The 72089-nt window shown below is 37.2% G+C and overlaps 3 protein-coding genes across 5 annotated transcripts in view; 2 read left to right on the top strand and 1 right to left on the bottom strand.

Annotated features, from left to right (window-relative positions):
- The window catches only part of LOC148880508 (protein ARABIDILLO 1-like), a 21141-nt gene extending 11558 nt beyond the window's left edge, over window positions 1-9583 (top strand). Inside the window, exons 8-13 of one of the 2 annotated variants that reach the window (XR_016104579.1) lie at window positions 5424-5487; window positions 7277-7452; window positions 8041-8262; window positions 8568-8628; window positions 8722-8806; window positions 8953-9583. Coding sequence is in view for 1 of the 2 variants with exons in the window: in XM_088962434.1 (XP_088818560.1) it covers window positions 5424-5487; window positions 7277-7452; window positions 8041-8262; window positions 8722-8806; window positions 8953-9129 (724 nt within the window). In the remaining variant the exon portion in view is untranslated. The remainder of the gene's footprint in view (window positions 1-5423; window positions 5488-7276; window positions 7453-8040; window positions 8263-8567; window positions 8629-8721; window positions 8807-8952) is intronic. The other variant, XM_088962434.1, reaches the window with a different exon arrangement.
- A 3258-nt stretch (window positions 9584-12841) lies between these two features.
- On the top strand, window positions 12842-31787 carry LOC148880509 (lipid droplet phospholipase 1-like). 2 transcript variants are annotated; one of them, XR_016104580.1, is made up of 11 exons: window positions 12842-13344; window positions 13733-13800; window positions 24349-24419; window positions 24549-24782; window positions 26967-27130; window positions 27248-27303; window positions 27405-27457; window positions 27541-27652; window positions 28660-28804; window positions 29114-29211; window positions 31378-31787. XR_016104580.1 is itself a non-coding variant. In XM_088962435.1 (10 exons), the coding sequence occupies exons 1-10, from the start codon at window positions 13202-13204 to the stop codon at window positions 31447-31449; spliced, it is 1071 nt and encodes a 356-aa protein (XP_088818561.1). In that variant the 5' UTR covers window positions 12842-13201; the 3' UTR covers window positions 31450-31787. The 2 variants fall into 2 exon arrangements, 1 of the variants encoding a protein (XP_088818561.1); XM_088962435.1 differs by lacking the exon at window positions 28660-28804.
- Window positions 31788-32789: 1002 nt separating this feature from the next.
- On the bottom strand, window positions 32790-57774 carry LOC148880510 (alpha/beta-Hydrolases superfamily protein). The gene is made up of 12 exons (XM_088962436.1): window positions 57240-57774; window positions 54913-54997; window positions 48044-48095; window positions 47931-47951; window positions 47783-47836; window positions 47143-47193; window positions 46143-46205; window positions 34823-34888; window positions 34629-34667; window positions 33996-34118; window positions 33779-33871; window positions 32790-33337 (listed from the first exon to the last, which is right to left on the bottom strand). The coding sequence occupies exons 1-12, from the start codon at window positions 57319-57321 to the stop codon at window positions 33077-33079; spliced, it is 990 nt and encodes a 329-aa protein (XP_088818562.1). The 5' UTR covers window positions 57322-57774; the 3' UTR covers window positions 32790-33076.
- Window positions 57775-72089: the final 14315 nt, after the last annotated feature.

Below are 72089 nucleotides of genomic sequence, written 5' to 3' on the forward strand. Positions count from 1 at the left end.
GAATACTAAGTCATTCAAGCGCTTTTGATCTAATCGATTCCTTTTTTTTTGGTATGAATTTGCATAAATTCATAAAATATAAGATTGATTAATAAAATTAAAGTTTAAAACTAAACGTATCAACATGTAATGGATTATAAAATATAAAAAATATAATGTTAAAATCTTAAGTATAGTTTTAATTACATGCTCAAATACGCTCCAATTTCTTTCACATCTAGATGCACTGCATGTCAAACTAAGAACTTTAATTGCAATCTGTTGTAAATTTGGAACTGAAACACCATATGAAACCCACCAATCAGCTGTAAAAAATTAAATAATAACAAAATATTAATTAAAATTTTATTAAACAAATAAAAAATGCTAAATAATTAAATAAACAAACTATTAAGTCAATGTTACTTACCCGGTGCTTTTACCTTTTTTTGCCAAATAGCCATATCAAGACCAAAAACACCCTCTGCATTTTTATATTTGCTTATCTCATCAGTGATTGCGTTGATCTTGTTTTTGTCCTTCTCAAACAATTCAATTACTTTATAGAGCCCAGTGATGATTTCTTCATCTGAATCAATCCTTTCATCATTGTCATAGTAAAACTCTGGATTTAAATAGAAGCCTGCTGCGTGCAATGGTTGGTGGAGTTGACACTCCCACCTCTTATCAGTGATTTTAAAAATGTGCTTATATTTTTCCTCATTTCCACTAAATGCACTTGCAATGGCTTCCTTTGCCCTATCCATGGCTTCATAAATGTAACCTATTGAAGGCTTGTTCCCATGGTCTACCAATCTCAAGACCCGCACAAGTGGACTACACACTTTAGGTGTGAAGATGATGTTGTTCCAAAAAGTGGGCATCATCATTGTCTCCCCTACCCTTTTCCCCTTTATTTCTTTTACCCACTTACTTTCATTCTAATCCTTTGAATTAAAAAGATCTCTCAAGTTCTATTTATAAATGCTTTGTTGAGTGAGAAAGGAAGTGGCAAAGTGGGTCTTTGCTGGCCAGAGTAATTCTCTCTGGTTTGTTTTCTTCCTCATTAAATTTAACAAGCCCAGATGATTATAAATATATCCTGTTAGTGCAATAGCCCTTTCAATTGTTTTCCTTACAACCGACAACATTCTAATATCTTCCAAATCAAATCCAAACAGTGGGCAGCACATGGGGTACAAGTTAGATGAGGATGTTTTGCCGTAAAAAAATTTCCCTAAAAGGCAAATAGCATAATAAAATAGTCAAACATGTTTAAATTGAAAAGTTAAAGACTACAAAAAATAACTATCAAATAACAATAAAGAAATTATAAAAAGTAAAAAAAAATTACTAGCTAAAACATAGTTTGAAGCATTGTCTGTGATCACTTGAAGAACATTCTTTGCCCCTTTTTTCTCCACCATCTTGTCAAGTAATAAAAACAACCTTTCAGCTGTTTTCACCTCATTTGAAGCAAGCATCAATACTTTCAATAAACATGGTCCCACCACGATGATGGACCAAAAAGTTTGAGGGTCCTATATTTTCTGTCTGTCCACCCATTAGACATTAAAGAACAGTCCCATTTTTCCCACGCCTCCTTGTGGTGTTGCAGTAATGTCTTTGTGTGTTCCACTTCTTTTTTCAAAAGAGGATTTCACATCTCATAATAACTTGGGACTTTGTATCCCGACCCATATTGTCTAATTGCCTCTGCCATTGCTTCAAAACTTTTTAAAGGAATACCTACTTGATAGAACCATATAGCAATGTGTATATAAAGTTGTTCTCTTGCCTCTTTGTTATATGCATCGCTAATGGTTGTTTGCATCAATTTTTTCTGCTCTCTTCTCATTTCCACAACTTGTTCTAGGTTAGGTGTAGAAATAAATCTATCCATGGGGCCCCTTTGTCGTTTTATGGGTGGTGGCATGCTGGCTTTAGAACATGGTTCCTTAAACCCCGACCCTGAAGACCTAGTATTTGAAGATGCACTTACACTACCACTATGCTTCACACCAGATTTCCCTTGGCCATTAACTCCAAGTATGTGAACTTCATCTCCCAAAACATCTTCGTCTTCGATCATGTTCTCAAAGTCATCAAAATCTACAGTGCGACCACTCTCTTCTTCCCCACTCATGCTTTCTTTCATAGGTTTTTTTTTTTTGTTCATATAAGCCAAGATCTCTTCCCCAACACTTTTAGGACATTTAGTATAAGCTTTTGTGTTCCTCCTACCACCAACAATGTGTTTCTTGTCTCTATAAATTCCTCCATTAGTAACTTTTCCACAGAAATTACATGTCACTGCATTGGTGTTCTTGGAATCTTGCAAGTGACAATATTTCCAAGTTGGATCCCTTCTATTTCCTTGAGTTCCTTGGCTTTCTTCTTGACTAGCACCCATATCAGCCATTTTCTTATTAAATATTGACGGAAGCAGTGAAGCACCTTAACCTTAAATCAATAAATCCATGAAAAAAATTAAATTAACATAACTATTAAGTTACGAGTATAATTATATTGAAAATATAAAAAAATAACTAAACACAGATACAACAGACCTATAGAAAATTAGTGTATTTACCTGAACCGAATGTGATGTGAATCCCCGATACTTCAAGACCACACCACGGTAAAACCTATTATGAGTCTAATACAGAATCAATGTTTTAGTATAAAAATTAGAGAAAAAAAAGAATAAAATTAGTATCAAAAAGAAAAAAATAATGTGTAAAATGATAAAATCATTGGAAAAAAGAAAGAAAAATAAATGGAACTTGAACCACTGTTTTTGGTGTAAAACTGATGAAGAATACAGTGGAAAGAAAAAAGAACACTAAGATAGAAATAAAGAAAATAAGGGGGAAGAAGAAGAAAAGGGCTGGAGCCATGGAGGCCCTGTTTTCAGTGCAAATAGCAAACCAATGGAACTGTGGAAGAATAAAAAAATAAAGGGGTGGAGCCCCTGTTTTCAGTGGAAGAAGGGGCAAGGCCCCTGTTTTTAGCGAAAAACAGTGAAGAAAGAAAGAAAGAAAGAAAGAAAGAAAGAAAGAGGAAGAAGAATCTATCAAAAAAAAAAAAACAGAAAGAGGAAGAAGGAGCGGAGCCCCTGTTCAGTGCAAAACAGTGAATAAAAAAAATAGAAAGGAAGAAAGAAAGAGGAAGAAGGGGTGGGGCGGAGCCCCTGTTTTCGGTGCAAAACAGTGAAGAATGAAAAAAAAGTAAGAAAGAAAGGGGAAGAAGAAGAAGGGGCAGAGCCCCTATTTCTGGTGCAAAACTGTGAAGAAAAAAAAAGAAATAAAGGGTAGGAAGAAGGGGCAGAGACGCTGTTTTCAGTGCAAAACAGTGAAGAAAAAATAGAAAGAACAAAAGAGGAAGAAGAAGGGCCGGAACCCCTGTTTTTAGTGCAAAACAGTGAAAAAGAAAAAAAAAATATAAAGGAAGAAAGAAAGAGGAAGAAGAAGAAGAAGGGGCGGAGCCCTTGTTTTCGGTGCAAAAACAGTGAAGAATGAAAGAAAGAAAGAAAGAAAGAAAGAAAAAAAGAAGGGGCCGAGAAAGAAAGAAAGAAGAAGAAGTTACCGATTTTTGATTGAATGTACCACTGGTAGATTGAAAAATGGATTGAATCTGGATTTTGGGCCCGGATGATCAAGAAGGTTTGTGCATGGAGCCTTGGATTAGAGTTCGATGATCAGACTTCTTTTGCTTTTTTGGGAAGTTTTGATTCATTTCCTATTATTTTTTTATTATTTTACTATATGGTATGCAACAAGTTTAAAAGAATAGAATAAAAATAACTTTTATACATGATAATAACTATCTATAAACTAAACCATAGAGAATTAAACAAAAAAAATTGAATACATGCATAAGGTGCTTGCCTGGGCCGCCTGGCGCCTAGCCTGAGGCGCTCGCCTAGGCTTAGAGGCGAGCGCCTTCTTGAAGGGCATGTGCCTGGACCTGAGTGAGGTGCAAAACCTGAAATGCACCTCACCTCTACGCCTAGGCACACCTAAGGCACGACTTTTAAAACATTGGGTTTGCTTTAAGGGCCTTTCTAGGGTTGATCTCAGTGATTTAAAAGGCGCACCTCAAAGGCGCAATTTGGTATGCGCCTCGCCCAGGTCCTAGGCACACCCCTTTCAAAAGGCGCACCCCGGGCGTGCTCCTTTTTAAAATTGTGTTTTTTGCTTTTTTTGAGTCTAACGGCTAGGAGTCCCCAGACCCTCGACCACGCCTCTCGAGGCAAGCCTGAACAAGTCTATGTTAGGGTTTGAAATTCTTATTTCTCACATAAACAATAATGATTTTATAACTTTCATTGCCTTTTTGAATGAATGAAATATCTTCTTAAAGGCAATGGAAGTTATAAAATCATTATTTTTTATGTGAGAAATAAGAATTTCAAACCCTAACATAGACTTGTTCAGGCTTGACTCGAGGAGCGTGGTACAAAAGCGGCTCATAGAATCAAGAATGCAATATGTTTTACATCACATTAGCTACTTGAAGCAATGCAATTAAGGGAAAAAAGAGATTGTGGGTTTTACATGCTTGAAAATGCTTTATATGTTTGCTTTTATTTTTAAATTTTCATTTAAATATGCTTTACATGTTATGTTTTTGTATTTTAATTTTAGATAATAGTTTTTTTTAAAACATTTATTTTAAAATTTAAGTTTATATTTTTTTATTAACATTATGCTTAATATTTTTTGATTTTTTTTTTAAATTTTGGCATTTCTTTTGAATTTTCTAACTTTTTTTTTGTAGTTTTGCACCTTGCGCTTTTTTTGCACTTTGCGCTTTTAAAACATTGGGTGATCTCATAGGATAAGGAATGCAACTATGCAAGATGTTTAATACACACTAGCTACTTTTTTTTTTTTTTTTGAAATAAAAAATGTCACACTGGCTACTTGAAGTAATGCAACTAGAAGACAAATAAATAGATTGGAAGTTTGACATGTTTGATTATCAAATTCTCGAAGCACTATAAGCACTTGGCTACATATGTCTGCTTTAACTTCTGTGGTCACTTTGAGTATGTTATGTTTATGTATTTTAATTTTAGCCAATGGGAATTTCAAAACATTTAACTATTTTAATGTTCAAGTTTATATATATTTTTTTATGTATCACTTTTTAATTTTGTTTTTATTTTATGGATTTTTTTTTCAAAAATTTGCACCTTTCTTAAGAAGGGTTTATTCCTTGTGCCTCGAGTACTTAAAAGCCCTTGCATTTTTCTTGTGCCTTGTGCTTTTAAAGCACCGGCTCCAACAACTTTCTCATCATTTTCTATTATATTATTAGCATAGCCGGCCATAGTTTCATGTTATGATATCTTTACCTATTAAATGTGCTGTTAAATTTGTTAGGAAGAGTTAATTTGTGACGTTCCTAATATTGTTCTCAATTTTCTTCTTAAACAGCATTGCCATTGGACGAGAAGGTGGTGTTGCACCTCTAATAGCGCTGGCACGCTCAGAAGCTGAAGTAAGTATTGAACCTTGGGTCGATATCCTATGTTCAGAATTGTTTTTATATATTTTTGTTTTTTGTCTTCCTTTGTTTTTAGACTATATATTTGCAAAAAATTTGAGTCATTCATCCAGAAAACATGCATTCTTTTCATAGAAAGGCATTCTCTAGTCCCTCCTTATTTTACATAACAAAATGCATGGAAAGTGCTTTTCCTGAAATAATGCACATGTTCTGGAAAGTGACTTACGACTCCAATTCCCTGTTTCTACTCATTGATATGCAAACAGAATGCATTATTTTTAAGAAAAAAAAAGTTTTTTTCCTACTTATTTTACATAATAAGAATGCTTGGGGAGTACTTAGAGGTCAAGGATTCAAAATTAGTGTTTTCTGTTAAAACTTAAGGCCATATGCTATTCATATGTTGGCTATAATTTTTAGCTGACGTATAAAACACATCCACATGATTTATATGCAACAATCTTCTGCATATAATTAAGGAAAGTCACCTCCCAAGTGACTTAGTCATGCATTGGGTTTAACCTCGGAGATAATCAGAGGCATTACTGTTGACATGATTATTAGATTCTTGGATGTTATTGTGGGTTACCAATATTTGCTCTTACAGATACAAGATTTCATTGGAGTCAAAATCCCTCTAGTGAAACCACAGTCAAACTTGATTCCCCTCGTCGGAACCATGGTTAAACATGGTATTAGTGGGTATTCCTTATCCTTAGGTAATTTAGCATCAGGTTTAAGGTTTCCAATCACTAATGGTCGCTATTCTTTATATTCATAGCTGGGATCCAGGTGACGTTAATCCTACTTACGGTTGTGCCCCATGGAAAGGTATCCAAAGTGCCAAATCATATATATATATATATATATATATATATATATATATATATATTTTTAAATGAATAGATATAAAATTGGGGATGGTATGAGGGTAAGGTTTTTGGATGACCTCTGGTTTGATGAAAATAGGTTGAAAGCGGTTTACCCTGTTTTATTTGATTTAGCTGTCAACAAGGAAGCTTGGGCGACTTTTTAAAATGGTATAGCAGTGTGGTCTCCTTCTTTCAGGAGGAACTTAAACAACTGGGAGGTGGAGCAACTGACTGATCTGCTACAAAAGCTCTGCAGTTTTATCTCAAACAGATAAGGGAAAGTCGACAAAAGAGAATGGAGATGGTGTAAGGATGGCAGGTTTTCAGTTAAGTCTTTCTGTAGTAGTTTGGTGGAGATGGGGGAAAAGTAGTTTCCCTTGGAAAAGTGTTTGGTATAAAGCTGCTCCAAACAGCAGTTTTATTGTTTAGAAAATGATGCATGGGTCTGTTTTATTCCTTTTGTAATAAGAGCAGTGATTTTTTGAGTTCCTGAGAAGTTAGTAGTTAATATGGTCTTGGATTTTTTTTTCGTTTTTTTTTTGTCTCAGTGATTCATTATCCCTTTTTTTGATTTTAATAAGGGTGACAATTCCTGACTTGATCCATGCATCCTCCTCATTAACTTAGTGGTTTGTATAAGAATTTAAGAATTTATAATGGGTGGTGGGTAACACCGTACACCATTAGACGACCTCTGTCCTCTTTCACTTATGGTGGGTGGGTGTGGGTTGGGTAGGTTTAGTGGATGGGTCACCCCTATTTAGGTTTTCCATGCAGATGGGTGTTAAATGGCTGGTTTGTAGCCCAAACCACATCTCTTCAATTGCGACTTGTAACACACTGCCTGCCGGAGGTGAGAAGATTTAATATTATGGACTTTTAAATTTTTGGTGTTTGTTCTTTTGCAGGATGTCCATGAGACTGCAGCAGGGGCATTATGGAATCTTGCTTTCAATCCAGGAAATGCTCTACGTATAGTTGAGGAAGGGGGAGTTCCAGCCCTTGTTAATCTTTGTTCATCATCAGCTTCAAAAATGGCACGATTCATGGCGGCACTTGCATTGGCTTACATGTTTGATGGAAGGTAAATGATCATCTTTGGTCATCAATCATGCAAGAAGATTGTTTCGTAAGTATCAGACTTTGACATGTGGTAGAGTGTATGTCAGGACCCATCATATACCCATAATTGTCAAGGCGACAAGGCGCCCTTTGAGGTTCGCCTTGCCTAACTGCCAAGCAGTTTTGTACTATGTATTGTAAAATAATTTTTTATTCTTTATTTTTTGACATTATAATTATAAAATAGGCACTATTAAACTAAAATATTCATCTTGTGTGTTTATATACTAATTTCTTCTTATTATTTTCTTATTTGTTAGGATTTAATCAATACAAACATTGCTAAATGCTGTATTGAACCCTCAAAGACATTAAAATTTGAACCAATAAGGAAGAACTTAAAATTGTCTAATCAACTACTACTACTATGAAAATTATGAATTATTATTAAGGAGATATGGCTACTCGCCTTGGTGCCTTGAAAAGTATGCATATACCTTCCATTAGGTATTCCAAATTTGCATCGGTAAATGTTGCTGAATAAGTCTATTTGTTTCATGTTGGTGTAATGGCCTCAATATGGTCTGGATTGTGTGGATCTTTTGTACAGAATGGATGAAGTTGCCTTGATTGGGTCATCGTCTGAAGGTAGTTCGAAGAGTATAAGCTTAGATGGTGCTAGAAGGATGGCATTGAAGAATATTGAAACTTTTGTGCGTACATTTTCTGATCAACAAACCTTTTATGCTGCGGCTGCTTCATCTGCCCCTGCATCCTTGGCCCAAGTTGCTGAAGCAGCACGTATACAAGAAGCAGGACATCTGAGATGCAGGTTTTTTATTTTTGTTTTATGCTTTCTTATAAATGTTTTCAATTCATTTGTCTGCATTTGTCTTCTTGTGATTATGTGTGTATGGTGGTAACTGGGGTGGTTACATTTTGTCTGGAAAGGCAACCAATTTAAACTGTTTTACCTGGTTAAATTGTCACATGCTATTCCCATTTGTTCTACAATTGTTTTTTTTTTTTTTTTTTCTGTAAAAGTTGTCTAGTCCTTGTTAAAGTTAATTAGCTGATTAATATGTTAATCTACTTGTTGTTTTGTGTATGCATGTGCTTTCGTAACCATATGCGAAGGTAAATATATCCTTTGTTGATGAATGCTTCTTTAACTAGGAAAAGAAAAGAAGAATCGAAGGTCAATTTTAACATCCACTTGTAATATACTAACCATTTTATTCTGTCAATGCCGTTTTCTTTAGTTTAATTTAATTAACTTTTTTCCCCTCAGTGGAGCTGAGATTGGACGTTTTGTTGCCATGCTTCGTAATCCTTCTTCTATCCTTAAGGCATGTGCATCTTTTGCTCTTCTCCAGGTAAACAGAGAATTTGACATCCAGTGACCTTGCTTTATATTTAATTTTCTCAGTTATATGTACCGGTACTTGTTGGAGTGGATATTCTACGATTCTGAAGAGATGATAAACTCGTTCGCTTTAATGGATTTTCCCTTTTATTGCAGTTTACCATTCCAGGCGGCAGGCATGCAATGCACCATGCAAGCCTCTTGCAGAAGGCAGGTGCAGCGCGGGTACTACGTGCTGCTGCTGCAGCAGCCACAGCTCCCATTGAAGCCAAAATCTTTGCGAGAATTGTACTTCGAAATCTTGAGCACCACCATGTGGAGGCTTCCATTTAAAGATTGACTGGGTAGATGGAAAAATTTTCAACCTCACTCATCGATGGAGGTCAAGCTCGATCGTGTATTGTCGTAGCGTTCTGCTCTTGGTGACCTTAGTGCTGCAGAATATGTTCTGCCCCATGTAGAACTAAAACAGTCAAGAACTGAAGCATGGTGTCCTCTCAATTGGATTTCTCTCTGGACAACAGTTTGTGCTCAATGGAACATGTCTCTTTAGAAACGGTAAAGAAGGGTGGTGGTTAGGTCTTTTCTTTCTTTTTCTTTTTTTTTTCTTTTTAAATTCTGAGCTATTTTTGGTGGTTTGGTTTGGTGTGGATGTGATTTTAGTTTTCTTTTTCTTTGCATGTACCCAAGTACCGGGTGGCGTTAGTTTTTTTTTTTTGCATTTCTGTATTCATTGTGACAATGTGGTCTAACATAATTATAAGATAGAAAGCTATTTGAGACTTAAGATGTTGGTAGAAAAATTACCATTATCAGTCAAGATTGGTTTATTTATTTATTTCTTTTTTGTTTCGTAAACAGAGGAATGACAGGTGGACTGGCCAAATTGGAATGGTTCCATCATACCCATCATAAATGTGATAGAAACTTGTGTCTCAAATCCAGTCATCCAGATGCCTGGGCTATTTCAAAAAAAAAAAAAAAAAAACGTAAAATTCCCGATTAGTATGCCACAGTTCGGTCACTACCTAAATTTTAAAAAACGTAAAATTCCCGATTAGTATGCCACAGTTAGGTCACTACCTAAATTTTCAAAATGTGTCAATCTAGTACTTGTCATTGACCAGCCGTTAAGTGGCATTTGAAAAGACACAAATATCCTTTGAATGTTATCTAATTTTTTTTATCAACTATTAAATAAAGTCATAAATCTTTGCTTCTTTGGGGTCACTGGAATACTCAAGAGGAGGCAAGGGTTTGAGACTGTTTATTTTTTGTCAAAATTTGCATGGTTGATAAAGAAAATTAAATGACATTTAAAGGGCATTTATGCCCTTTTAAAATGTCACTTAACAAATGGTGATAGGTATTGAATTGGCACATTTTGAAAGTTTGAATACTGTATTATCGGAGATCAAAATGACATTAGGCCCAAAATACATGGTCCTTATCGTAAATTTTCTTAAAAAAATACAAATGCCCCCCAACTGTAAAAACTGGATTTGGTCGGTGCACATTATAGCCTTTCATTTGGGAATCTCTCCGGAGCACAGATGTACGGAAATGTTTCCGATGCAAGTTGTTCGAATGGTGTTGGAACGGGTCAAGCACTGACTGTGATTTTTGTTAACCTTAGTTTTAATTCGATTAGATTAGATATATATTATTTTTATTTCTTATGGTGTTTGGCCTTTGCTCAACAGGAAGACCGAAAAGAAGAAAAAGGCGGCCTTGAAGCTAGCTGTTGGCATATCTTGACCTCCTTGTAATATTTTCAATGGCAAGTTCCACCGATGTGGGCAGGGTATGGGCATACATGCAGGGAAATAGCCAAAAAAACGCAGTGACTGACACGGAGAGAAAAAAAAAAAGCAGACGAATAGAAAGAATAAAATAAAAAGGTTGGAGGATCACGAGAAAAAGACCCCAAAAAAACAAGGCGTCGATCTAATCGAGAGGGGGGGGGGACGGAGTTCTGACATTCAGCGCAGGCCATTGACCAAACTCCACAGTCCCCACTCCCAGTCTGAATGGCTGAACCGCTGAATGGGTAGGTAGGTAACCGTAAATCATCAAAAGTTCCATAACCATTCCAATGCCTTGCGTTGCGTTTGCGTATTCTCTCGTTTGATTGATATTCATAATCATTATCCATCACGACTTCTCATTTATTGTACGGCTAACGGAAATGATGAACTTTTGTTTAACCTCCAAGTGGTACCACTACCTCAGCTCACGTGGTCTGATGATGTTTCAGAGGATTGTGGGTGGGGCCCATAAAAGAATATGAATATTCATTCAATATTGGAATGGAATGGAAGGTCCGTGACCGTCAGTGGTGCGTCGGATTATATATTGGCATTCGATTTCAGTTTGTCTGATAAACATATTACCCTCTTCGAGTTCGAGTTCGAGTTCTGATCAGTGATCGGCTGCTTCCATCTGGTGGAAAAATTAAAATACACACAAAATGCTTCTTTTCCTCTCTTCTGTCATCTGGTTCACCTTGTACTACGTGTAATCGCTGCCAATAAAATGCCTTCCAACCCTCTACCAATTTGATTTAACACCGCACATCTCACAGACTGGGAAATCATATTGGTAGAGGGTTGGAACGTCTTTTGTTGGCAGTTTATCCGGACTCATGGTCGTGTATCCAATTACGACATGTGACACCTTGTATCCATCAGGCAGTTCGTCACCAGGGAGTTCCCCACCAAGCAGTTCACCACCAGGGAGTTCACCACCAGGGAATTCACCACCAGGCAGTTCGCCATCAGGGAGCTCGCCACCAGGCAGTTCGCTATTAGGGAGCTCGCCACCAGGCAGTTCGCCATTAGGGAGCTCGCCACCAGGCAGTTCGCCATTAGGGAGTTCTCCACCAGGCAGTTCGCCACCAAGTAGCTCATCACCAAGGCACGTCACCACTAGGTCAAATAACGAGGTACTTAGCCAAAAAATTTATACATCACAAAAAATGATACGTGACTAGAAACAGTTACATCAATTGGCGCCGTCTATGGGAACATGCTATAAAAAGCTAAGTTCTCATCCTATAAAAGCTAAGTTCTCATCCTATAAAAGCTAAGTTCTCATCTTACCAAAGTTAAGTCCTCACTTTTTAGAAATTGAAGCTATAGGTTTATAGTTTACATTTTTTACGAACTCAAAGACTATGCAGGGAGCTAACAGACTAAGTAACTCTACCAACCTTACTTTCAATTAAGATAATGCCTCATCAGTCATCTTCGCAAGGTCTTCCTACAAAGATGAGCTCTTCATGGCTTCCGCGGGAGTTGGCGGCCAACAGACTTCATAGGCGCCCTTATCGGTCGAGCCTTCCAAGACTCCCGTGTGAGCTAGTGACCTAAAGTTAGTAGTGTTGCCTCCGAAGGTCGAGCTCCTAGTAGCTTCTTGTAGGAGTGGGTGACCGGCATCACGAAGCTGATGCAACGCAATCATAACTCTACACCTCACAGGCAAAGCCTATGGGCCACATTACTGCTTAAGACCCGTCGCCTCTCCGACACAGGCAAAGTAAAAAAGAGTAGACTACGAGTCACTCCCAAAGCCTACAGGCCACATTATTACTTAAGACCTGATCGCCTTTCCGGCACAGGCAAAGTAAAAAAAAAGAGTAGACTACGAGTCACTCCCAAAGCCTACGGGCCACATTACTGCTTAAGACCCGGTCGCCTCTCCGACACGGGCAAAAGTCAAAGAAAAAGTCTACTCTCTTGGCTGAGTTACTCTCAACTCGGGAGTGGGGGGCAATTGATGAGGGCAGATTTGGCCTTCTAGTGAAATTGCGACATGTGGCACATCATGACAATCAAGCAGTTCGCCACCAGGCAGTTTACCCCCAGGCAATTCGCCACCAAGGCACGTCACCACCGGATCAAATAACGAGTTACTTAGCCAAAAAATTTATACATCACAAAAAATGAGACGTGCCCATAAAACGTTACATCATGTTATATTATAGAATGCAAGTGGGTCCCGCTTAATTGTTACAAAATAATAATAATTAATTAGTTATATTGACGATCATGATCTTGTTGAACGTGTTTGATGGACATCTTCAGCGACGCGTCTACGTTTTGCATTTCGTTTTAGTTCACCCTTCATTACGTCTTTCCTTCGTTTCCCCTTTCCCCCATTGCTGCTTTCTATTATTTTTTCCTTCTTATTTACTTCTTACATCTCTTACCACTTACGCCCTTTTCCTTGCTTTCTTCTTCATCTTCAACTTTTTTTTTTCTCTGTTTCTTTTGACTGAGAGTCTTTTTTTTTTTCTTTGCAACCACAGAATGAACGATCCCTGTTTTGTTTAGAATTTAGATACCCTTTCTTCCTGTAATTTTCTTCGTTCTTCGTCGTTGTTTTTTGATCCTTCGAACCAGAAATGGGGAAGAGTGTGGATTTTGATCCGGAAGAGAATGGTGTTTGTTCGGAATCGATTAATGGGGGTCGAGATGTTTGGAGTTGTAATGGTTCTGCTTCTACGGCTGATCATCTTGTTATCATGGTCAATGGGATTCTAGGAAGGTCGGCTCCTTTTTTTTTTATCCCAATTGTTTATTTATTTATACTTTTTTTGTTGTCATAATTTTTCTGATAGTTGGATGAGATTTCTACTAGTTCTGTTTGTTTGGGAGTGCAATTGGGATACCGGAAGCGGTTTTGATGGAGGGTTAGATTTTGGCTTGTTTTGAATTGAAAAAGACGGTGTATATTTTTTATCTTTACGTGAATTTTCGGTTCTTTTGATTCTTAAGGTTATGCCTATATACAGATTTAAATCTACCGGTCTTATTTTGACTTCACATCCCTGTCTTCACAATAGCTTCTTAATTATTTTATTTTATTCTGTTCTACACGTTGTTGTACTTCGATTAATTGTTTACTTTTGGAATATTTTGCTATCTCCGTGCAGTTCCACCGACTGGAAATTTGCAGCTGAGCAGTTTGTTAAAATGCTCCCTGACAAAGTGATTGTTCATTGTAAGTTTTTTTTTTTTTTTTTTTTCTTCCTCAAGTTCTATATTTTTGGCACTGACCACATTTCTTCGAGCTCCATTAAACAAAATTGCAGGTTTTGCCTTATTTTGAAAAGCCCCCACCCCCACCAATTAATATTTTAGGTTCCTGAAGATGAGCAGAGAGACTGGGTCTCTTTATTACTTATAACAAAAATCACTTGGAAGCCCTGTTTCTATTTGTATGTAGCTTCATCATGTTATTCTGATTTACAGAATTACACTCAAAGGAAATTCAGCAATAAACAACAATTATGAATCTAAGAAAGGGAAGAGGGTTTCCTAAGTGCTTACGGGAATGATTTATCTTCTTGGAGGTTAACTAAAAAGTCTTATCAAGTTATATCTTATCTCAAAAAAAAAAAAAAACAAGAAAAAAGAAAAAGAGGCATTTCTCTTTTTGATGGAATTGAATTTTCTATGGAAATGACCTTGGCAGGGGCTTTTCCCTTTTTTCTAAGAATATTGATAACTTCAATAAAAGCCCTTTTTCATCTGGAAACTCCATCTCTATTGAAATGTCTATCCTAAAATCCATGCTACTCGTCACTAGTTAACATGGGAAGCTGCAAAGCAGTCATCATTTTTATGGTGGGTTCTTGAAAGGCTTGTAAACATTACTCTCAGTGTTAGGTCTTTATTGAAATTGACACTAATTAGGTATTCAGCTTTTGCATACAAAGATGCCTTCTTACTTTGGACTAGCTAAACAATATGCAATTGAATTCATCTGTCTTGGGATTCACTTGATTTGAACATAGAAGCTTATCACTCTTTTCTCCATCTAATTTATTTGGTAGAGTCTCCTTTATTTCCAAGGGGTTAAGTTATAGATTGTGTTTTAAAAGGTGTGGGAAAGCTTGGAACCCCCAAAATGCCCTGAGGTGTATGCTAGAGGTGTTGATACCTCTGAGGCGTATGCTTCATATGCCTTTTTTTTTTAGGCATGCATGAGGCATACGCCTCATGCACGTCTAATACAAAAAGACAAAAAAAGAAAAGAAAAAGAGAGAAAAAAGAAAAGAAAGGAAAGGAAAGGAAAAGAAAGGGAAGGGAAAGAAAGAAAGAAAGAAAGAAAAGAAAAAAAGAGAATTATCAAAAAAAAAAGAAAAGAAAAAAAGAGAAAGGAAAGAGAAGGGAAGGGAAGGAAAGAGAAGGGGAAAGAAAGTGGGTAGAGTGCTCTGTCTATTGCAGCCCAATTTGGTTTCTTTGTGCTAGGGGAGTCTTGCTCTGCTTTGGCTTGCTCGCCTCCGCTTCAACAAGACCCCACCTTTTAGCTAGTGTTATGCATCTTCGTTCTTCTTAATATAAAAGATTTTTATTAAAAATAAAGAAAAATGAGATCCTCCTTCCTCTTTTCCTCCTCCCTCCTCCCTCCTCATCCCCCTCCTCTTAAGGAGGCTTTCGTCTTCTTGTGTTTGGAAGACTTACACCTCTTATGTTTTGAACTAGGTCTCAGGCCTCTGCGTTTTAAAACATTGTTTATGAATGCTTATCAATGGGTGCCCCTATTAGAGGAGTAACAACTCTTCCGTTCTAGAGTTTGTATCACTAGTCTAGTACACTGGTGAAGGTCCTTGAAGGAGATGCCTTTGATGTCGTTGGAGGCTTTCATCTATGAGCTTAGAAGAAAGAGAAGTAACAACACCCCCACCAAAAAAACACCACAGATCTCCAACAAAGTTTTTTTTTTCTCTTTTTTTGCTTTTTTTGGTTCCTGTTGAAATAATTGATTTTATGTTTGTTAGGGTCTGTTTGGCTGATTAAAGCCTTTTTATTTTAATTTATTATTGTACCATCACTTAGTAGGGGCACAAGGGTCATTTCCTTTCTTATTTTTTTTTCGCCCTATATATTATAATGAACTTGGTGCTGCTAACATTGTTCCATTGCCTCAACACTTATTTCTTCTTCTCTTCTCTCCTCTCCTCTCCTCATCTCTTCTCTTTTGCTGTAACCTTCAATTCGATTTATTGTCAAGATGGTATCAGAGCGTGGCCATTGAATCTGGGCGATCAAGTGTCTTCTCTAAGCTACTGAATCTGGGCGGAACAGAGGAGTACATCTAGGTTGATCGAATCAGACCAACAATTGGTACTGCCCCATTTTTTTTTTCTTTTCTTCTCTTCCCTTGGTCGTGTACCAAGAGGAAAACGAATGGACCTGAACCACTGAATGTCGACACACCCTTGTGAGGTTTTTCCTCTATTTGTTTTGGATCGTGTGATCCTGTACCTGTGAAAGGTTGTTGTAGGTCACATATGACCTGTTTTCTCTACTTGTTGGCTTGATGCCTTGTGTGCAAGGATTTCCCCTTGTGATTATTGCTTGTAGACCTGTTGAGAAAACTAGTAGGCTGGGATTGCTACTCCCTACAGGTCTGAAAATCAGATCTGCCATCTTGTTTTTTCTGGAAATTGGTGCTGGTCTTGTGCTCAGATTAAGTCCAAAAACTACAGTGTGGGTGGGCTAATCACTTGTTGTGTGTGGAGATTTTTGTTCTGAAATAAGGAGGGATCCTAAGTTGAAATTTTTTGATAAAAAAAATCTGTATTGATCATGTCTTTTGAGAATTTTGCTACTTCAGGGATTTCTGGAAATCAAAATGGGGTAAGTGGGGGAATGGATATGAGTTTCCCCATGGCTGTTATTCCCTTTGATGGTCTGAATTTCTTTGAATGGTCTAGGGGAATAAAACTCTACATCATTGCTAGGGGAAAAATAGGATACATCAATGGGAAAGTGAAGGAACCGAAGAGCGAAAGTGCTGAATATGATAGATGGAACCAAGAAAATAGTATGGTGATGTCTTGGCTCTTGGTTTCCATGCTGCCACAGGTGAGAAAAACTTTTATGTGGGCTGAAACTGCTTGTGAAATATGGGAACAAGCAAAGTCTTCTTATTCAGAGCGGAGACACTATGCCAAGATATACCAACTGCAAGTTGAATCGTCCACTTGCAAGCAGGGGGAAAGGAGTCTCTCGGTGTACTATTTAGATCTGACATCGATATGGAAAGAATTTGATCACTATCAGAATGTTAACTGGAAGTGTGATGAGGATGCAAAAGCATACAAATCACTTGTATCTTAGCAACGTGTATTTGCCTTCCTCTTGGGATTGAATCCTTCATATGAGTCCATCAGGGTGCAGATCTTGGGAAGTAAAGACTTGCCATCAGTTTAGGAGGTTTATGCATTAGTTCATTCAGAAGAAAGTAGAAGAAATGTGATGAATTCTACAGAGGGGGAGCCAGTTGCTCTAGTTGTTTGGGGAAGTTCAAATACTAATGTCGGAGGTGGTTCTAAGAAAGGTGACTCTCAGAAGAGAATATATGATAAGATTAAGCTTTGGTGCACTCATTGCCAGAAGGCAAGACACACTAGAGATACTTGTTGAGATCTCCATGGAAAACCTAAATGGGCATAAGATTTGGGTAAGAAGTCAACAACTGATCAGGGTAAGAAACCAAGTCAGCAAACTCAGAAAAGGTATAACTCAGCTAATATGGCATCTCAAGAGACTGGTCCCATGGTAACTCAGGAAAGACATCACAGTTCTGACCCTAAGGAAGAGATCATCAACTCCTTTCGTGACCATTTGGAGTTATATGGTAGGATTCTTCGCCAGATGGATATTGGTCCTACTCCTACCTCTTTTGCATCTACTTCAGGTAACACTACCACTGCCTTCTATATGTCATCTCATACCTCTGATTCCCCTTGGGTAATTGACTCCGTAGTCTCAAACCATATGACTAGTAAGTCAAATTTATTTCAGGCATACAATCTTCTCTCTGGGAGAGATAAGGTGAAACTAGCTGATGGTTACCATAGCCAACCAAGGAACCATCTTTCTCCCACTCGGCCTTACCCTTTCTAACATACTACTTGTTCCTAAATTACCTATAAATCCGCTTTCCATTAGTAGTATTACTGACTCCTTGAACTGTTCAGTTACTTTTTATCCGTCTTCATGTGTGTTTCAGGATTTGGCCTCAGGGAAGACGATTGGTAGAGGAAGCATGGTGGATGGCCTCTACGTGTTGGAGAATAAAGCTGGTATTGTGGCTATAGAGTCCTTGAGTTCGTTCAATGAGAGTCAAGCTTATTTATGGCATAGTCGTCTTGGTCATCTTTCTGTCGAGTCATTAAAAGTTTTGTCTCGAAAGTTGTTTGAGTCTTTGTTAGCGAGTTAGTTGCAGTTCTAGACATGTCAATTGAGTAAACATTGTAGAAGCACTTTTCCTTTGAGAAATGAAAGATCTGAATTTCCGTTTCATATTGTTTACTCTAATGTTTGGGGCCCTATTACTCTACCTACTAAGGCTGAATATAAGTACTTCATTATCTTGATTGATGATTACTTTAGATACACTTGGGTTTACCTTATGTAGTCTAGAGAGGAAGTGCCTAAAATTGTGAAAGACTTTCAACGCATGGTGTTCACTCAGTTCCAAACTGAAATCCATATTTTCCAGTCGGACAATGCAAATGAATACTTCCATAGTGATCTCACGAAATTCTTTGCTTTGAGTGGATCACTTCAACGAAGATCTTGTGCTAGGACACCTCAACAAAACGGTGTTGCTAAAAGAAAAAACTGTCATCTTCTTGACGTAGCTCGTGGCTTGTTAATCCATATGAATGTTCTGAAACGCTTTTGGATGGATGTTGTTTTGTGTGCTAGGTACATCATCAACTGCCCTCTCGGTTACTAGAGTATAAGGCCCCACATTAGTTTTTGTTTCATATAGCTCCGTTGTTCCCCATTCCAATGCGTGTTTTTGGGTGTCGTTGCTTTGTTCATAACTTGTCACCAATTGGGGGTAAACTTGATCCTCGTGCTATTCCTTGTGTCTTCCTTGGTTACTTTCTATCTCAAAAGGGGTACTGTTGCTATGATCCTGTCTCTTGTAAGTACTATGTCTCAATAGATATGTCCTTTTTTGAGAATCAACATTTCTTCTCGGTTTCTCCTCAGGGGGAGAGTAGGGTTGAGGAGAAACAGGCTCAGACTCAACCACCTCCTCTACCTGACTCTCCTCCATTTTGTGTCTTTCTTTGCCGCCACAAAAGCCAACAGAGTAGAGCCATGGAACCTGACACTTTGCAACCAACATCATCGGCTTCATCGGAGGTTGATCCTTCCCATCAACTGGGTATACTTGCTTATATTGATATGCCTGTTCCTCTCAATGTTGATTCCCTTGTCATTAATGATCTTGACGTTCCTACTTGGGTAAGGTCAATATGGTGGAAAACTTGCAAAAGAAGAAACCTTACTTGTGTTTGTCCCTAAATTGGTGCTTCTTGTATTAAGTGAAAGGTGAGGACTGTAACCATTTACTGATATCGTGCTCTTTTGCTGCCAATATTTGGAACTGGGTTGTTGCACTATTTGGGTGTAGGTGGAACTTGCCCTCCGAAGTAAAGTTGTTCATTCCGACTACCTTTGGAAAATTGACAAAAAGAGGGAAGCTAATGTGGAAATGTATTAGAGCCGCTACCTTGTGGACTTTATGGGAGGAGAGAAATGTTAGAATATTTCAAGAAAAGGAAAGAAGTCTTGTTGAAATTAAGGAATGCATAATGACAAGGACAGTCTCGTGGCTAAAATCTTCACATTTGTTGGCAGATTACTCCTTTGACGATTTAAGGAGAAACTGGGCAGCAATGGCTTCTACAGTCTCCATAAAGAACAAATCACAAGCTGAATGGGAATCCCCACCGGATGGAGTGGTAAAACTGAACTTTGATGGTAGTTGCCAAGGTAACCCAGGGCCATCTGGAATACGAGGGATTCTGAGAGACAAAGATAGCAACATGTTGTCTTTATTTTTAGGACCAGTGGGTGTTGGTGATTTTGTAAGGGCAGAGATACTAGTAGCGGTACAAGGTATACAGATGGCCAGTCAACTTGGAGTGAATAATTTGATAGTAGAAGGGGATTCCAAGGTAGTAGTGGGCTGGTTGACAAGTCCAGAGACAACTTGTTGGGGCTACAAGGATCTGTTAAAGAAAGTTAAATGGCTAACAAGGAATATGTCAGTCAGGTTTCAGTGGGTCAGCAGATCAGCAAATGCAATGGCTGATTCTTTGGCTAAGCAAGGGGTGTCAAGGGGAGATCTGTTTTGGGCCACTTTGTAACTGTGTTTCAGGCTTGTGTTTGTTTAGTGTTTATGACTCAGTCCTAGGGGGAGGTAACACCTCATGCCTCTTCCTAGGCTCAATGTACTACTATTTTTTGAATTAATAAAACTACTCTCATTTATCAAAAAGAAAAAAAGATCTTGATGTTCCTATTGCTAAGAGAAAGGGTGTTAGATCTTGTACCACTAACCACCTTATCTCTCACTTTGTATCCTATGATCATATTTCATCTTTATATCGTGCATTCCTCTCCCCTGTTGACAGTATCCCCATTCCTAAGAATGTGGCAGAAGCTTTATCCAAACATGAATGGACAGATGCAATGAAGGAAGATGTTGATGCATTACACAAAAATGACACTTGGGAGTTAGTGGATCTTCCTGAAGGGAAAATACCAGTGGGGTGCAAGTGGGTGTTCATAGTGAAACACAAGGCTGATGGAATTGTTGAAAGGTACAAGGCCAGACTGGTGGCAAAAGGTTTTACACAAGTATATGGAGTGGACTATGTAGAGACTTTTGCCTCAGTAGTCAAGATGACATCTATCAAAATTCTCCTTTCATTGGCGGCAAATCTTGACTGAGAACTTCACCAATTGGAAATAAAAAATGCTTTCTTGAATGGTGACTTAGAAGAGGAAGTGTACATGACCCAACCTCCAGGTTTTTGTGTTAAAAGCAGTGAACAAAAAGTGTGCAAGTTAAAAAAATCTTTATATGGGCTGAAACAATCTCCTCGGGCCTAGTTTAGTAAGTTCCACTTAGCAGTTCAACAGATGGGGTTCAAACAATGTTAGTCGGATCACACACTATTTGTGAAGAATGGTGAAGGGAAAATTGCAGCTCTAATTGTGTATGTGGATGACATAGTGATCATAGAAGATTGGGAGGCTGAAATACAGAGACCAAAAAATTCTTAGCCACTCAATTTGAAGTGAAAGATCTAGGCCCCTTACGTTATTTCCTTGGAATTGAAGTTGCCCGCTCTCACAAGGGAAATATGTACTAGATCTACTAGAAGATATAGGCAAATTTGGGGTGAGACCAATTGACTCACTAATTGAACCTAACCATCATCTGGGAGACAGTCAGGGAGAGTTCTTGAAAGATGTGAAGAAGTTTCAGAGACTTGTAGGGAGACTCTTGTATTTGTCTATGACCAGGCTTGGTATTGCTTATGCAGTGGGTGTCCTTAGTCAGTTCATGCACAACCCTAGGACAACTCACCTTGAAGCTGCAGAGAGGATCCTCAGATACCTCAAGAAGTTTCCTGGAGCTGGTTTGTTGTTCCAGAAACATGGACATTTAAAGGTGGAGGTATATACTGATGCTGATTGGGCAGTGGAAATTGATGACCGAAAGGCTACCGGATATATTGTGCCTTTGTAAGAGGAAACCTAGTCACATGGAGAAGTAAGAAGCAAAGTGTGGTGGCTAGGTCTAGTGCTGAAGCAGAATACAGAGCTATGTCTCATGGAGTTGCTGAAATCATGTGGATAAGAAATCTGTTAGGAGAACTGGGTTTTACAGTTAGCAACCCTATGTCACTCTATTGCGACAATAAGGCTGCTATCAACATTGCAACTAATCCAGTCCTCCATGATAGGACAAAACACATTGAAGTGGACAAGCATTTTATTAGAAAGAAACTTGTAAGTGGAGAAGTGTGCAACCCATATGTCAGCCCAGAAGAACAACTTGCAGACATCTTCACCAAAGGTCTTCATCATGTGCGGCATAATGATTTGTGTGACAAGTTGCGCATCATTGACATCTATTCTCCAACTTGAGGGGGAGTGTTGAAATAATTGATTTTATGTTTGTTAGGGTCTGTTTGGCTGATTAAAGCCTTTGTATTTTACTCTATTATTGTACCTTCACTTAGTAGGGGCACAAGGGTCATTTCCCTTTTTATTATTTTCGCCCTATATATTATAATGAAGTTGGCGCTGCCAGCACTGTTCCATTGCCTCAACACTTTTCTTCTTTCTTCCTTCTTCTCTTCTCCTCTCCTCTTCTCTTCTCTTCTCTTTTGCTATAACCTTCAATCAGATTTACTGTAAGAGTTCTCAAATGTGCTATTATTCCTTTCCCTCCAAGTACCATAGATTATATCATGAATTAGCCTTCTAGCATAACAGACACACTTGACCAATTCTAAAGCAGTATGGATGAACGGTCATCACCCATAAATGGTGAATGAGTGAATTTGACTTGTCTATCATAGACAATGGATGGGTGCTTTTTAAAATTGGACCAAGGTTGAACCAAATACCGTGCATTTCCCAGTTTGATAACCGCTTTACCCCAACCAAACCATCAAACTAGAAATAAACAACATCTGGTAAGGTCTAGTTTAAATACATTGCGCTCAACCAATGTTGTCAAAATCTTATGATTAACGATGCAATTCACGATTTGAATCATGAATCCAAAAGGTTTGATTCAAATCTTATGTTTGAAACCATTTTTTTTTTTTGCAAAAATCCTATGATTCTTGTTTGAATCCTAGATTTGATTTATTAATCTTATGATTTTTACGATTTTTACTATTCAAATAAATTCAATTAAGAATTAGTTATCTACTTTGTGATTTTTTTTTTATTTATATTTAGTTTTGCCAAGGGAGACTTTTTTAAAGCCCTTACTAGAAAATGATTTATTTATGATATTTAAGACTAGAAATTGAGTTTATTTTCAGATAAAACTTGATTATATCATCTTAGGTTTCTATTGCATAAGTGGTAAATTCTAGTTTTTGTACATACTACATATATAATGTCTATTTATTTTTTGACAAGTTTGTAGAAAATAGAAATAATCTTATGATTTATGATGTGATTTACAATTCAATTCAATTCAACTTTCTTTACGATTTACAGTATGATTACAATTTTTTAAAATATTGTGCTCAACTCAAAACCAAAGCTAATGATTTGGTAACAAGGAAAATTGTAGTCTAATTGGTTGATGGTCTATAGTTTTCCCTACCTGGATGACTTTGTTACCACTTGAAGAATCATGAAAAATTGACATTTTCTTTACCTTATTTATTGATCCCTTAATTGTTCATAGGGCTATTCATAAGAAGGCCCAACCCGACCAAATCGACCAACTCGGACTGACCCAACCCGAGTCGGCTGGGTTTTCATCAGCACCGATCGGTTTCGGGTTGGGAAAATTCGTAAACCGATGTATCGGGTCGGTTTCGGTTTTCTTGTGTGAAAACTAAAACTAACCCGAACCGAACTGAACCAATTAGTCTTCTAGTTCTAGTTCCTACTTAACTAGTCTTCTAGTTCATACTTAACTAAATTGTATCTATCCTAGTTTCTATAGTCTTTTACACTAAATAGGCAACTAATTAGGCAATTACAATTAGAATTAGGTGTCATTTTTTACTTAGATTAGAATTTAGAAAGTTTCTTGAAATATAAATATTTCAGCCTTCTTTCTATAAAACTGTTTGACTTTCTATTTTATTGATAACTTTTGTCTTTTCTTCTATTTCTAACTTGGTCCGCCCCCCTTAGCCCTCAAGTCCTCAACTCAAGCACAATCTCTATTCTCTAAATAATACAATTTGAGTATTTGACTCTCAACTCAATAAATTTCCTTCTAGGCTTCTCTGTCCTTTTTGTACAGGAGCAAAACCGAAACCGACCCAAACCGACCCAACCCGACTCAAACCGACCAGGTCGGTTTTTCCTATTAGTGGGTCGGTTTCGGTTTCCACCTCAGGTAACCCGACCAGGTTGGGTCGGTTGGGAAAACCCCAGTAAACCGACCCAACCCGACCCGTGAAGAGCCCTAATTGTTCATAATGAGTTCACAGTAGTGATGTCGTCGTCAATATTGTAATGAGTTGTGTAGTGGGGAGGAAAGAATTTTTTGTTAGATGGCTTTGTATACTTTTTCTAGTTTGGTTTTGGTGTTTTTTATTGTGGTGTGTATTTTTCTTCTTTTCTTTGTGATAAAATAAGGTTTATCTAAAAAGAATTAAGTATATTCTTTTTTATTAAAGATGTAGTAATTCATATTATCTAATTCATGTTGCCAAATCTATGGTTGTTATTTCCGAGTTTTCTCAATCTGACAAGTGGTTCTTGTGTTGCATTTCAATATTTGTACCTATGTACTATTTTGTGTACAGCATAGGTATCAATATTGTGTTTCTTAATGTGCCATCTGTTAATGTGTCATCAATATCGTGCTATGTTATTTTTTGCCTTGCATTTGAAAATGTTGATGTCCCAAAGTTTACATTTTCTTATAGGGGATGGTTTCATGTGCAGTCTCAGTCTTCTTTGTTTGACAACCATTTGCTTCATCTCACTTTTGGCTGGTTGACACGTGTTGCAGGTAGTGAAAGCAATGTGTCTACACTGACATTAGATGGCATAGATGTCATGGGTGAGAGATTAGCTGTGGAGGTTTGTTAGATTATGTTATACATTTATACTTATTGCCAGTTTCACTTCCTTTATTCATTAATATTATCAAAACAACATGCACAATGATGCTGCTATTATATTGGTCTATGACACCACCTTTAAAATCAGGTCTTAGAAGTAATTGAACGAAAGCCAAGTGTAAGGAAGATCTCTTTTGTTGCACATTCCATGGGAGGACTGGTAGCAAGATATGCTGTTGGGAGACTATTTAGACCTTCTAAAAGTGAAATTGCATTGGATGGTACATGTGATGAAGACCCAAGGGGCACAATATGTGGTCTGGAGGCAATGAATTTTATTACTGTTGCTACACCTCATCTTGGTTCAAGGGGTAACAAGCAGGTATTTATTGTTGCCTTGCATCCATGTTCAAGAGTTTCAATTATGTTGGCGCTTTCTCTAATTTGGAAATACTATTGTAAATGAAACTTTCATGAAGTAAGCTTGAACGGTTGCTGACATTTAAGGCTGGCTCAATTGAGAAATTTGAAGCAGCACAAGCAAGATAAGACAAAGGCCTTTTCTTACTTCCCAAATGAATCTTATGGAGATGCTTAGAATCTCAATAAAAAATTATCTACATTATTTAGAAATTTGAAGCAGCACAAGCAAGATAAGACAAAGGCCTTTTCTTACTTCCCAAATGAATCTTATGGAGATGCTTAGTATCTCAATAAAAAATTATCTACATTATTTTTTTTTTATACATTGATAGTACTAATAAATTTCTTTTTCTCTTTTCTGTTTAATAGAAAACTTGTTGTTTTGCATGAAATACACACATACATACATACATACATACATACATATATATATACACACACACACACATATATGTATGTATATATGTATGTATGCATTTACTAAAATGGGCAAATCCCACCAATGTATATCTTATAAACTGATATAAAATGATTCTTCTCCACGAAAGACAACATAGCATAAGAAATTATGTAGTTCAGACCATTATACTGTGAGATGACAAGACATCAGTGTAGTGGATCTCATTAGACTCCTTGAGAACAGAAATCCAAGAAGTGGGAGTCTAATACCCTCCTCACCAACTTGTCAACTTGATTCTTGAAGAACCCCCTTATTTCTCCATTTGGGAGAACATAAATTTTGGATTTGATATACACACCTTGGTCTTGCTTCTCCATTTCTTGCCAAAGTATTTTTTGAAGGGATATGCATGAAATATCTCTTTACATGCCATTGTTAACAAAATCTATATATTTTAAAACAAAGCCCTCAGACTAGAGAGCTTCTCCCTTAGAAAAGTGGCATCTTATTTTCTCAAGAAAGAGCATCTCAAAAGTGGTTATTTCTACTCTCAAGCAAAAGCTTCCTTCCTCAGACATGTGTCTACCTTTTCAAATGGTAGTTACCTCCACTCTCAAAACAGTTAGTGGTAGTTATCTCCATTAAAAAAGAAAAAAAAATGAAACTCATTTCAAATGATGTAGCATCCATACAGTGGGTTATTATTTAGAAATAAAACTTGACTCAATCTCTTAAATTAAAAACATTTCTATACATAAAAAATCAAATAAAACAGTAAGCTAAATTTACAACATAAAAAATGGGTGTTAAACAAAATCATTAGAATACATAAATAAAAAAAATCAGAATACTGGCCCTGTACTTAGTACTGGGGTCACTCTCTAGTATTTTATCAAGAGAATCATTATGATAAAACGATTTATTTTTTAGGAAATATCTTGACGTGTCTAAACTAAACATACATTTAATAGGAAATATATATTTGACATGCTGTCACATGCATTTTGTGTTGGTGGACAATTTCTGCTCAAGTACTAATATTTAGAAGTTTGGATTTATATTCTTTTTGAGGTCAAATCTTGGAAATTGATTGAGTTAAGTTTATTGGCTTATCATACTAAATTATGTTAAGCATGAAATATGCTGGATGGTGAGCGTGAGGTGGATTGGAGTTTGGCTCCACCTTTCAAATTTGTAAGCCTAATATTGTCATGATTGGGTGCAAGGTCAACTATACATCCTGCCTGAGGTCTGAGCTACTCTGAGTATATGAATTAAGTGTGGGTATCTGGTCCACCATAGGTCTGCTCTGTTCAGTGCATATTACAGAGGTCCTGTTTAATGGATCAGAAAACCTCAGCCATGAATTCATGTAGATCCAATTAGTAGCTTAGTTGCACCCCTAATGTTCAATCTTGAATAAAATCCCTATTTTAAGGGTCTGCTTTTAAGGACTGTTTCTATTAAAACTAATTCAGATCGGGGCAGAAGCCATGAAACTTGTATTAGTATTTCTCGATTTTTTGTTTTGCTATAGATATCTTTAATTGACATGATCTGTGGGAAATCTGGATTGTGCTATGTACAACGAATCAGAAATTTCTGAGCTTTATTTTATAAAATGTTTTGAAGACTTTGACTGTTTGGATTTTGGGATTCTGTTTACACCTTTATTGATTATTAACAATTGGATGGAGTTACCTGATTTTTAATAAGATTTGGTGATTTCTTTTTTATTTTTAGGTTCCATTTCTTTTTGGGGTAACCGCCTTTGAAAGGGCTGCAAGTCGTGTTATTCATTGGATATTTAGGAGAACGGGTGTACATCTTTTTCTTACTGATTCTGAGGATGGGAAACCTCCATTACTACGATGCATGGTTGAGGATTATGGTGACCTTTATTTCATGTATTTTTAACTTCTTTACCTTCTGTAAATTGCTAAAGTGGATTGTAAAAAATTGAGGCATCTCTTTCTCCAATATAGTTGCATACATAACTATGGTGGTAATTCTCGCTAATGTAGGTCTGCTCTTCGTGTATTCAAACGGCGTGTGGCATATTCAAATGTTGGCTATGATCGTATCCTCTTTTATCCATCAAAATAACTCTTGGTTAACTTTTTGTTGATAAGAATTCTGCTTCAATTGCCGTTTTTATTTCCATAACTATATGCTATTAAGATATTGTTGGCTGGAGAACATCATCAATTAGACGTAATAGTGAACTGCCAAAGGTAATGTTTTCAGCTTTCAGTAGTGCATCCATTTATTTAAGCTAAATTGCAATGTGATAACCGTGTTACTTCTTGGTTACTAGTGGGAGGATTCTCTAAGTGAGAAATATCCACATATTGTGTATGAAGAGTATACCAAGGCAAATGTTAGTAAGGGGTCCATTTTGATGGAGGAAGGTTCTGATATTCTAGAAGGTTAGTACCTTTAGTGGTTGATGAGACCAGCTTCAGATATCTGCAGTCTTGTCAAATTTTTGTTTCTGTTTGAATATTAACTATATCTAGTTTTATTTTTTCCCACTATGAATGCACATGTTTCTGTTTGTTATTACTTACCATTGTCTCATTTCCTTTAGGTTCTTTTTCAAAATTTAGATTGATTTTTGCATTGTTTCATTCCTTGCTTTATGTGCTGGCATATTTGATGATTTATTTTGTTGAAAAACTTTAGAAAGGTCAACATGGTTTTAATTATGGGACTCATGAAAACGAGTTTATGCTACTCTTGAATTCCTTCACCCTACTGAATACAGACAAGGTGGAACCCATGAGTTTATATCCAAGTCCAATGTTGTGTTTCTTTTCATGGGCCACACCATGTCTACGGGTGAAGTTATGAAGAGTTGAATAAACTTGTTGTTTACTAGCGCTGCTCTTCTGAATTCTTTATCCGCCGTTGAATGGTTTTATTTTTCCCATTAATTTATGTCTGCCAAAGCAGATTCCAAGCTTGATTATCTCAATAGTGACAGCTTTACATGTGATATGGTGTGGATTAATAATTGGTGTACATTGTTTCAGACTAGCCCTTTAAAAGTAAAAGGAGAACACAAAGCTACTAAGATTCTATGGTGTCATTATTGTATATGATATTTTCCTGGCAATACCAATGGAGTGAACAATCTAAATCATACTGGAAGTTCATATCCTGTTTTAGTTTCAAGTATCTACAGTTAATGAGTCAATAAAGTAACTGGAGCAAAACCAAAACCAAAAACTAGTACCTTCCCTTGGCCCAATCTTATTCATTCTTCATGTTACATATTATGACACTACTTGTGTATGCCATGAGTATTAGATTTGTTGAAATTGGAGGCACTGCATTGTTTGTTTTCTAAAGAAATGTTTATGGGTATATATGTAATAGAACAACAAATGAAGCAACAAAATCTTACTATGTATTACTTGATTCTCTCTTTCAGTTGACCTGCTTATTGTTGAGGTTGTGTTGCACAAGCAGGAGATACACTAAACATATGTTAAATCTGGGAGTGGTACTTGTATTTCATTTTAATAATAGCGTTTTGTAACTGACAAGTCCCACAACAAATTGCCTACCTCGTTTGGGTAAAATACTTAATCCATGTTCTATTCTTTTAATGCTTTGAAGTGCTTAAATTCCTTTATTGATTATTAAGTCAGTTTTTTTGCCCCTGAAATTTTCATATATTCAGCTGTTGTACTATGTCCATGTAGATGATTGTAAAAATTAAATAGCTGGCATAACTTGTATTTTTTTGCATAGGTTCTGTTGCTGTCTCTTTTATGATAAACTGTTTTGTTTTTATTTATTTTTATATTGGTTATGATAAACTGTTTTATCTAAAATCAGAAGTATTGAAGAAGTTGCTTCTAAGATTTGATTATACCATGCAGAGGAGCTGGTGACGGGTCTCTCTTGTGTGTCATGGGAAAAGGTAGACGTTAGCTTTCACAGCAGCAGACAGAGGTTTTCTGCACATAGTGTGATTCAGGTCTCTCTCTCTCTCTCTCACACACACACACACACGCGCACACACACACACACACACACACACACAATTACTGCACTGTCATTTAGGCAGGCAGATAAAGTAGTCTGAAATCATATAGCAATATATAAACAACAATCAGAAATTAGAACATGGTATTGGTTTGGTTAATCTGGATCAAGGTCTTAAAAGGCTAAAGGCGGAGGCGAGGCGGTTGGTTGTGATAGGGGTGAGGCTTAAGCCTCGCACAAAAAAAAGTAAAATTTTATGGATATAGCTAAAAATATTAAGGACATGAGGCATTCATAAAAAAAACAAGGACATGAGAAAACACAAAATTTAGATTTTATATAATATTATGTGGCTTATTTGATATATTAAATATGGATTTGATTCCTACAGATGTTTTCCGCTTTTGGAATGAACACAGTAAGATTGCATATGAAGACATTATTGAAGTGACATAATTTTTATTCCAAATTAAATATTGCATATTTGGGGCTGGAAGTCATGGAAGAGTTTACACAATGGAGCTACCTACAAGCCATGTAGTAGCAGTGAAGAAATTTAAGCCATTGGAAGGCAGTGGGCCATCTTAGATGAAAGTTTCATGATTGAGATACATGTATTAACAGAAATACGACATCAGAACATTTTGAAGCTCCATGGATTTTGTTCCCATCGACAATCTCATAATCATGAAGAATAGAAACCACCGAACAGAGATCATTGAAAAAGAAGAAAAAAAAAACCAGAAAAGAACAGGAAAAGGAGGGGCCTACTAGTTTGTCTTAGTCTGACCCTAATGATCTTTGCCACCACCTTCGTTTTTGGTGCACTAGTACAGTAAAACAAGTCTCTCACCCTCCTCTTACCCTTAACACTGGTAACTGGTTCATCTCTTAGTCTATTGAGCTATTCATTTTCTTCTCTCGTCTCTGACTCTCTAGTTTCTGCTCTACTTCGAAAACATAGAAAAACATTGCATAAGCTTTTGGGGTTTGTTTATTTTCCTTTAATCCAATTTTACCCCTGTAAAATATGATTATTCAGCATTGACAGAGTTAATACTTGGGGTGTAGGCCTTAAGGATGATGAGGCTAAAGACCGAAAGGCTTATGCCTCTACCAACTCAAGGCCTAAGCCTTGGCTATGGAGGAAAAGGTTATCGAGGCCAGGCCTTTTTAGTCTGCCTCACCTCAAGGCATAGGCCTTTGGCCTCACCTCGGCAGCCTTTTAAAACCATGATCTGGATATGTGAGGCTATTCTCCATGCTGTGAACCTGAGATTTAAACCACCATGGTTTTAACTGATAAACTGTCAGTAGGGGTGACCATTTTCATCCCAGACCGGAAATTCTAGGCTTGGGTCTAGGTTGTGTTCAGGCCCAGCCTGGCTTGCAATGCATCTTGTGTGTGTAGTGTCTTGTCCAAATATTTTTATCTATAAATATATTCATTGACTTAAGATGCTCAAAGAAGTACACTTAAATGTCTTGTCAATTTTTTGCAATGATGGTGGTTCAAATATTTTACGGAGAAGTATGGATTTGCGCAGTGCAGATTTCTGATTTATGCTGCAGAGCTATAAACATTCAAAAGGACCACAACCCACACTCTATGCACCAACGCCTGCCCGTGAATTGGCATCAATTCTGAACTGGCACCTACCCCGACATTACTTTGAGCCTACAAATTCTGACCCTGGGCTAATCGGTCATTCTCCCAATATTTTAGGGATTTTTGGACTGCAATTCCCCTCAGAAATCCTTTTTGCAGCCCCCTTCCTAGTCTATTAGTAACCTCCTCCCTCGAACTGGCACCTACCCCGACAGTACTTTGAGCCTATAAATTTTGACCCTGGGCTAATTGGTCATTCTCCCAATGTTCTAGGGATTTTATGCAGGGATACAGCAGCTCAATTTTGGGCTTTTTTTTTTGTCGGTAAGATGGCTACCGTTAAAATGCCTTTAGTGGTAATCTGAAAAGAGTGCCCCTACTTGGGGGGGGGGGTCCACAATTAAGTTTACTAAATCAAATCTTAGTGCGCCCCGTAACAGTTGACCTCCCAACCATTTCCTGTCGTGTTAAAAAATGCAACCCACAACAAGCTTTTGGGTTAAACATTTCCCTCGATCTTGTTTAAAGGAACAATCGGATGTTTTGCAGGTCAAAGATCACTTCATTCATTCAGAGGGTGTAGATGTCATCCAGCACATGATCGATCATTTTCTAACTTAAGAAGTCCAACAACTGTCAGAGAACTTCCGTGGTCTGAAGATGAAAGGTAATTGCCAAAAAAAAATCTGAAGATGAGAGTTAAACATGTCCATGGTTGGATGTACTGTGTAAACTACGATCATTCTTGGCTCCAATGTCCCAGTTTGGAGATCGTTTAGCTGCATCAGTAGGTCATTTGCCCTAGACTGAAGATCATCTTGGTTGCAATGATCGCCGGCTATTCCAAACAAGAGGAGAGAAAATGGATGAAGAAAGTTTTTGCTGATTCGTTATGTAGCAAATGTATATGAACAGACTATATTTATTAATAACTAAGAACTACACTTCTTTTGAGAAAATGTAAGAATTACACTTGGTTTCTTGTTTTATAACTTACCCTATTTTAGAGAGTGGAAGTATAACAGATTTTCAACCATGGACAGGTTTGATGTCAAAAATGATTTTCTAGTACTAATAACAGGGATTCCCAACCTTGTTTTATAACAGGGAAACCAATCCAAGGTTTGTAAAGGTTCCCTGCCTTTCCCTTCCTTTCCCTACATTTTCCCTCAAACCCAACATATTAATGGGTTAAACCTGGGAGGCATTTCAAACCAAACATATTAATGGATTAAACTGAGGCATTTCAAAATTTATATTGGTTTTCTAGCTCATTCAATTCCCCAGATCGATTTTGATTTTATCGTGTCATAAATATATCCGCTATTCATTTACTTGGAATGTGTCTTCACTTCCTCGTGAAATTAGGCTCAGTTTGGAAGGAGTACAAATGCAAATTTGTAGATTACAAACCTAATTTCACTTCCTCATGAAATTAGGTTTGTAATGGTGCATGATGGTTCAAAAAATTTAAATCATTTATTTCTGAGCTACCAAGCTTCAATTACAAATAACAGATTTTATATGCCATTTGATGTAAAAAATGCATTTACTTGACAGGATACACAGTAAATACGCCCAAAGAATAGATTAACAGAAAGAGAAGAAAGGTAAGGGGTGGATTCGAGCTGAGCTGAGCCGAATAGTACTAGGCTCGAGCTCAACTCGAGACTGTCCTACAAGGCTCAAGCTTGATTCGAACCAGAACCTTGAGCTCGAGTAAAAAATTCATAAACTTGAGCTTGATTTTGAGAAAAAATATTTTATAAAAATAAAAAATTATATATAAAAATATTTTTATTATATATATATATATATTCGAGCTGGCTCGCGAGCTGAGCTCTAATAGATTCGAGCTCGGCTCTCGTTTAATAATCGAGCCAGTGAATTGGACTCGAACTCGATTGAAACCGAGCCAAACTTGAACAGCTTGTAAATAGGTCGACTCGCTCAGACAGGTGTTGTTCAACTGATGGATCTATTGATCACGTGTTTGGCTTGCTTTTACAATGCATTTCTCAATGATAAATTAATCCATCCTTGTTCAGATGCTAAATAATCATTATCAATTGCGTTGAACGTGCTCCAATTGATGCCAATGCACTTGACGAATTTGAAAGAGTAAACAAGGACTAAGTTAACATCACTGCACATGCACTGAGACCCATAAATTCCATACACGCTCTCTCTCTCTCTCTCTCTCTCTCTAAAATTCAGAGGTAATATACGGTCCAACATTGCAACCGGATTAGTTCTGCAGCAATGGCCTGTTTTGAATGGGTCCAACTAATTCTTTGATGTAACTCCAGATGGATGAAGGCCTTCTAAAAGATGACGATCCCCTGATTCCTATATCTGTTGATGTTTGATTTTCCAAGTATGGCACGATATACTTTTTCATACCAGCCTTGGATATTGCTAGATGATTTCCTGGCACGCTAATATATTTGACTCTTCCAGCATCATCTAAAGTTTTCAAGCCAATCCAGTCTTCAGTATAAAGTTTCGTCTACACAATCAAAATATGGTGTAAAATTACATAATGCAGTAGAAATGATAAGTGAATAGTAAAAAAATAATAAAGCTTAGGATGACTAAATGTTTTCTACACACGACATATGGTGTGACATAATTCTATTGAAACAAAAAATGAAAGGAAAAAATAAAAGCAATTAAGCATGGGATAATCTGATGTTTATTTTTTTTTTTATGAATATGGGATAATCTGGTGTTGCGTGGCTTCTAATTTAGCAACACTGGAAAGTTAGCAACATATCATTCATAAGATAGCATGTCATTAATGCAATATTAGGGCATTTCAGAGGTGTTTGAATTGCATTTTATGTACCAGGCATTTGGTGCTAGTCAGTAGAAGCTGTGACTGGCAATGTGATTTGTCAATCTAAGATACCTTCCAGTTGGAAGTTTAGATCAAGGATGAATAGTTTACCTGTTGTGGAGGCAAAATTGGACTAAATGCTCCATCTGGATAGTACCCAAACCAGGAGGTCTCACGAGGTATCAAAACTGTGTCATGCTCAAACTGACAATAAAATATACAGAAAAGAAAAAAGATAGTTGAAAATATTTGAGTAAGAATAAGTATCAAATTTGTCATTCCAAGTGGGCACACAGAATGTATAACCAGCATATAGCTTTGAACTCACCATAATAAGTATCAAATTCTCTAAGCTGCTGAACCGCTCCTTGTAAGTGGAATTCCTCTCATTAGGGAGTTCATTGTTAAGCTTGGGAAGGAACTTACATCCTTCTAAATAGGCGGGAATATCCTATAAAATAAGTAATTATTATCACCCTTAGATCTTACAAGAATATTATTATTGTATTTGATAAGACGTTACTTTAAGGACATAATTAGGTTCTAACAGTGTGACATTCTGATACAGCAGTAAAACTTTATTCATGTTATCATAGGAGGTGGAAACTTTATCTTGATGTTGCAACTTGTAACAAGTATGAGACCATATGAAATCGGACATTTTGCAAACATTATATTTATGTCATAAACATGAAGTGCCATACATAAATACATTATGTATGAAAAACTATGGATATTACGGTCCTAATTAACTATGCTAACAAATAGGTACACCTATAAAAAATGAGGGAGAATCTAACATCTAATCCTCTTAATTTATAATCATAAACTTTTTTTTTAATGAGTTATTTATAATCATAAACTTTCCAGCAAATCTTATCTTCAACATGCCAAAATAAATTGATATATGGCAGATCAGCATGACGAAACATCTATTACTTTACTAGGGTGTTTTACTCACTGTTGGAATTTTAAGGTAACCACTGGGAGCCAAGTGAGCCTGTAAATCCATCAAATTAAAGTTACAATGGCGATCAGTTTTAAGCTTTATAATAGATAAAAAAAATTAGTAATTTAAATGACAGCAGTGTAAGAAGGAAATAACTTAAAAATAACAGTAGTCTATATTCGTAGCAAGGTTACAGAGATGTAAACCTGGACATAGTCGGAGTAAATCTCTGACTTGATTAGGCTGTCCACAAGAATGCATATGAAACTAGACTGCAAAGTAAGGAGTTCCTTTAACAACCTTAGCCAGAATTGGAGGCTAGATCAAATGATGTTGTAAATAAAAACATATCTTTCCTTTTTTCATTTCCGTATTGAAAAGTTGATTTAGTTTGTGAAGGCCATAAATTACGAAGTACATATTTCTATCATCGAAATTCTTTTAGAAAGATACTAGAAATTATATAACAATACATGACCTGATGGAAACCCACAGAGAGTATTCAAAGTACGTCTTGGTAGATTGTAAATATGGTTTGTAAAATAGCATGGTATACAGGAGAAACACAGTATGACACACCTAAGAATACCCGAAACTGAAACCAACCCAGAGAAATGAAACTAACTGATTCCTCTGTAATTCAGGGAGTGGTTAAGCTGTCAAGAAAAAAACTAGAAAGATACTGTGTTTTTCTGATGGATAGACAGATACTATGATTAGGATTTCCTTTTTGTCCATGATTGGCAATGATAAGAATTTATTAAATGGGAAGTGTCAAAAAGGATATGACAGTAATAGAAGAACGTCTTATGAAACTAATATATAATATATATATATATATATATATATATATATATATATATTCCAAGTGAATTAGATGATCTCCAAGGAGTTCGCTTTGGTAACCAAGTATCTAACCTCCTTGAAGGCCATGGACGCCACCACCATCCCTCATCCATCCAATCCCCACCTAAGATTTCCCTCAAATTCCACCCTCATAACAAGAGTACATCAGAGGCACTCTCTGAAGTGATGACATAACCTAAATCAATTTTTTCCTTGGACATAAGGTTGAAAATTCAGATCTCACATCCATGAAAGTTTGTATGAATATTCCGTTTTAAGAATACAATTTGTCACTTTAAAGTCTACAATTCGCCATCCACAGAATCATAATTTCCAACTCCATAGTATTTGGGAAGGGTTGGGAGGCCTGTGAATTATTGACATGGGTAGATATTTCTGGAATAGGTATTATGGATATGGAAGGAGTATTATTAATCAGAACAGAAGCTACCTTATAATACTAACCACTTTCTGACATCAATAGAGCTAGAAGTATCAAAACTAAATCCTATTGTTTGAAAAATCCTCATTTGTGTCTAGTATTTGCACAACATATTTGCACAACATATTTCCATTTCCATGGGTACCAACATGAAATATTACTAGAATTGACATATTCTCTAGTAAAAACTACCAGCACCATGTGGGGTACATGAGATGGTATTATAACATGATGGTTGGCAATGGTATTGCAGATCAGTGGAGCAGTAATACTACTACCCAGCAATAGAGATAATGACCACTTTGAGCCAGCTCAAAATTCTTTTTGATGTATGTTAGATCTTAGTTTTGATTATGTAATAAATTGGTTGGTTGATGTATTAGATTTTTTTGGTAGTAAATAAAACAGAAAATGTATTGAGATAAAAGAAGATTAGAAGAAAGGTGATAAGATATTACCCAAACAAAAGAGAAAAAAGAAAACTCCAATATAACCTCCCTTCTCTAGAGCTAATGACCCTTAATTTCAAAAAGTCACAACAAAGAAAAACACTGAAAGCTAAAACCACAACAAACCTGAGGCACCCTCCAGATCAAACAATAAATTACCCACTTAACTACTGACAACCATCAACACCTAACACCTACTACCATCCTTCAACGAATGACCTCTACACTTTCCCTAAACATTACAAGGCAAGATTACCAATTACTTAGCATCTCTAGAGGTTTGACTATGATCCTCTTTACTTCTCTTAATATCTTTCTTTGTTTTTTTTTCACCTTCTTGATGGTCCCCACCCCCAAATATGGAGCAGATTAAAGGTCTGGGGTCAAGGGGTTAAATTGAACAGGTTCACAAGGTGCTTCATTCTCCCCTCCCCCCTGAGTTCAAAGGAGAAATGACAGATTCAAGGGAATCTAATATGCTACCTGGAGCAGCCAGTCCTTGCACATCCTTAACTAAAACAACTTTGCTAGGGCTTCAAGAGAGGAACTTGTTCCATTTCTACCAGTGTCTTGCACCTGTCAAGAGTCTGAGATCGTACTAATCTCCTTTGGGATCATAAGATTTACTTTCTCTACTGCTGGAATTCTGTTAACATCCGAGCCAGTACTTAGGGCTGTGGTCGAGTGCACCTCAGCCTGATCCTCATCCACACCAGGGAACAAGAGCTCTGTATTGAAACTCTCTGCTTGCTGCAGGTCTTCAACTTCCCTCAAATCGAAGCTACCCAAGCTCCTCAAATCCTTTGAATTTGAATCAGAGCTAGAAGCCTCTGAACCCCAATCCTCGTTTCTCGGTAATGCACAAACTCAAAAGGGCTATTGCTGCTATGATCCTGTTTCAGGGAGGAGATTTGTCTCAATGGATGCCATTTTCTTTGAGGAGGCACCCTATTATCCTAGGGTTTCTCCTCAGGGAGAGAGTAGTGAGAATTTGGGTCTTTTTCCTCAGGGGGAGTGCAGTGAGAGTGGGGTTAACTCATCTGAGGTCGTTCCTTTACCCATTCCATTGAGTGATGAGGGCTGTAATGGTGAGGGTTGTCAGAGGGATCATGAGTTGAAAGTCTATCACAGGTGATGCAGGCAGGTTGATCCCGGTCATCAGCAGTCCAGGCCAGCCCCAGTTCCTTTTGTAGATCCAGATCTAGGTACTATAGTCCCAAGGCCCACTGAGATACCTTCCACTGTTGTTACCTCCCCTTCTTCTGATGACCTTGACCTACCTATTGCGGTCCATAAAGGGAAACGGCGTTGCACCACATCCACGGCTCACTGTATTTCCCAGTTTCTATCCTATGATTGCCTGTCTCCCTCTTATAGGTCATTTCTCACTTCCATTGTTGATATTCCCATCCCCAGAACAGTGCAAGAAGCCTTATCAGTTCCAGAGTGGAAAAATGCAATGAAAGTTGAAATGGATGCCCTTTTGAAAAATAATACTTGGGAGCTAGTTGACCTACCCAAAGGAAAGAAACCAGTTGGATGTAGATGGGTATTTACTGTGAAACATAATGTTGATGACTCCATTGAAAGGTACAAAGCCCAGTTGGTTGCAAAAGGGTTCACTCAGACTTATGGTATAGACTACTTGGAGACTTTTGCCCCGGTAGCCAAGATGACCACTATTCGAGTTCTATTAGCCCTTGCAGCAAGTTACTCTTGGCCCTTGTTCCAGATGGACGTTAAAAATGCTTTTCTGAATGGAGACTTACAGGAAGAGGTCTACATGCAGTTGCCCCCTGGATTCTATGATACAGAGACAGGTAAGAAGGTTTGCCGACTGAATAAGGCATTGTATGGATTAAAGCAGTCCCCTAGAGCTTGGTTTGATAGATTCAGACTAGCCCTTGGAAAATTCGGTTATGTACAGGCCCAGTCAGATCATACACTGTTCATTAAAAGAGTGGACTCTTCTTTGACCTTGCTTGCTGTATATGTGGATGATATTGTAGTGACAGGGAATAATAGTAGTGAGATTGAGTCCCTCAAACAACTCCTTCATCAAGAGTTTGGGGTGAAATATCTTGGTGCACTGCGATATTTTTTGGGTATTGAGGTTGCTAGATCTAAACAGGGGATCTTTATCTCTCAGAGGAAATATGTTCTAGATCTGTTGGCGGAAATTAGAAAGTTAGGTGTCAAGCCTGCCGATACACCCATTGAACAGAATCACAAGATTGGTGCAGAGGGTGGGGAGCCTCTTGAAGACAAAGTTATGTTCCAACGGTTGGTTGGAAAGCTCCTATATCTCTGCCTCACACGGCCAGCTATCAGTTATGCAGTCAGTGTTGTCAGCCAGTACATGCATTCTCCTAGAACCACTCATCTTCTTGCAGCAGAGAGAATATTAGCATACTTGAAGAGATGCCCAGGTAGAGGTATACTGCTCAAGAACAATAATCACATGAAGGTGGAGGTCTATATAGTTGCTAATTGGGCTGGGAGTGCTGATGACAGGAGGTCTACCTCTGGATATTGTGCCCTTGTAGGAGGTAACCTTGTCTCTTGGAGGAGTAAGAAACAAAGTGTTTTTTCCGCTCTAGTGCCGAAGCTGAATATAGGTCAATGGCTAACGGAGTGGCTGAAATCACTACTTGAAGAGTTGGACATTGATTATGAGAAGCCCTTGATGTTGTATTGTGATAATTAGGCGGCTATTAATATAGCTCACAATCCGGTGCAACATGACAGAACTAAGCATATCGAAGTTGATCGACATTTTGTCAGAGAAAGGGTCTCATCATAGGAAGTGTCTCCTGTATATCACCTCCAACATGCAGCTCGCAGATCTTCTCACCAAGGCTGTTCTAAGGAAGAAGTTAGAGGCAGACCTATTCAAGTTGGGAATGACAAATATCTATTCCCAACTTGAGGGGGAGTGTGGAGAACACTGATGTGGGCCCCACGGATGTGGTCCCCACTGTGTTCGTATTGCAGCATGTGTAACCTTTGTTAGTTATGTCAGTGTTAGTTGGTAGTTATCTTGACAACTTGTTATTTCAGTCTATTATTTGTTTTATTTGCCATGTAAGCATTAAGGCCAATTCTGTCCTTTCCTACATTTAGTGAACATAACCTATAAATATTAAGAGAGTGGCGGCGGCAGATTCATTCGATCTGTCCCTCTTTTCAAAACCCTTGTGTACTTCTGCTTCTTCTCCTTTCTTCTCCCTCTTCCTTCTACTTTTCTCAATCCAAAATCTGTTGGAATTCAAGACTGACTGTAGTCTTGAGCGATAACTGTTTTCAAGGCGCCAAGGCGAGGCTAGGCAACAAGGGGGCGCCTTGTTTCCTTGTTGCCTAGTCACCTAGGCGATGGATTTTTTTTTTAAGTAAAAAACATATATCCTAGGGCAGTTCCCTAGGCTCCATAGCCACATTTCCTTAATAATTATCCATAATTTTCATAAGTATAAACTTCATGTTTGTTTTTTTCCACTACTACAAACTCCTGACAGGGTTCCTCCTTACTGCTATCACTGTTCTGGTTGACTACTTCTATCTTTTTTGGCAGCATCTACCTGTTCTGTGTTTGATCTCTTCACCCAGTCCAACAGGAGTGCTGATACTCCTTTCCAACTACAACCCTTTCTTCCTTCTTTTCTTCCATTGCCAAAGAACTCAAAAAGAGCCATGAACTATCCTTTTACATTTCTATTGCAATCTGCTACATACCTCCTATCTTCTTCCACCTTCAAATCCCACCAGACTGAATCTGGCAGGATAAAGCTCCTGTCACAAAGTTTTCAAACCATTCAATACTCTCTTTACCTATCAGCAGCACCATGGCCATCTTCTTCTCTCTAATCTTCAAGCTTGGCCTTCCTCTGATTCTCATTTTCTCAAAGAGAAGATCTTTAGCCTTGATCTTCAGCACCCTCCTCCATCTTGCCAGATCCACAAAGTCCTCCATCTTCAGCAGCCTCTCACTTGTCTGGATGCTTGTTTCATTTCAGCTGAGGTATATACATACTCATATTTCCTTTTCACCATGTCATTGCTTGCTGGAGATATTAGAGGGTCCCAAAACATCTGGCGCTACAAAACTCCCATTGGATAACATCATCTCTTTCCAAAGCAAGGCCATTATTATAATTTTGGAGTGCAACCTTTTCCTATTTGTTACAGACTGTATAATTAAAATAGGAAGATGTTACAGACTGCATAATTAAAATAGGAAGTAAATACTAGGGAGATATGATGTTACAGACTGTATAACTAAAATAGGAAGTAAATACTAGGGAGATATGATTTACCTTGATTGTAGGACTGATTTGTAGGAATTTGATTAGTTTTCTTTCCTAATATATTCTTTCCTAACATAGAATTTGTAACTTGTATATATACATACGAGATTGATGAATAATAAAACAAATTCTTCTTCTTCCTCTGTTTACTCTTATTTTACATGGTATCAGAGCATCTAGTCTCTGCCAACCCCTTTTTTTTTTTAAGTAAACAGTAGGTAGAGGAAAATTTCTGGGTGTTTTGGGTCACCTCCTTGGAGCAGTCAGAGCATCTAGTCTCTACAAAGTCCGGCAGTCAGCAGCCCTGCGCGTGTGTCTCACGCATTGCCTGAAGATTCTGCCACAGTCACACGCGCTGGCACGTGAAGGCGCATCTGTCGCCGGAAATTTTTTTTCGGTTGTTGTCTTTTGGCTCGCCTCGTCCTGTATAGCACATATTTGTGCTTTGTTATGTGCATATCTATTCCGGTGTTTTCAACAGGTGTGCTCTGTTGATTTTCGGTGTTCAAAATATTCTGTTTATTTGAATTTTGAGATTATGGCAGACAAGAAATCAGTAGTTATGTCAGATGTTATTCCAGTGATGTCAAAAATAACTGAGCATAAGCTTAATGGCTCTAATTATCTGGATTGGAGTAAAACTGTTCAACTATATTTGCTGAGTATTGCTATGGATAACCATTTGACTGATGACCCTATGATGAGTCGAGAAAGTCTTGGTTGAGGGAGGATGCCCGTTTGTTCTTGCAAATACGCAACTCCATTGAAAGTGAGGTGGTTGGTTTAGTCACTCACTATGGATTTGTTAAAGAATTAATGAACTATCTAGAGTTCTTGTACTCTGGAAAGGGGAATATTTCCCGCATTTACGATGTGTGCAAAGCTTTTTACAGGGCGGACAAAGGCGATAGATCTCTCACAAGCTATTTCATGGATTTCAAGAAAACATATGAAGAACTTAATATGTTGCTTCCGTTTAGTGCTGATGTGATTGTTCAATAAGCTTAGCGAGAAAAGATGGCTGTTATGAGTTTTTTATCTGGCCTACCCTCTAAGTTTGAGACAACTAAATCTCAGATTCTTTCCAGTTCAGAGATCTCTTCTCTACAAGATGCTTTCAGTAGGGTCCTTCGTACAGAATGTTCTCCACTTGTTCAGCCTAGTAGTGCCCTTGTCAGCCACAATAATACATCTGAATCAGGGAGACAACAATACAAGAGTGGTAGTGGTAGGTCAAGTAACTATGACAGAAATACTAATACTCATGGACAGGAGTTAGGAGAGATAGTGTGTCATTACTGTCATAAGCCAGGACATATGAAGCGGGATTGCAGGAAGTTGTAAAATAAGAAAACTCAGTCAGCCCATATTGCATCTACCACGGATACTTCTGAGAAGTCTGTTATGATATCTGCAGATGAATACACCAAATTTGCTCAGTACCAAGAATCATTGAAACCTCAATCTACTCCTGTTACTGCCATCGTCAAGTCAGGTAAACCCAATACATGTCTTGTTTCCTCCTCTTCAAAATGGGTCATTGATTCTGGAGCTACAGATCATATGACAGGTAATTCAAGTCTGTTTTCTACCTTTCAGTCACATAAATCTACCTCTCCTTTTACTTTAGCAGATGGGTCAACATCTTGTGTTATTGGGTCTGGCACAATTAGTCCAACACCATCACTTCCTTTGTCATATGTTCTTAGTTTACCTCAGTTATCATTTAATTTAATTTCTGTTAGCAAACTCACTCGTACCCTTAATTGTGGTCTCATTTTTTCCTGATTATTGTTTGTTTCAAGATCTTACGACGAAGAAGATTATTGGTAAGGGACATGAGTCTAGAGGTCTCTACATCTTTGATACACAAGTTCCAAGATCCATAGCCTATTCTGGAGTTGTAACCCCTTTTGAAGCACATTGTCGGTTGGGCCACCCCTCTCTCCATGTGTTAAAGCAAATTTGTCCTCAATTTCAGAATTTGTCGTCATTAAATTGTGAGTCTTGTCAGTTTGCTAAACACCATCGTCTTAGTTCGAGTCCTAGAGTCAATAAACGAGCTAGTGCTCCTTTTGAATTAGTCCATTCAGATGTTTGGGGTCCGTGTCCAGTTGAGTCCAAAACTGGGTTTAAGTATTTTGTTATTTTTGTTGATGATTACTCTCGTATGACATGGTTATATTTAATGAAAAATCGTTCTGAGGTGTTTTCTCATTTTTCTCCTTTATGTGCTGAAGTTAAAACTCAATTTAATGTTTCTGTACAAATATTGAGAAGTGATAATGCTAATGAGTGCTTGTCAGAATCCTTTCAAACTTACATGCTTCAGCATGACATTCTTCATCAAACTTCTTGTGTAGATACACCATCTCAAAATGGGGTTGCTGAATGGAAAAATAGACACCTTCTTGAAATTGCAAGAGCTTTGTTATTTCAAATGAAGGTTCCTAAACCTTTCTGGGCTGATGCAGTTTCCATAGCATGTTTTTTGATTAACTGTATGTCTTCATCTGTCCTTCAGGGTAAGACTCCTTATCATGTTCTGTTTCCAAATAAAACACTGTTTCCTATTGAGCCTAGGGTATTTGGGTGTACATGCTTTGTTCAGGATGTTCGTCCTCAGGTTACCAAACTAGATCCAAAATCTTTGAAGTGTGTTTTTCTTGGGTATTCTCGTGTTCAAAAAGGGTATAGATGTTATTGTCCTACTCTTCACAGATATCTTGTGTCAGGTGATGTTAATTTCCTAGAAGATACGCCTTTCTTTCCATCTACTCCTCATTCAAGTCAGGGGGAGGATGATGATTTGTTAATCTATACTGTCACATCATTTGGTTCACATCCTATTGAATCTGCTCCTGCCAGGCCTAAGCCACCTACAGTACAGGTTTATTCTTGGCGACCAACCCCTCCGGATCCATGTCCTGCACTAGCTCCTTCGTCGCCAGATCCAGTCTCAACTGATCCTGTTCCTTCGTCATCAGAACCAGTCTCTAATGATGATCTTCCTATTGCTCTTCGTAAAGGTAAGCGTAAGTGTACTTATCCAGTATCTTCATTTGTGTCTTATAATCATTTGTCGTCCTCTTCTTGTTCTTTTACTGCATCTCTTGATTCTATCTCTGTTCCTAAGACTGTTAAAAAAGCTTTTTCTCACCCTGGATGGCGTAATACTATGATTGAGGAGATGAATGCTTTAGAGGACAATTGTACTTGGACCTTGGTAAATTTACCTGCAAATAAGAAGGCTATTGAGTGTAAATGGGTGTTTATAGTTAAAGTCAATCCTGATGGGTCCATTGCCCGATTGAAAGCCCGTCTTGTTGCTAAAGGATATGCTTAGACTTATGGAGTGGATTATTCTGATACCTTTTCTCCTGTTGCTAAATTTACTTTTGTCAGGTTGTTTATTTCTATGGCAGCTACTTATAATTGGCCCCCATCAGTTAGACATCAAAAATGCTTTTCTTCATGGGGATCTTCAAGAAGAAGTTTATATGGAGCAACTGCCTGACTTTATGCTCAAGGGGAGTATGGGAAAGTTTGCTATCTTCATAAGTCTATGTACGGGTTGAAGCAGAGTCCTCGCGCCTGGTTTGGAAAGTTTAGTCAGGCAGTCGAGAATTTTGGTATGAAGAAAAGTAAGTCTGATCATTCTGTTTTCTTCAAGCACTCTGCTGCCGGCATCATTTTGTTAGTTGTGTATGTGGATGATATTGTCATTACAGGGAGTGATATTACATGAATTTCATCCCTTAAATCCTTTCTCCACATTCAGTTTCATACCAAAGATTTGGGAATGTTAAAATACTTCTTGGGTGTTGAGGTAACAAGAAGCAAGAAGGTAATATTCTTATCTCAAAGGAAATATGTACTTGACTTGTTGTCTGAGACGGGAAAGTTGGGAGCTAAACCATGTAGCACTCCAATGGTTCCTAACTTGTAGCTCACAAAATATGGTGAGTTATTTGAAGATCCTGAGAGATATAGAAGATTGGTTGGAAAGTTGAATTATCTTACTGTAACTTGTCCAGATATTGTGTATTCAGTTAGTGTGGTGAGTCAGTACATGTCCTCTCCAACAGTTAATCACTGGACAGCTGTAGAACAGATTTTGTGCTACTTAAAAGGAGCACCTGGGCAAGGAATTTTGCATGGCAATCATGGTCATACTAGAATTGAATGTTTTTCAGATGCTGACTGGGCAGGATCCAAGGAAGATCGAAGGTCTACTTCAGGCTATTGTGTATTTGTTGGAGGGAATCTAGTTTCATGGAAAAGCAAGAAGCAGAATGTTGTCTCACGTTCAAGTGCAGAATCGGAATATAGAGCTATGGCCAAGTTTGTGTGTGAAATAATGTGGATATATCAGCTTCTTACTGAAGTAGGTCTTAAAACTTCAGTACCAGCCAAGTTGTGGTGTGATAACCAAGCTGCTCTTCACATTGCATCTAATCCTGTTTTTCATGAACGAACTAAGCATATCGAGATTGATTGCCATTTTGTTCGTGAAAAGATTCAGCAAGGTTTGATTTCCACAGGTTATGTGAAAACAAGAGAACAATTGGGAGATATCTTCACGAAGGCTCTTAATGGGGTTAGGGTTGATTATCTTTCTAACAAGCTGGGCATGATTAATATCTATGCTCCAGCTTGAGGGGGAGTGTTACAGACTGTATAATTAAAATAGGAAAATGTTACAGACTGTATAATTAAAATAGGAAGATGTTACAGACCGTATAATTAAAATAGGAAGTAAAATACTAGGGAGATATGATGTTACAGTCTGTTTAACTAAAATAGGAAGTAAATACTAGGGAGATATGATTTACCTTGATTGTAGGATTGATTTGTAGGAATTTGATTAGTCTTCTTTCCTAATATATTCGTTCCTAACATAGAATTTGTAACTTGTATATATACATACGAGATTGATGAATAATAAAACAAATTCTTCTTCTTCCTCTATTTACTCTTATTTTACACTATTCAAGAACTTCAAATCCTCTTTCGGACTCAACTTATGAACTTGGATGTATTAGAATCATTTTCATATTCTAATAGATCAGGGTGGATATTGCTGGAATGGTAGTAGCATTGTTATTCAAAAAGGAAGCTGCCTATTATAGACTATTTAGTAGCTGAGCTAGCTTCTTCCTCCTTTGAATCTAAAAGCATACAAATTACAAACAATATGAAGTAAAAATTGCGGCCCAGTCATGAGACAGTTAAATGTTATCCAGTTTAGTAACAGACTTTTTAACTCTTTGGAGACCCCCCTATATTTTGAGTAAGACATAATTATTACTTTGTAGGTTGTCAATTTCATTATTTCTCTATCCAATGCCATAATAAAATACAGATTAAATTAAAACCTTAGATTCTTCTTCTACAGTTAGTCCGATTTTCTGCAGCCTAAATAAGTTATTAAAGCACATTGGATAAATGATGAAAACAATTAAAACCCTGTAGAAGAACTTACACCACAAAGTGGAACAGAAGCAGTGCCAGCATGAGGACCTCCCAATGAGACAAAATTTTTAACCTGTTCCAAATATAGGAGGCAGAAAATTCTCATTATATTCCTTTTCTGGATAAAATAAAACCATTATGTTCCTTTTCAAGATGGAATAAAAATGAGAAAAAATTAACAGAAGATTAGTAATAACAGAACTAACACACAGAAAGGAAATGCAACAGTTATATGTAAGCAAAGACTAAAGCAGTACTGTATTGGAAACTCAATTTCAAGGAATGTCTTCTGAAAACACCAATTTTGCTAATATTGTCTGACTGATACTTACTGGCAGTGACCTGGTTAGTGATTAGAAATTTTCTTAGTTCTTTCATTAAAGAGATCAGAATTGAAAATATTCATGATCACTGTTTCACAGGTGCCCGGGTCAACCAGATCAAGGATTAGTTGCACCTATAAGACTGGCATACCTACAACACCTAAGATAGAAAATTGTCCTATTTTAACACATAAACATTCTATGTTTCAATGTGTTGAAATAAAATGGTTTTTTTAATCAGAGGATAAATATTCAAATTAATAAACTGATATTTTACCTCTATTAGACAAAAAATTCTCATTGCTGAATATTTTTTTGAGCCATATCCTCAGAAAAGAAAGAAGAAAAGAAAATTATCTATTTTATAGATTTGACCAAAAAGTTGGGTATACAAAATTCCAATGAAGATAACCATGATGGTCTTATACATTTTTATAGATTTTGGTAGTCCATTATTTCATGTTTAATCCTTTTCAAATATACTAAGATGAACTTTAATCTTATGTGCCACTAATCCATCCACATTGGTGCAGATTGGATAGATTCCATCAAGATGGCCTTTTCTTCAGTCAGTTGTTTATGCAAAAAAAAAAATCCAATTTCAAGATACAAACAGGAAGAATGGCCCAGAAAATTTTTGAATAATTTCATAATGAACAGGTAAGTACAAATTAGAAAAATGCTTACAGGAGGTCCTCCATCACAGAACTCAATAACCCCTCGAGCTATCATGTTACCCTGGGGAAATGAACAAATGTTTAGAATGTTAGCAATGGTATCTTTGATATGCCTTAATATTTGAACTAGAAAGCAAGTCTGAAGCTAGGCAGGTAAAAACAAACTGGACAGAAAAATAAATGGAAAAACTGAAATTACAACCAATGCCATCCTCCATGAGATTGAACCCAAGATATATTGTAAAACAAGATTGGATATAATTGTTTGAAAATCCATCATCATACTTGCATGTAACTGAAGTTATGAGGAATGCAGAACCACTGAAATGTTCAGCATGAAAATTGCATGTTATAGTCACTCTAAGGTCGAGCTAAGTTACCAATCTTCTTTCAAATAATGAGTTCATTTCCTTTCATAGTGTATGATATATGGATAAAATGAAATGATATATTGAAGCTAAAAAGTGGCTCAAACATGGAAAGTAAAAGGAGAAACTACACCAAAGGGCATTGGATCTCTGATTCACAATGACATGTGAAACATTCTAAAAGTTAAAAGAAAATTATAACATCCTTTTTTTCTTGGTAAAAAAAATTATAACATTATAACATTATAACATTAAGTCTAAAATAGAAAAATTCTGTAGCACCTGGGAAAGTCCAACTATGTTGTAGCCCCCACTTAGTTCTTTCATTTTCTTCACCTGTCAATCAATTAGTGAACTTGTTAACAAAACACGTTAAGCCTCAAATTCTAGAACCAGAAAACTGAACACATTACCCAAATGGCAGTATGACCTTATCACAGACGATCCCTGTCTGCAAACAAGTAAAAAGTTTTAAATTACAAACAAATGTTAAGGAGCACATATGATAAGCTGGGAATCTTGTTTTAAGCATGCATGTCTAACCTGTTCCTGAAGGGGCATAACCCAGGAATCCCATGCTCCATCTCCAATTTCTCTACAGAGAGGAAAGAAAAGTCAGACTACTATTTTTGCATACACAAGTTAAATTATTTAAAAAAAATTCCCACACAAAGACATGGGCAAAGAAGAGAAACAAATCAGGAAGCAGGATTCCCCATTCTTTCATTTCAGAATATCAACAACCAAATTGGATTTCCACAATAAAAAAAGAATTGACTTACTAAATTCTCCCCTTTATTTTTATCAGTCCTATAATGATGATGGGTTTCCAGAGAAGGCATGGATTCCTCCTTGCCTCTGATTCAGATGCAAAGTTTCTGGGAGCCTCCGATACTGCTATGATCACACAGCAGCCTGAAATTGAACATACAGTCACATAATTCAGGTCTATAACAGCTTATTGATTGTCACTTTCTCTATGTTCATTGTATGATGGATTGGCCCTATTTATTTTCTCTGCACCTAGATGATATATTTATGGAAATTTGATCTATGGCATATTAATCATGCTCCTCTCATTTCCCATATTCAATATGCAGATGATAAATTAATGTTTATCTCTCTACTTTTTGAGTCTAGTATCTTAGTCATTCTCTAGTTCTCTGAAAATCTCCAAAAGAATAACTATGATGAAGAAATAGCCATTTTGTGCTGGTATTTTGGTCTGCTAAGAGGTGTCCCTTGCTTTTATTTTACTTCTCTTTGGAGTATTAAGAGCCCCGATCCGCCATGCCCACAACTCGCAACCAGTCACAAGAAGACAGAATTGACCGGATGGAGGGTGAACTGAGAAGTATGAAGGACACCCACTCTGTGGTGGTATCTCAGCTCGAGCGAATGTTATCCTGGCCCAGCAAGGAGGCAGACCAGGAGGGATCGAGCAGCAGCGCTCTTCAACCGAGCGGCACCTTCAACCTCTGCAGTCCCAAACTGGTATTTCCCACGTATTCAGGTGACGATCCTTCTCCTTGGATCTATTGTGCAGAACGGTATTTTGATTTTCATGAAATTCTGGCCGGTCAGAGAGTGCAGATTGCCTCCATCCATCTTGATGGAGAGGCTAGTCTCTGGTACCAATGGTACCGTCGTTCACATCCACAGTTGTCTTGGTTAGACTTCGTGGAGGCCTTGCAAATACGGTTTGGTCCTTCCAGCTTCGAAAATTTTGATGAAGCTTTATCTAGAGTAAAACAAACTGGCTCCATTCGAGAATATCAGGTTGAATTTGAACGGCTAGCCACGAGAGTGCATGGATGGCCGGAACATGCTCTCACTGGCTGCTTTATTGGTGGTTTAAGGGAAGACATTAGACTGGAAGTGAAAGCCCTGCAACCCTCTATTGTGCTGGCCGCGGTGAGCCTAGCCCATTTGCATGAAGACAAATTGGCCTGAGTTCGAAGGAACCCATGGACGGGAATTCTCGGGCTCGCTCCCAAACCCTTGACATCCAAAACCGAGCTAACCCCGGTTCGATCACACCCCCCGCCGGCCCCCATTGTGAGAAAACTCACCTGGGCCGAGATGCAGGCTCGTCGGGAAAAAGGCTTGTGCTATAACTGTGAGGAGAAATTTTCTCTGGGACATAAGTGCAAGGCCCAACAGATGTTCCTTCTCCAAATTATTGACAACCTGGATGAGAATGAAGATGTGGATACCGGATCCATGGTCCCTGACAAGGCGGAAGATTCCGTTGAAGAAAACCCAGAGATCTCACTCCACACCCTAATTAGGCTCCACTCCACTGAGACTATGAGAGTGCATGGTGTTCTTAAGGGTAGAAAAGTGTGCATCTTAATTGATAGTGGGAGTTCCCTTAACTTTATCACTTTGGACCTAGCTCGACAAATGGGCCTAGAGGTGCAGGCGGTTACTTCCTTTGCTATTAAGGCAGCTAATGGATAGTAGATACTTTGTGATGGGCTGTGCAAGGCCGTGGGCCTTAGAATTCAGGGCCATGTGTTCAGCGTGGACCTGTATCCCTTGGGTTTTAGTGGCGCTAACTTAGTCTTGGGGATCCAATGGCTTAAACTCTTCGGGCCAACAGTAAGTGATTGGACCCTCCTGACTATGGATTTCTGGATGAATGGGAAGCAATGTCATTTAAAGGGGATTGGACCAACCAAACCAGCAGCCAGTTCGGCCCGGCATGTTGTCAATTATAGCCTTCACTCCAATGTAACGACCCTGGTCTATCTGGGTTCATTGGGTGTAGGGCCCAATGTTTATTGTGACAACAGAACCCACAAGGTGACAGAAGACCCCATTTTACAACAACTCTTAGCAGCATATCAAGATGTCTTTGGAGAACCAAATGGCCTACAACCAGTATGTACTCAGGATCACCACATTCCTATTCAGCCGGGGGCCCAACCCACCAATGTCAGGCCTTACAGATACCCACATGTTCAGCAGGCTGAAATTGACAAAATAGTCGCAGAATGTTGTCCAAGCAACTGATACAACCGAGCCACAGTCCCTATTCTTCTCCAGTCTTTGTCAAGAAGAAGGATGGAACGTGGCGTTTCTTTGTTGATCACCGGGCCCTCAATAGCATCACTGTGAAGGACAGATTTCCAATTCCGTTAATAGATGAGCTATTTGATGAGTTGAAGCATGTTGTTTATTTTTCTAAACTGGATTTATGATCTGGCTACCATCAGATCCGGGTCCATCCAGAAGACATCCACAAAACGGCCTTCAGGACCCATGATGGCCACTATGAATTTCTGGTCATGCCTTTTGGATTGAATAATGCGCTCTCCACTTTCCAGAGCCTCATGAATGATATCTTCTGGCCCTACCCCAGGCACTTTATCTTGGTGTTCTTTGATGATATCTTGGTCTATAGTAGTGATTGGGCTTCTCATTTAGAACATTTGGAGTCAACCCTTGGGATTCTCCGGCGACATCAATTATTCACCAAGCCTTCTAAGTGCACTTTCGCCAAACACAGATTCAGTATTTGGGGCACTTAATTTCCCGAGGGACTGTATTGACTGACCTAAGAAAATTGTGGAAATGACTCAGTGGGCTCGACCCAAGACCATCAAGAGTTTGCGGGGTTTTCTGGGTCTCACCGGTTACTACAGAAGGTTCATAAAAGGTTATGCCTCCCTAGCCACCCCTCTTACAGCTCTGTTGAAGAAGGATGCCTTTACTTGGTCAGAACAAGTGGAGGTGGAATTTGAATCCCTCAAGAAGGCGGTGACGACACCACCTACCCTGGCCTTACCTGACTTTTCCAAGCCCTTTATGGTGGAGTGTGATGCGTCGGGTAGAGGAATTGGTGCAGTCCTGATGCAAGAGGGACACCCTATTGCTTATTTCAGTAAGTTCCTATCAGCCCAGGCCCAATTAAAGTCTACTTATGACAAAGAGTTGATAGCCTTGGTGTTCTCGGTGCACAAATGGAGAGCTTATTTGTTGGGGTGAAAATTCACAATCAGGACTGATCAGAGGAGTCTCAAACATTTGATGGAACAAAGGATTCTTAACCTTGAACAACAGAAGTGGGCCAGCAAGTTAATGGGCTTTGATTTTACCATTGAATACAAACTTGGCCCATCCAATACAACTGCTGATGCTCTATCCAGAAGGAAGAAATGAACTCTTTGACAGTTTACAGACCTCTCCACTCCTTGCTTGATCGCATCAAGGAAGAAGCTCAACAAGATGATGAATTAAAACTGATTCGGGAACAGTTGGGATCAGGGGCAAGCAGAGTGGCAGGGTACTCCCTAGTGGGTTTAGACTTGTTCTACAAAGGGCGACTAGTGATAGCATCCAAATCGGCTTTTCACACAAATCTCTTGAAGTTGTTCCATGAGACAGTGGAGGGAGGTAATTCTGGGATGATCATCACATTGCAACACACTTCTATTGGCGGGGAATGAAGAAGGCGGTGCAGGATTTTGTTGCGAGTTGCTTTGTATGCCAGACCCAGAAATACCAGGCCCAAACCCCAGCTGGGTTGCTACAGCCCTTACCCATTCCAAATCAGGTGTGGGATGAGGTAACTATGGATTTTATTACAGGGTTGCCTAAGTCTGGAGGGAAATCTGTTATACTGGTTGTTGTGGATAGATTGAACAAGTATGCGCACTTTTCTGCGCTTTCCCACCCCTACACAGCATCTCAAGTAGCTCAGGTCTACATTCGAGAAGTGGCTAAGCTCCATGGTACTCCAACAACTATCATCACGGATCGGGACCTAACCTTTGTGAGTCGATTCTGGGAAGAATACTTTCGGGCACAGGGTGCTCACACTTACCATTCCACCAGCTACCACCCCAGACTGACAGGCAATCAGAAGTGGTTAACCTCTGTCTAGAGACCTACCTCAGGTGTTTTGCGGGAGAAAAGCCTACCCAGTGGCTAAAATGGCTTCTGTGGGCTGAATTCTGGTATAATACCACTTATCATGTTTCTACTAGGACCACCCCATTCAAGATCTTGTATGGAAGGGACCCACCCTCCGTGTTACCCTATGAGAAGGGCACATCATCAGTTGCAGAGGTTGAACAACAACTCGAAGCCAGGGATGAAGCACTTCAATCACTCAAGAACCACTTACTCAAAGCCCAGAATTACATGAAGATGCAGTATGATAAGAAACATCGCGACATGGAGTACCAGGTGGGGGAAACTACAAGCTTACAGGCATTCATCTCTGGAAAAACGAGCATGGCAGAAGTTCTCACCTCATTTCTTTGGTCCTTTCCGCATCTCAGGGAGAGTGGGAGCAGTGGCTTACAAATTAGAGTTGCCGAGTACTGCCCGGCTCCACCTAGTATTTCATGTCTCGCTCCTCAAGCCATGTCAAACAGATGCAGCCTTGGTGAAGCCACTATTACCTGAGTTTACTAGTGAAGGGCAGCTGATTGTTGAGCCCAATGTCATCTCAGATATCCGCTGGATAAAGATTGGTCGCAAAGTGGTGAAGCAAGCCCTTGTTCAATGGACGAACCTGCCCACAGAACATGCCACTTGGGAAGACTTCAGTAAGTTGCAGGAGCAGTTTCCCCATCTTGACCTTGAGGCCAAGGTCATTCTTAAGGGTGGGGGAGATGATAGAACCCAGGTAGGTAATCCGCCATCGGGTCACCAGGCCCAGGCCCATGCAGCAGCAGGAGTGGCACATGCAAAGCATTGCAAGCCTCCCCTGCAATTTGTTTACAGCCACAGGCCACGTCTTAACCACCCACATGCATAAGCGCGTGGTCATGATGAGCTGAGTAGGAGGAAATCCCATATAAGGCCTACGGGTAGAACTGAATGAGGAGAAAAAGCATAACCAACTTAGTTTCTCTCTTCTTCTTCGACTTCTCTCTTTCTCTCTCTCTCTTCCTCCCTCTTTCTCTCTCGTAACTCTGTTTCTGGAGGAAGGAGCTCCCTCGAAGAAGCTTCGTTACTTAGAGTCTATCACAGTTCTTAAGCAAGGTTAAGACCAGGTGGCTGAAAAATGGACAGAAAATTAGCTGGCTGAAAGAGGTGTTTCTTATCCTTTATTGGTCAGATTAAATTAATAAGAAACAAAGACTTTTATCCCCCCCCGCAAGGTGCCCTGGTTGAGAGGCTTGAGAAAAAGGATCTCTCGTAGATTGGTAAAAGGGAGGTAAAGAAGTCTTCTCTTGTCTAACAGAATGGGTATGTCCTCCTAAAGTATTTGGTAGCTTGGTCTAGAAAGATACGATTTGTGAATAAACATCAATTTACAAATGGCTTAACAGTTAGGAATTCACTATAGAGGATATGCAATGTTATGGAAAAAGGTGGTGGTGGCTAAATATGGAAAAGCTCCTTTTAGTTAGTCCACCTGCTTAGTTTCACTTAATAGTGTTAATTTCTTGAAATGGATTATGAAGTGTACCACAAGCATGTTCCTCCTACAGAATTCAAAACCAAAGATGGTTCCAAAATCAGGTTTCAGTACAATAATTGAAGTAACTTTTGGGAAGCTATGCATCCTTTTCTGAAGGCTTCATTGGATTTACACTCAGGTTGGCAGGACTGTAAATTGGTTTTATTGTATATGGTAAATCTTTGATTTTGTAATCCTATTTCTTGCAGACAGCTCCCAAGATAAAGGATTTAATGTGGCTCATCTTTCTTGATAAAATTCTTACAATGGATCAATTGAATCTTCTAGGGCCTCCAAATCCCAGACATACATAATGAGCTCTACTTGCTCTATTAAGGCCCTTAACTTTTATTTTTCTAAGAATATCAGTTGTGATCACAGGCATCAATCTTTGTGAACACAGTTGTGTCACTATTATGCTCAATTGACTAGCATGCATCAGTTTCAGCTTAAAACTGGCTACAACAGTACCAGCTAAATTGATTATCCTAAACTCCTTGCTGATGTGTTCAGGTCATTACAATTAAATGCCCTATTTGTGATTTTCTATTTTTTTCTCTTTTTCTTGATAGCCAACATTCAATCAGAGAAACAAAACCCTTTTTTTGTATTTAGGATTTTCACCATATACCATAAGTTACAACCATAAGCTTAACACCGTGAATCAGCTATAAACTGTTTGGACCTACAAGAAAATGATAGAAAATCTAACATATTACTTCAATGATCCACATTTTTAGTAATGTTTACATGGTTTGAGTATCTGAAAGTCTTCACATGAGAAACATAATACAGAAAGCAATAGAAGCACAGCTACAAGAACCAATGGAAAATCTTTTTTGGGTAGAGTACCAACAGAAATGAAGTTTACTTAAAGATGTTTAGATCAGAAATACATTCAGAAATTACTAGCAAGAAACCATTCTTATAAACAGGACAAAGTAAAAATCCATCTTAGACAAAATAAAACATAAAAACTATAAATTCATACATGCAATATCCTTTAGAACCGGACCAGTTACTCAGAATCTCGGTGAACTCTGAGATTCCTCGATTAGAGCATTTATCTCCAATGCCTGCCATTAAATGCACATTTGAATAGAAGAATGATGTTACAAGAGATTTTGCATGAAATTGTCATTTATGTTTGCAGTATGATATCAATGAAGGTTCTACATGAAACTATCGTTTTTTTCTCTGATTGGTTAAATGAAACTATCATTTATATACACATTTTTTTTTTATAAGTTATCATTTATATAAACATTATCTGCAAGGTTGTCAAAATGCAGGAAGTTAGATAGATAGTACATAAGATAGTCAAGAAAAAGAGCTGACAGGTGAGCAAACCAATGGTAATACATCAAGAGATGATAGAAGGAGATGGCTCCGTAAATCTTTTTCAGAACTACAAACTTTTTTCCTCATGAAACCTATTGAACCAGTTCTATAAATATGAACATGAAGGAGATCTATTGAATAATAACACTCTTAATAATATAGAGTTAATACAACTATACAAGTTCAATGATGAATTTTAGACAAGCATACAAATCAAAATGACAATCGATATCTTTGTTACTCTTTTTATAAAGTATGCATCATAGTGTTGTGTTCTTATTGCCAACTTCTTTTAGTAGATAAGGTTTAAGTAAAATTCTTTTTCTCTCATTCTTTGTTTCTCCCTGATTCTTGTTTTAAATGTTAAACCTTTATATTTTCTGCTCCCTCCTATTTTCATATTCTAAACTGGAAACAAACTCTCCATGTTCTCTGTGCCTTTTCTTTTTCAATATATTGTTCATTAAAGCTACTATATAAAAGATATCCTTGCTACACATAACTGAAATGGATTCAACTTAACTCAACAAAGATTTACCCCAACTATGTAGGGTTGGCCAATGAATCTATCTTGCTACTCTATCAAAGGCCGTATGATTGCTAAACAATGGGCTCTAGAATCATTTCTTACTACCTCAATCAATGTCCTTTTTGGTCTGCCTCTAACTCTTCTAGACTCTTCAATTTGTATTAGATATTTACTTCTTAGAAGTGCAATAGGTGGTATTCTATTTACATGCCTAAACCAGCTTAGTCTACTTTCTCATTAGTACACTCATTTCTAAATCTACCCTTTCTAGTTTTGCCACATTTTTCATCTCAATATGTGCATCCTTCCTACCTAATTTTCAGACATATTGCTTCTTGACCATCCACCATTGTACTTTATCTTACAAATTTCCTTTTAACTTGATTGGTATTCGATGCACCTCTCCAGTCTCCATTTCATCCACCCTGCTCTAATTCTATTAGTGACATCGTCTTTAATCTCTTCCTAACAATGGATTATCTAACCAAGTTAACTGAAGTAGTCACTTTAAGGTATGTTTTGGTATCCAATACTTCAATGATCTCAACTCCTCCTATTGTTAAATTTACATTTTATATATTCTGTCTTAGTCTTGCTTATCTCAGAACCTCTTGATACTAGAACATCTCTTACTAGTTCTGATTTTTATTAATGCAAGTTCAGATTCCTCAATCAATGCAATATGTTAAGAAAATGCCTACACAGAGGAATGCTTTCTTGCACATGCTTAGTCAGTTCAAGCACCATCAGTGCAGATAAATACAGATGGCATGGACTAAGGGCTGACCAATCTTACTGTTAAACATGAACTAACTAGGCAGTAAGGGGCTTACCTTATATTACTGCCATATTTGAATGCTATATTTTAAGAATCGTCAAATTGATGGATAGTAATTATCTGTCAACAGTATTTCAAGTATAATGAAGCCTTCATTGCCAAGTCTCACCCAAATTCCCATATAGCTAGGCTACCTATTTCCTTGGTCATCACCGTAAAATTGCAGATGGAAGGCATGTGGTGCATGGGGAATAGCATTCTTTTAGTGCAGAGCAACATCCCTCATCCCATGACACGACTGACACATGATAGTAGCATAACCTTCTAGGCCTCTTTAATTTGGAACTTATACCACTACTGAGTTGTAGAAACAGATTGATCTATATATACCCACACCCGTAGAGATTCAGTTCCTGCAATTTCCAACGCATTTTTTTTTATTCTATCGAGTTTAAAACCTGAACCAGACGGATAATAGACCATTACCCAACCAACAACTGAACTGTTCAGAGTATGTAAATCCACAATTCCCAAGACCCGGCCAGTATCGACAAGTATATATGCTTAAGAATAAGATTTCATCTGTCAAACTAGAAAGTTCAAAATACATACTCAAACGTCGACAGAGCAAGAAATTAGGCTTTAGGAGAAAGAGAAAGAATATTCTCACCGTGTAATACAATGAAGGGTAAAGAATATGAAATCGGGATGAGGAGGAAGGCGACGATGATCTGTAGTTGCAGCCTTGCCATCGACGTTGAAGGAGTTAGGGTTTAGTTCGTGGGATTCACTATTTGGAAGGCATCAAAGTATAGGGTAGCTTCCAAGGAATCTCTAGGGTGTTGTTCGAAAACTCCACCAGAAGAAACGGACACAGACAGTCACAGTGTAGCGTGGGTGGGCACGAGTGATTCTAATCAATTTGACGCAACCAATTAGAATTAGGAAACGCGGTTGACTGTTAGATACGGACTTACGGTTGGTCGGTACCCGCCTTTTCTAATCCAATCCTGGCCAATAATAACCCTTGAACCATCTTAATATTATGAAATTAACCTCTGCCGTGATCCAAACTCCAAGGAATATTCGTAACTTCAGCGTTGACTTGTGACGTGGCTTTTGTCATATTCTTAACCAAGAACCAGTGGGTCCCGTGCGATGTACGGAAAAAGATTTCTATAAATGAAATCATTATAGATTTATAGGCTAGTCAATTAAGTATGTGAAAGTTAAAAAAAACATTAATGTTTTTTATCACCATTTTTTATTACTATTTATAAACTGCCATTTTTTAAGACATTCATACGGGTTCATATAAATTAACCCTTATATGTCAAATCCGTAAAGTTATAGGTTCTTTAAATTCAACTAGAACTGTTTATTATTTTAATTTAACCATTCTTATTAATTAATTTTAGTATTTAATTTAAAAGTTTGATATATAGTAATAATAATAATTAAATTTGTAATTATTTAAATATTTACTTAAAATAATTTTTTCCAACCAAGTATAATTATTATATAATAGATTTGTTAATTCATATTTTGCATTTAAGAATAAACATTAATGATTTGGCTTAACAATTTTAATGATTGTTAATAAATATTGATTCTTATTTAAGGTTTAATTAATGTATTTGGTAATTATTATGGGACATGCTTTGAATAAACATCAATGATAACTGATGATTGTTATTTCATTTTTTATTATTTACTTAATTAGGTACTTGATGATTGTTATTATTATTAATTATTTCTATAAAAAAATGATTGTTATTATTATTTACTTAATCTAGTAATTTTCAACAAGTAATTATTTGATTTAATTTGAATTATTTGATTTTTTAATTATTTATAATAGACATTTAGGGTAGGCTCTTTATTTGATTTAAGAGACTTACCATGTTTTATATAGACAATGACCCCATATTAAGTAAGGGGCAACTATAGTATCATTTAATTTGAAATTTACTATTTAACAATAAAAAATTAATGTCCTTGAGCAACCCACCCCCATAAAAGTATCAATTACTTTGAAATCATTAATCTATTTATAAAACAGTAAAATTAGATGGATGTGTACAATAATATCACCAACATTGCTTAATATGAATGGATAAAAAACATTTAAATGATATCCATTCAAAGAGTCAAAGAAGGAAGAAAATCATTCAAAGAGCTGCTAAGAAAAACAATTCATGCCAAACAACATTTGCAGATGCATCCATCCTCTGAAGTAAGAGATGAAAAATATATGACTATAATTAAATTATCATCATGTATGGCTTCAACTAATAATATAATCAAGACTCCAAAGCCCATTCAATGGAAGAAACATGAAAGAAATGAGAATAATGGGACCATCCTGAGTATGGAAGTCACCACCAAGTTAGGTGGCAACACTTCTTTTGGTCAATCATGGTTATGGATTTTAAGTCTAACCTCCCCACAATGCATGTAGACTGACTAGACTTTATCTTTAGGAAAAAGGTAAGGAAACCTGTACATAACCTAATGGTATGTTTGAATTATGGGAATTGGGAGATAGAAATAGGAAATGTAGCTTGAAATTATAATTTTGGGCATGTTGATGTGTCAAATTCAAGTCAATTAGAATACTCATAAATTTTTAGTTCATTCATTTAGTGGTAATTTGAATATTTTTTTTATTCCATGTCTTTATTTAGTAATATAGATTAGTAATATATTAATAATTATGAAATCAATAATAATAATAAGTATATTATTATTACTATTATTTACTATTATTATAATCTTATTATGTGTGTATTGATTTTGAAATAAGTAATATTAGATTATTATTATTATTTATTGTTATTATTATTTTTATTTTTATTATGAAATAATTAATTTGTTATAATTACGATTTTTAGTTAATTCCTGAAATAGTAATTGCTTTTATAATTCTTTTAGTTTAATAATAATGAATAATTGAAAGCTTATAATTTAACTTTCACTAAATGAAATGTGTATTGTAAAATAATAATAGTATTAATTATAATTACTTATAATAATAATAGTAATTAATATTAGTAATTAATTAATTAAAAGTAGTTAATAGTAATTAACAATAATTATTATCAGTAATTAATAGCTGTAATTAATTAATCAGAAGTAGTTAACAGTAATTATTATTAGTAATCAATAGCTAGTATTAATTAATTAGTTTAGTAGTTAACAGTAATTAATAGCACAATTTCCTTTTTTTAGGAAATGATTGAAAGTGGGAGCTTCCCACTTTTCACAACTTTGCATGGTGGTGGGCTCCACTCTGCATGTTAGTGGGCTCTTTTCTTGAACTACCACTACTCAGAATTTGACACATGTCTAGTGGGCTCTGTTCTTGAACTACCACTAACCAGAATTTGACACGTGTCCATTTTGTTTAAATCTTTGGAATGACAAGTGTTTGAATGTAGATGTATATATATATATATATATATATATATCCCGAGGACAAGAGAAATAATGGAGAAAATTATAAATTAATTAAACCTATAATAAGAATAGAAAAATTACTTTATTGTTAACAGAAAATTAATTGTCGATCGATTAAATTAAAATAATATATGTTTCATTAATTTCTATTAATATTTTATGTTACAACCAATTTTTAATTAAATACTTAAAATTTTGAAATGACCATAATTATTTAATGCACTTAAATTTGTTAGTTGTAAGTATCAGTAATGATTAATAAAAATAATTATAAATTTTGTTTATTATAAATAATATTGTTTATAAGTTTTGTTAATTAAAAATGACAAATAATTACAAATTTTGTTAATAGTAATTACTTTTTTTTACTTAATTTTGTTAACTACAAATTCTTCTTTGTTTCCATTAATAAAATAAATAAATAAATTAGAAAAACAAATATATATTTTTTAATTATTTAACAGAACAATTACTTAAATTACTATTAAAAATAAAAAAATAGTAAATAAAATAATTTTGTAATTTGTATTAACAATGATTACTTAAATTACTGTTAACTAACAAAAATAATAAATTATTTGTTACTATTACTAAATGTTTAAATTTTAGAGAATCGGTCCATAATAAAGAATACCAGGCCATACTAGTTCTCTGTTAAATAACATAATTATTAATGGTTTAAAAATTAAAACCGAACTGATCTCACGCAGGCAGACGCTATCGAGATCGGTTTGATCAAACCAACCCGAATCAAACCAATAGCCATCAAGTTAAATGGGTTGGATGATCCATATATGGAAACCCGACCCATATATACTGTATTCCTAAGTCCTATAACTTGACAGAACGACAGAGTGTTCTTTTGCATGTGGGTAGAATCTGACTTCTTAATTTGATGGTTTATATAACCGAACGTCATTTTTTTAAAACCAAACACTTTTGGCCTTTTCAATTCTTTGAATCAAAATTGAATAGGTACCATTGATTGGTTTATTTCTTTAGTTTTTATTTTTATAACAAATATATATAGTTGGTTTGGTTAACCACTGGTTTTTTAGGTTAGTTGAAAATCAAAATTGATCAATTTGATCAATCGATTTTTCTTTTTTTTTTGGTAAATGAAAATCTATTAAAAGGAATCGACAAAAACACTAAGGATACATTACTATCCCCATTTTACACCTAGCAAAAAGATTGTTATAAGATTGAAGGGGATAGTGAGCACATACATAAGTTCTGGAGGTTCTAGCAATTCTAGCTATATGATGAGCCTCCATAACCGTAGGTCTATTAACAAAAATCAGTTTAGTATTAACAAAAAATGAAAGCAAATGTCTGATGTGTTCTTGGAGGGCCTGGACATTCCCATTAATGTTTGCTCTTATTCCTTTTAGAGATTTAAGACTAGCTTTAGCATTAGAGAGAAGAGTTGTTGTGGTAAAGTTCTGCTATAGTAGATTGGTGTGTCAGGAAGCGTGTCATTAATTACTTCGAAATACTAGTTTCAATATTTATAAATTTTTCGATTATCAAAATAACTATAAAACACAGTTAGTGGTGAGAAATGGATCGTATCCATAGGGAAGCGAGGGAAAAATTGTTACGTACTTCAATCCAGACAAAATAACAAGATTTGAGATTATAGAAACACAAAATTTAATTAATTGAGCTGGAATCCATTAAAATAAAATTCTAACAATGCCGAAAGTAAACATTGTAGAAAAATAAATATATAACAGAAATAAAAAAAACTAAATAAAAAATCTACAACTCGGTTAGAGGTAGCAGCCTACGGATCTATCATTTGACACTCGAACTCCTCAAGTTGGGCCTTCCGTTTTATCTGGCCGAATTTCAGATCTGTAGAAAGAAATACAAAAATTAAATTTGATAAAAATAAATTTCAAAAATAAAATAAAAACTAAAAATTAAAGAACAAAAAATAAAAACACGCGTAAAAAGTAAATATAAAACTATGGGAAACTGGTTGGGATTTGGATCCAGAGGTGGCAGTAGTGGCTAGGCGAACTGCAAGCAGGAACCCCCTCCTCATGACTGGGCATTCTCCTCTTCCTCTATCATTGAAATTCTCAAGAACAACCTTCCGTCTTACATGGAGATAGAATCCAACCCCTTCTCAAGACCCCTTGAGTCTTTTTTATAGAGAATGAATGATAGGTTTGGGATTAGAGAGAAAGAGAGGGGCGGCAGTTGGGTTTTTGCAAAAATATGGGTGCCCTAGAGTTGAGAATGGAGAGTTAGGATTGTTTTAAGGTGATCCTAAGGTTGAGAAGAGAAGGAGAGGGTGCCCAATATTATATATTGTTGAGATTTTGGTGCCTAGAATGGAGGGAGCAGATTTGGGCGTCTAGAGCTGGAGAAATGTGATTGGTCGGTGTGATGTGGCACCCTAAGGTGATTGGTTGAGGTTTAAGGAGTGAGGTGTAAGGCTAGGATGTTGTTTAGGGAGTGATCTAAGGGCTCCTAAGGCTTGGATGGTTGAGATTAGAGAGAGGTTGTAGTGAAAGGTGGGGATTTGTGGAGTTGGGGGCGGCTAGGAGATAAAGAGATGAGGGGGAGGCGCCTAGGGCTTCAAAGAGAGGGTTATTTCATAGGAAAGACGCCTATTCGGGTTTGCTAAGGAGAGGGGAGTATGCTAATACTGTAGGAGGGATGCCTTTTTGGGTTTAGCAGATAGGAGGTGCCCTCCTGTGCTCAGTTTTTCATAGAAACACCCACTATCTCAGTTGGAATTCTCCCTAGCTTCCCAAAATTTGCATAAAACTCTGTAATTTTTCTAGTTTTTTTATCCAAAATTTGCATAGGGACCCTCATAGGTCACAATATTGAATTTAATCGAAAAAAGGGTATATATTAGCTAGTCTAAGGTCTAAAATACCCTTGAGATGATGCCCTTAAGGCATTAAAATACAAAGTTATCACACCCCCCAACTTGATCATTGCTAGTCCCTTAGAAATGCAGCCTTAAAATCCTACTGAGTATAAAAATAAGTCATTCCCATAGCAAGATCATCCTTGACAAAATCAGCCAAGAATACTAATTCCAGAATTCTCAAACTTTGTATAGATTAGTATTGGGCTTAAGGGGTAAAACTGTCTTGCTCTGAATATTTCAGAAACTTAGCTTAAAAATCTTGTATACTCTTCCATTTGCAGTTTGTCAAGAAAATTTGAGATTGATTTCAAAATCGGACAGGTATTCTTCTTACCATTTTTGGCAATGGATTTCTACAATTGAACTTTGAGACGCATACTTATTTTTATTGCTACCTTCCACCGTTTGATGCGAATCTTGACACTTGCCTTAGGTGAAGAGACCTGGTTACAAAGTGTTAGGTGATTGTTTTTGGCATTCGCTTTTCCGTTTGACGCGAATCTTGACACTTGACTTAGGTGAAGAGACCCGGTTACTAAGTGCAGGGTGTCCATTGACTTTTTATTTATTTATTTATTTATTTTTATTTTTTTTGGAAACACTGTTCAGGATAGTCCATTGTCTCTAATGACTTGAAGAATTTTTGTCTAATTTCTCAATCTTTCTCGTCTTATCTTGCCAGGGGCAAACTTGAGAGTATTTTCCAATTTCTAAACGGTTTTGACAATATTCAAATAAGACCAATTTTGACCCCTATAACTTGCTACCAATTTCTACAAAATTCAATATTCTTTTATTAGTTTCCTCAACTTTTTATATTTGGGAACCTCTTTTAATGGAAAAACTTAAAAATTTCTTAGTAAAATTTTTAGTTCTGCATTTCTAAAGGCTTAGCTCTTATTATTATTATTTTTTTCAAATTTTCTCTCTCTTTCCTCACCCCCCCAACTTAAGTGCCATTGTCCCTAATGTCATGACTATAATGTTGCAAAGGGACTTGGGGCAAAGGGAATGATCAAAAGGGTTTTCCCAAGGGGTTCAAGGTTTGTCAACTAGTCTTGAATCAAGAAAAGAAACAAAAGCTCTAATCCTAAGAAAAATAATTGAAAACTATGTTGGGTTGCCTCCCAACCAGTGCTAAGTTTAACGTCTTCAGTCAAGCGCCTTTCTCTTTGGATCACTTAAGCCTATGTTCTCAATCTTTTCGCTCTTAGAGACTCCTTCCACATATGGTTCAAGTCTTTGACCATTGACTTTGAATGTGCTTCCATTCTTTGTATCAACAATTTTAGTTGCACCATACGGAAATACTTTTTCCACAATAAACGGCCTGTCCCACCTAGACCTTAATTTACCAGGGAACAAATGCAACCTAGAAAAAAGCCAGGCCTTTTGATTCGATTCAAAAGTTTTTCTTGAAATGTTTTTATCATGGAAGGCTTTTGTTTTGGCTTTATAAATGTGTGAGCTTTCGTAGGCCTCATTGCGCAATTCCTCTAGTTCACTTATTTACAGGGCTCAGTGGGATCCAGATTGGCCTAAATCTAGATTGAACTTTCTGATGGCCCAATAAGCCCAATGTTCTAATTCAACGGGAAGATGACGCACTTTACCAAAAATCAACCTATAAGGAGACATTTCAATAGGAGTTTTGTAGGCAGTCCGATAAGCCCAAAGTGTGTTGTCCAGTCTGTCGGACCAATCTTTTCGGTCAGGCCTAATGGACTTTTGCATAATACTTTTAATTTCCCTATTGAACACTTCCACTTGACCATTTTCTTGGGGATTGTAGGGGGTTGCTATCTTATGGGTGATTTCGTATTTGTGGAGCAAAGCACGGAATTGCGCATTAGTAAAGTGCGATCTCCATCATTGATGATTGCCTGTAGACACCCAAACCTAGAGAAAATGTTCTTTTGAACAAATTTAATTACAATTTTGTGGTCATTGGTCCGGGTTGCTACCGACTCAATCCATTTCGACATATAATGAATAGCCACCAGGATGTATTCATGACCAGATGATGGCGAAAACAGTCCAATGGAATCAATACGCCAAACATCGAAGATTTCTACAGTTAGAATGGGATTAAGTGGCATCATGTCTCTACGGGACATATTCTCAATAGCTTGGCATCTTAGACAATTTTTACTAAAAGAATGGGCATCCTTAAATAAACTTGGCTAATAAAAGCCACTTTGCAATACTTTGACCGCCGTTTTCTTCCCCAAAAAGTGCCCCCCACAAGCAAGAGTGTGACAAAAATTGAGGATGCTTTGATGTTCAGACTCGGGGACACAATGCTGGATTACTTGATCCAAACAGATATAAAATAGCTCGGGATCTTCTCAGAAGTAGTATTTGAGTTGAGAAAAGAATTTGTCTTTCTCATTCTTAGACCACCCCTCAGGAATTTTTCCTACTACTAAGTAATTGACAATATGAGCATACCACGGGGGAGCATTATGAGAGATAGCTAAGAGGTGCTCATCTGGGAAGGAATAGTCATGGACGGGTTTGCTTTTTTCAATTTGAATTGGGGACAGATGGCTAGCTACTACATTTTCAGACCACTTTTTGTCCTGAATTTCAAGTTCAAATTCTTGCAATAGAAGGATCCATCTGATGAGCTTAGGTTTGGCCTCTTTCTTTGACATCAAATGTCTTAGGGCCGAGTGATTAGAGTATACAACAACCTTAGTGCCTAATAGGTAAGGGCAGAATTTTTCTAGAGCAAATACAATAGCTCACAGTTCTTTCTCTGTGGTGGTATAATTCAATTGGGCTTCCAAGAGGGTACGACTTGCATAATAGATTACCACAGGATGTTTATTCACCCTTTGTCCTAGAACAGCTCCGATGGCATAGTTGGAGGCATCACACATGATTTCAAAGGGCAAAGACCAGTTGTGAGGTTGCATAATTGGAGTCTTGGTCAGTGCCTCTTTCAGGTACTCGAAAGCCTTAAGACATGCTTCATCAAAACTAAATGGAACATCTTTTGCTAGAAGGTTGCACAATGGCCTGGAGATTTGGAAGAAGTCCTTAATAAATCGTCGGTAGAAGCCGACATATCCAAGAAAATAACAGTTTTTCTTGACAGAAGTGGGGGGTGGAACTTTAGAGATTAGGTCAATTTTTTGCTTTATCCACCTCAATACCCTATTCGGAAACTATGTGACCTAAAACAATGCATTCTTTAACCATAAAATGGCTCTTCTCCTAACTGAGGACCAAGTTTGTCTCGATACATCGTTGAAGAAATTTTTGTAAGTGTTCGAGACATGTTTCGAAGGAATCCCCAAATACAGAGAAATCATTCATAAATATTTCCAAGAAATCCCCCACCATTTCCGAAAAATTGCCATCATACACCTCTAAAAGGTTGCTGATGCATTACATAATCCAAACGACATTTGTCAAAAGGCGAATGTTCCATAAGGGTAGGTAAAAGTAGTTTTCTCTTGTTCTTTGGGGTAAATGGCTACTTGGTTATACCTAGAATACCCATCTATGAAGTAGAAATATTTTTGCCCAGCAAGTTTTCTAGAATTTGGTCAATGAAGGGCAAAGGGAAGTGGTCTTTTTTTTGTGACTGCGTTGAATTTCCTGAAATCGGTGCACACTCACCATGTCGTGGTAAGTCGGGTAGGGATTACTTCACTTTGATCATTAATGACCATGATGAGTCCAACTTTCTTAATCACCATTTGCATAAGACTTACCCAACTGCTATCTGAAATCGGGTAGATAATACCCACATCTAACCACTTAATTACTTCTTGCTTGACCACCTCTCTCATATTTGGGTTCAGCCTTCTATGCATCTCCCTACTTGGTTTGACACCCTCATCTGTGTAAATATGGTACATACAAATGGACGGAATAATCCCCTTCAGATCAGCTACTGACCAACCAATGACACACCTGTACTCCTTTAATACCTCAATCAGTTTCTCTTCTTGTCTAGGGGTTAAGTCCGCGACTATGATCATCGGAAGTGTTGGTTGGGTCCTAAAAACACATACTTAAGGGAGTCCAGTAAGGGCTTTAGTTCCAGTTGCGGGGGAGATTCAAGAGAAGGCACAAGTGGTTCACTCTTTAGTTCTGGTAGAGGTTCAACAGTAGGCCAAGATTGAAATGGGTGAGGAGTAAAGGCATTAGCTTCTTCCGTTGGGTCATCTACTGTGACTAGATTGTTTTCTCTGGGGTTTCTCTTTATATCTATCGTACAACAATTCCTATTATGTTCTGGGCATGCAGAAGGACTCCGGGACTCACACAGGTCTTCAAACTTTCCTTCCCTTTGAAGAGTTGAGATTTTTCAGCATTTTCTAAGTATGAGACATTAGAGGTTGTAAGATCTTGGTATTGGGGAAAACCTAGGGATTCAATTATGGGGTCAACAATCGGTTAACTAAGCATTGTATCATTCTCCCACTACAGGTTAACTTCAATGAGCTGAATTACTTGGCTCTATAATCTTAGGATTGACTATTGCTGAGCTAAGATCAGTTGTTGGAGTTGTAGAAACATATCATCAAGTGAATCAATTTGATAAGACTAAGGGGAGGTTTGACATGGCTGAGTTGGTTGAGTCCCTGGGTAGTCAATATACTCATAGTGAACCTGGGCTTCTAGCCAATGAGAGTGCTCATCTAGCAGTGTGGTTTCTTGGGCATAGGCCCAATAAGCAAAAATGGATTGGTTTTTCCACCTAGGGTTATATGGACTAAAGGATGGATTAGCATTGAGTTGGAAAAATCTGTTAACTACATATACTTGCTCTGGAATGATTGGTTGACATGGGCCCACCCCAGGGCATTGACTAACATGATGGGCTGGGCTTGCATAGATGGAACATGTTGAACATGATGACAAGGTTAGGAATGGGATAAATTGTTGACGAAATGCAAGGGCTTGGTCAAGTCCTTGGGCCATCCCATTAATCTTATCCAGTTGTTGAGACACATGGTTCCAATCTATTTATGGCTTAGGTTGAAAGTAGTTTCTCATTCCCTAAACTTTGGCCATTGAATTCATTTATTTTATTTTGTTTTAACCTTTTTATTTTCAAATGCAAGCAATTCAAACACACGACCTATGGGCTGAACTAAGGTTTCCTAAACTAGTGGTTCAACCAATGTGAATCCTCTCAGGTTCACTTGGAATTACACCACTTCCTTTGGTTATCTAGGTAAGAGGTGGGGATATGAGAGGCTCCCCTTGCTCTTGTAAGGACCTAATTAAGTAACTAGAAAGCCCGCTTAGGCTTAGTCGGTTAACCTCTTTCCTTAGACACCAACTGCCAGTTATCGAAAGTAATCACAAGCTTCCCTAAAATTCAGCATCTTTTGAACTAAATGTGTGGGGCCCCCTAAAGGATTTTGTTATCCAAAATTTAAATTAAGGTTTAGGGTGAACCACACATGAAAGGGTGGTGGATTTTGGGCCAAGGAAGGGTGATAAAATCCCCACCTTATCTTATTTAAATTGGTTTGCCCTTAAATGGATTAACGGAAAAACACAATAAACAAAATAAATGCAACTAATTATAATGCATGAACAATTATCTCTAATATGCAATTCAACAATTTAACATAAAATAGTAAAACAAACTAATTCAACAAAGGGAGCAATTAATTACAACAACAATTAATCACAAAAACAAAAATAAAAAAATAAAAGAACTAAATTTGCAAAAAATTAATACTACGGAAATGAAGATTAAGAAGGGAGTTCGCTACTCTAAAGATTAAACAAAAAATAAAAAAAATAAGAGTAGGCAACAATAAGAATCCAAGAAATGAAATGAATTTCTAATATGAAAATAAAGAGAAAATAGAACCTAACAATCCTAAACAGAAATTTAGTTCGCTCAAGAAATTAAAACAAAGATAAAAACTAGATCTAAGAAAAAAAATAACTCACACCTACTAATTCAAAACTTAAAAGAGCACAGAAATCGATAAAAACAAAAAAAAGAAAACGACAACTAAGGAAATAACACACCTAGTACTAAAAGAAAAGATCAAAGAAATGAAAAGTTATAGGAGTGATTGATTCTAGAAACGAAAAATGAAAAACCCAATTTGAACCCATAAATAAATAGTAAAAAAATATAGATCTAAGAACAAAACAAAAAATAATCCAAAAAAAAATTGGATCTATCATGAAATAAAAATAATTAACTAAGAATTCGGAAGTACTACTTTACCAAAAAGATTTTGAAAATAAAAACAAAAAAATAGGATGAAATTAGGACGACTACACCTGCACAATCCCAATTTCTCTTCTCTTCTCTTTTTCTTCAACAGTCTGGCAATGCTTTGGTACCCCACCTTTTGCTATTACATCCTACAAAATCAAAGAGAAACAAGAATTAAAAAGAGATTACAGATCAAGTAATCAAATGAAAAAAAAATAATGAAATAGATCCGAACAAAGCAAATAAAAAATTTTCTTCGTTGCTTCCTCGACAACGGTGCCGAAAACTTGGTGTCTCTGGAAGCGTGTTGTTAACCACTTTGGAACACCAGTTTCAATGTTTATAAATTTTTTGATTCTCAAAATAACTACAAAACACAGTTAGTGGTGAGAAAGGGGTCGTATCCATAGGGAAGCAAGGGAAAATATTGTTACATACTTCAATCAATACAAAATAACAAGATTTGAGATTGCAGAAACACAAAATTTTATTAACTGAATTGGATTCCATTAAAATAAAATTCTAACAATGCTGAAAGTAAAAATTACAGAAAAATAAATAAATAATAGAAATAAAAAAAACTAAATAAAAAATCTATAACTCGGTCAAAGGTAGAAGTCTCTGGATCTATCCTTTGACCCTCAAGCTCCTGGAGTTGGGCCTTTTGTCTTACCTGGCTGAATTTCAGATCTGTAGAAAGGAAGACAAAAATTAAATTTGATAAAAACAAATTGCAGAAATAAAATAAAAACTAGAAATTAAAGAACAAAAAATAAAAACACGTGTAAAAAGTAAATCTAAAATTATGGGAAACTGGTTGTGATCCGGATTCAGAGGTGGCAGTAGTGGCTAGGCGAACTGCAAGAAGGAACCCCTCCTCTTCCCTAGGCGTTCTCCTCTTCCTCTACCCTTGAACTTCTGAAGAATAGCTTTCCGTCTTACCTGGGGGTAGAATCCAACCCCTTCTTAGGACCCCTTGGGTCCTTTTTACAGAGAAGGAAGGATAGGTTTGGGATTTGAGAAAAAGAGAGGGGCGGCAACTAGGTTTTTGTAGAAATATGGGCGCTCGATATTATGTAGGGCTAAGATTAGGGTGCCTAGAACTGGAAAAATGTGATTGGTTGGTGTGATGTGGTGCCCTAAGGTGATTGGTTGAGGTTTAAGGAGTGAGGTGTAAGGCTAGGTTGCTGTCTAGGGAGAGATCTAAGGGTATGAGGGGCTGCTAAGGCTTGGATGGTTGAGATTAGATAGTGGTTGCAGTGAAAGTTGGGGATTTGCAGAGCTAGGGGTGGTTAGGGGATAAAGAGATGAGGGGGAGGTGCCTAGGGCTTCATAGAGAGAGTTATTTCACAGGAAAGGCGCCTATCTGGGTTTGCTAAGGAGAGGGGAGTATGCTAATGTAGTAGGAGGGGTGCCTTTTTGGGTTTAGCAGATAGGAGACGCCCTCCTATGCTCAGTTTTTCATAGAAACACCCCCTTTCTTAGTTGGAATTCTCACTAGCTTCCCAAAATCTTTAGAAAACTCTATAAATTTTCCAGTTTTTACCCAGAATTTGCATAGGGACCCTCAGAGGTGACAATATTGAATTTAACTAAAAAAATGTATAAATTAGTTAGTATAAGGTCTAAAATACCCCTGAAACAATGCCCTTAAGGCATCAAAATACAAAATTATCATAGATATCTTAGTCCTCTTGCAATTGCCCACATTTCCGTTACAACTGGAGAAGCGGCCAGGCATGGTTGTGCTTTTGCAAAAGAGTGATTTAGAGTATGAGAAATGAAATAATGTCCTGTGGAGGCATCCATAGTGTTCGGATCCCAAGATCCATCAACCAATATAAAATCTTCATTCACATCAAATAGATTAATTAAGTTCAACTCCTGGCCTAGAGTTTGTTGCTCTAATGGATCAGTGCATTGCAACTTGTAGTATTGGTTGGCTCTTTTGAGAACAGTCGATGGGACCAGTTTGTTGTTTGTGAAGATTGCAGCATTTCTAGTATCCCAGATGGATCAGATGATAGAAATGAGGTGTGCCAGATAGTGTTTGCAGTCCGCTTTCCTGATGGCTTCTTTGTTGTAGGATGACCACCATGTCAGGATGTCTCTTGAATTTGATTGCAAGAAGGCTTCGGGGTTTTAGCCCACTTGGGCTTGCAACCAGACATCCCATGCAAATGGGCATTGGAGGAAAAGATGGTTTTGTGTCTCTGGTTCATCACCATAGAAGGTGTAGTTTGTGTCATTACTTTTGAGAGTTCCATGAGTCTTGGTTTTTCATTTTACAACTTCATGGAGAAATTTCCAGATGAATAGTTGGCATCTATGTGGGGCTTTGTTGTCCTAGACTTTTGACCATTTGATTTCCTTCGCTTCTTCCCTTCCGTTGTTTTATAGGAGGACCGAGTAGGCTGATTTGATGATAAAAGTTCCATTATAGGATGCCATCCAGAGAAGATGATCCTTAGATATCGAGCCATTGATGTGAGTTCTTTGGATAGCTTCAATTGTCTCTGGATCAAACCATTCTTGTAGTTTTTAATGTCCCATGCTGAGTTTTCCTGTAATAGGTCTTTGACCTTTAGGCTGGTTTGAGGAGAGTCTACCCTCGGCCTTGGGATGTTGCCTGGGATTCTAGGGACCTAGGGGTCCCTTAAGGCATCAACAGTGCTGCCATTTCCAATTTTCCAGCATGCATGTGCCTTAAGATCTTTTAATACTTTGAGCGAGCATTTCCACCACCATGAGTTAGTTGACCTGGCTTTGTTACTGAGCAGATTGGTTCCTTTCCAGTATCTTTGTTTGAGTTTGCTGGCCCAAAGAGAGTCCTCTAAATTTATTAGCTTCCAAATTTGTTTGGAGAGTAGAGCTTTGTTGAAGGGTTCCATGAGTTTTAGGCCGAGTCCTCCCTCCTTTTTGGGCTTACAGATTTGGCTCCATTTTATGTTGTGACC

The sequence above is a fragment of the Nelumbo lutea genome, chromosome 1, assembly GCF_056320005.1.
Source record: "Nelumbo lutea isolate HS-2025 chromosome 1, American lotus-T2T, whole genome shotgun sequence".
NCBI classification, from domain to species: Eukaryota; Viridiplantae; Streptophyta; class Magnoliopsida; order Proteales; family Nelumbonaceae; genus Nelumbo; species Nelumbo lutea.

Excerpts from the sequence above, each read along its gene's own strand:
- LOC148880509 (XM_088962435.1), top strand. The coding sequence starts at position 13,202 with ATGGGGAAGAGTGTGGATTTTGATCCGGAAGAGAATGGTGTTTGTTCG. Across the intron at positions 24,783-26,966 it reads GTTCAAGGGGTAACAAGCAG|GTTCCATTTCTTTTTGGGGT; the intron begins GTATTTATTGTT and ends TTTTATTTTTAG. Across the intron at positions 27,131-27,247 it reads TATGGTGACCTTTATTTCAT|GTCTGCTCTTCGTGTATTCA; the intron begins GTATTTTTAACT and ends TCGCTAATGTAG.
- LOC148880510 (XM_088962436.1), bottom strand. The coding sequence starts at position 57,321 with ATGGCAAGGCTGCAACTACAGATCATCGTCGCCTTCCTCCTCATCCCG. Across the intron at positions 54,998-57,239 it reads ACCCTTCATTGTATTACACG|GCATTGGAGATAAATGCTCT; the intron begins GTGAGAATATTC and ends ATTTAATGGCAG. Across the intron at positions 34,889-46,142 it reads CTTCTGTTCCACTTTGTGGT|TCTAGTTTCATATGCATTCT; the intron begins GTAAGTTCTTCT and ends CTTACTTTGCAG.